The following is a 72,089-nucleotide window of genomic DNA, read 5'->3' as shown; positions in this document are numbered from 1 at the left end:
AAAACATACATTTAACGCATCCAATTAAAACAACAAAGAAGGAAGGGACAGACAGACTGTTGGCGAGGCAGCCATTGCTGGCGCTACCCGGTCAAGCACTGGTCTCCTGCTTTTCCCCTCTTCCATCAGGCAGGAGCTACAGAAGTTTGAAAAAAGAGTACCGCCAGATTCATGGACATTTTCTTCCCAGCTGTTATCAGGCAACTGAACGGTCCTCTCATCAACCCCAGTGCTGTCTTGACCTCCCATTGGAGACCTTTGAACTATCTTTAATTGGAATTTATCGGACTTCATAGTTATATCTTTCCACTAAATACTATACTCTTTATCCTTTATGCACTCTGTAATCATGTATACTCCTTTCTTTGACTGGATCGCACACAAACAAATGATTTTCACTGTACCTCAGCACACGTTCTAATAATAAATAAACTAAACTAGACTTCTGTGTTGAGTTTGCATGTTCTCCCTATGAGTGCCTAGGTTTCTTCCAGATCATCTGGTTTCTTCCCATATCTCATAGATGTGTGGGGTTGATAGGTTAATTGGCTATTGTAAATTGTCTCTGGCTATGGCTGAGAATATGTTACAAGAAAAATTTAATGGAGGAATGGGATTGCTCGGTATATCAGCATAAAGTTGATAATAATATTGAATAGGCATTTTCTATGTCTAGAAGGGAAATTGGAAATACTGGAAAGTGTATCTCTGGAATTGTGATTGAGGACAAGTTGGAGGTCTTCTTTTATGCGGTGGGTGGGGGGAGGGGAAGGGGGAAACTTTATTTCCTAGTCCCTACCTGGTCGGAGAGGCGGCTTTCCTCCGAGCTGCTTCTTCGCCCCTTCCGATCAGCCATGATCATATTGAATGGCGGTGCAGGCTCTAAGGGCCGAATGGCCTACTCCTGCACCTAATTTCCATGTTTCCTCATGGCCTACCATCGTACTGGAGAGGTGTCTCAATAGACAATAGACAATAGGTGCAGGAGTAGGCCATTCGGCCCTTCGAGCCAGCACCGCCATTCAATGTGATCATGGCTGATCCTCCCCAATCAGTACCCCTTTCCTGCCTTCTCCCCATATCCCCCGACTCCGCTATTTTTAAGAGCCCTATCTAGCTCACTCTTGAAAGCATCCAGAGAACCTGCCTCACCACTCTCTGTGAGAAAAAGTGTTTCCTTGTCTCCTTTCTAAATGGCTTATTCTTAAACTGTGGCCCCTGGTTCTGGACTCCCTCAACATCGGGAACATGTTTCCTGCCTCTAGCATGTCCAAATCCTTAACAATCTTATATGTTTCAATGAGATACCCTCTCATCCTTCTAAACTCCAGAGTGTCTCCTGTCGGGACCAGCCAGAACCCCAGCTTCAGCGACGGCGCAGCACTGAAACACCGTCACGGAGCGGGCGATGCCTTACCGGGTCGCCGTGCGGCAAGCTCCGAAGTGCTGTGACCGCCGACTTCAACATCGAGGAGCTGTGGTCTGCGGAGCGTCCAGCCACGGGCAGCGCTGGATTTAAAACACCATGGAGCCTGGGATCTCTTGCTGAGATCGCCAGAGTCGGAGCTCCGACCAGCGCGGCCTGTGGCCATCGGGAGCCACGGTCTCCAGGGAGGGAGCGGCCGTTCCAGGCACTCCAAGCCACTGAGGAGTGTTTCTCCCGACGCCGGAGCTCCATCATCCGGCAAGAGGGCCTGAAAACATCGGACTGGCTGCGGAGGCCACAAATAGGCCCCAACCTTGGGTGATCACAGAGGAAGAGGACTGAACTTTCTAGTGCCTTTCCCCACAGTGGAAAATGTTGATTCTGTTGTGGGGGGACATTCATGTTAAATTCTATAATGTGTTGTGCCATTTTTTTAATTTTAATTTTTCTATGGATGTACAGAAACCTAATATTTCTTCTATGTAAAACACTTTGGTTTCAATGCGAGTCAAACGTGCTATATAAATAAAATGTACTTACTTACTTACTAGGTTGCAGACCAGTTCAGAATCTGATTCAGCGACAGTGTATAAAAATAGTTGTCCTTTGATTAGGTGATGGAAAGCTATCAACAATCTTGGAACTTTGGAAAACAATCTTCAAACTTTGGAAGTGGTAGATTACTAAAGCTCACCACCAGGAGCGCCGCAAGATTGGCAGCCCTCGTCTGTTCTTACATCTTTTATAAATTTTTTGAGTGTGTGTTAAAAGTTTGTGTAAATGTTCTCCTGTTTGTTTTATGTGGGGGGAGGGGTTCAGGGGAATCTTTTTTCTCAGTTTCTTACCTTGCCAGAGATGCGATTTTCTTTCAGATCGCATCTCCGGCTGATCTGCGGCCTACCATCGATGGAGCTGGAGGCTTCCTCGGATTGACTTGAGCCCCACCATGGACTGAACAGCGGAGTTGATTCCTCGCCTGGGATCGCTCCAACCGCGGCCTGCGGAGTTACCATTAAGAGCTAGCAGTCGCGGGAGAGGCTAGTTGGGAGCTCCAATGATGCAGAGGCTCGACCAGCCCCGACCCGGGGTCCGATCGCTGGCGCGGGGGAGCTAACATCCCCCCGATGCAGGAGCTGATTGCACTGATGTGGAGGGCCTAAACACCGCTGGCTACGGGAGTCAAAATCGTCCGGTCAACGGAGGGCTTGAGGCCCCCGACCGCGGGAGAGCTTAGAGAAGAGATTTGAACTTTTTTCGCCATCTATCACAGTGAGGAATGTGGAGGAGTCACTGTGGTGGATGTTTATGTTAAAATGTATTTTGTATATTCCGTTGCTTTTTATTTGTATGACTGACTTGGCAAATGAAATTCCTCGTATGTTGCAAAACATACTTGGCTAATAAAGTATGATTGTGATTGATTGTGAGAAAGGCAATACAAGAAGGAGCTGGAATAGCAGTTACATCTCTCTCATATTACTCCCTCATCTCTTTGGAGTCATTTCAATTGTTATCATGCAGATGAAACACAAATACTCCAGTAAAAGTCCATAAGCAGTTTGTAGTCGAGATGCTTTTGGTGTGACTTCAAACGCAAGATGGCCATGTCTCAAGAAAAACAAAAGAATCAGCAAAAAAGTAAAACATACACCAACATTGGATCAAGTCTGAGGAAGGGTCTTACCCCAAAACATAGTCTGTCCATTTTCCCTCCACAGATGCTGCCTGACCCATTGAGTTTCTCCAGCCGTTTGTTTTTCGTTCAAGATTCCGGAATTTGCAATCTCTTGTGACTCTCCCTTGGATCAAGTATATTCAAGATTACTAGGCATTACATTAAATGGATTAAGCAGGAATATGGAGTTAAGGCAACTATGAGAAGAAACTTTGACTTCCAATAGCATCATTCTGTTCTGATTGTTGCCTCCACCTATTTTCTTGCTTCATCCACTCAACTTATTTCCCAATAATCTAAAAATCCAACTATTCCAACCTTGAATGTAGAAACATGGAACAGCAGATGCTGGTTTACAACAAAAGCATCTCTGGAAAACATGGATCGGGGACATGCAGGGCCGGCACTGGTCTGAAGAAGGGTCCCACGTGAAATGTCAGCTATCCATGTCGTCCAGAGATGCTGCCTAACCTGCTGAGTTACTCCACAATTTTCCGTCCAACCTTGAATTATGCTTTTACATATTAAATATTGTGGGCGGAAGGAAAAAGGTTCAGTAAAGTAGTCCCTGGTGAGATTGGAGTTTACAGTCCGAATCGCCTCTGGGAAGAAACTCCTTCTCAACCTCTCCGTTCTCACAGCATGGCACCGGAGACGTTTGCCTGAACGTAGCAGCTGGAACAGTCCGTTGCAGGGGTGGAAGGGGTCTCCTATGATTTTATTGGCTCTGGAGTTGCACCTCCTGATGTATAGTTCCTGCAGGGGGGGGGCGAGTGAAGTTCCCATAGTGCGTTCGGCCGAACGCACTACTCTCTGCAGAGCCTTACTGTCCTGGGCAGAGCAATTCCCAAACCAGATGGTAATATTTCCGGACAAGATGCTTTCCACCGCCGCTGAGTAGAAGCACTGGAGGATCCTCGGAGACAATCTGAATTTCCTCAATTGCCTGAGGTGGTAAAGGCGCTGCCTTGCCTTACTCACGATTGCTGCGGCGTGTGATGTCCATGTCATATCCTCAGAGATGTGGACTCCCAGATATTTAAAACAGTTCACCCTATCCACAGGATCCCCATTTATCCTCAATGGAGTGTACGTCCTCGGATGATGTGCCCTCCTAAAGTCCACGATCAGCTCCTTAGTTTTTTTGATGTTCAAGAGGAGGCTGTTGTCCTGGCACCAGAGTGCTAGATCAGCCACCTCCTCCCGGTAGGCCTTCTCATCGTTGTCTGAGATCAGGCCCACCACCACAGTGTCATCCGCAAACTTAATTATTGAGTTGGAGCTGAACCTAGCCACACAGTCATGTGTGTACAGGGAGTACAATAGGGGGCTGAGGACGCAACCCTGGGGTGATCCTGTGCTCAGGGCGAGGGACTTTGATGTATTCTCTCCCATCTTGACTACCTGGGGCCTGGCGGTGAGAAAGTCCAGGGCCCAGGCACACAGGGGGGTGTTGAGCCCTAATTCCAGTAGCTTCTCGGCCAGTCTAGTGGGGACTATCGTGTTGAAGGCTGAACTGAAGTCTATGAACAGCATCCTCACGTAGCCCCCCTTCTGGTTGTCAAGATGAGAGAGAGCGGTGTGCAAGACCTGGGAGACCGCATCATCTGTGGATCTGTTTGGACGATATGTGAACTGCAACGGGTTCATGTTGCGAGGGAGGAAGGCGCAGATGTGATTCTTCACCAGCCTCTCAAAGCATTTCATGACTACCGAGGTAAGGGCCACCGGACGGTAATCATTCAGACAGGCTGGGGAGGCATATTTTGGTACCGGTACAATGATGGATTTTTCGAAGCAGGCTTTTATCCTGAGATTGCGACCTCAGAGGTAACATCCTCGCATCAGCTACCACTTACAATAAGATGCCATTATGGTAACTACGCAAGAATAATTTGGATGGCAGTATGGCTAATTCTGAAGCCCAAGCCTTCCTTCCAAAGGCCAGGATTTTGTGTGGCCCTTTAGTCTTTGCTGTATCCATTGCCTCAAGTAGTTCTTGATATCATATAGCATGAATCAAATTGGTTGAAGGCTATGTTGGTAGTTATTGCAGGCATGTTCATGACAGCGATGATAATGAATCCTTGTTATTAGCACTCACTTCTCTTCAAAATATGTTGCCTGACCTGAAATGCAAAATTCCAACATGTTCCGACTCATTTTAACCTTTGTATTATGTTGATTTAAATGGCACCAGAAACCAGAGTAGGAGACAAAATGCTGGTGGAACTCAGCCATCAGGTAGAATCTGCGGAGGGAAAGGACAATTGGCATTTTGGCTTGGGACCCTTCCTCTGTTGGATAAGGGGGGGGGGGGGGGGGGGGGGGGGGGGGGGGAGAGGAGCTTGAAAAGAAAGGCAGGGGTGGGGCAAAGCCTGGCAATTATAAGTGGGTGGAGATAGGGGTGATTTGCCGATGGATAAAGTAAGTGACATAAGTGAGTGGTGGAAAATAAGACAAAATGGTGCCAGATAAACATTCCACAGATGCTACTTGACCCACTGAGTTCTTCTAGAAGTTTGTTTCCGATCAGATTCCAGCATCTGTAGTTTCTTGTATCGGTGTGAAGAAGGGTATGGACTCAAAACATTGTCTATCCCCAGATACTGCTTAACCTGCTGAGTTCCTCTAGCAGCTTGATTCCAGCATTTGCAGTTTCTCATGTCTCCAGAAACCAGAGTAGCTGACCTAGTCTCTAAATGTTCCCTGCCTTGCATGAATTATTGCGAGTTGTCCCAAGATATACTGTTACAAAAGGAGACGATTGGTCTGAAGCTGGTTAAAGAGTAGGTTTTAAGGACCATGTAAAAGGAGGAAATTTAGTTGAGACGCTAGAGGACAGAGAAACATTGTGTATAGGCTGCAGATTGAACTCTGACAAAGGAAGTTAAGTAATGTCCACAGCAGCAGACTATATTGTGGAAGAGTGAATTGACGACCCATTGCAGGCTCCACACAACATTCATTATGAGAAATATCCAAACTCCATTTAATATTTTAGATGGTATTTACCCTCGATTTCAGACGGTTTTTCAGCCTGAAGGATCCCAACCCAAAATGTCATCCATGTTGTCCAAAGATACTGTCTGACCTGCTGAGTTACTCCAGCATTTTGTGTTTTTTTTCCTATTTGGAAAGGCATGGACATATACCAATGAAATGTTGAAGGAAAGGAAGTGTCGACTTCTGCTGACAGTGCCACCTGATGTGAAGACAATGAATTGCATCCCAGATAGGTTCTTGTGAAGTCTGTGATGTATGTGCCGACCATGATGCCAAATTAAGCTACCTGCCCAGACATGATCCACATCCTTCTATCCCTACTCACGAACCTGTCTAACTGCCTCTGAAATGTCATCCGCCCAGGCAGCACATTCCAGGCACCTACAACTCTCTGCGTAAAAAATGTGTTCTGCACATTTCTTTGAAACATTCTCATAGAAACATAGAAATTAGGTGCAGGAGTAGGCCATTCGGCCCTTCGAGCCTGCACCGCCATTCAATATGATCATGGCTGATCATCCAACTCAGTATCCCGTACCTGCCTTCTCTCCATACCCCCTGATCCCCTTAGCCACAAGGGCCACATCTAACTCCCTCTTAAATATAGCCAATGAACTGGCCTCAACTACCCTCTGTGGCAGAGAGTTCCAGAGATTCACCACTCTCTGTGTGAAAAAAGTTCTTCTCATCTCGGTTTTAAAGGATTTCCCCCTTATCCTTAAGCTGTGACCCCTTGTCCGGGACTTCCCTAACATCGGGAACAATCTTCCTGCATCTAGCCTGTCCAACCCCTTAAGAATTTTGTAAGTTTCTATAAGATCCCCTCTCAATCTCCTAAATTCTAGAGAGTATAAACCAAGTCTATCCAGTCTTTCTTCATAAGACAGTCCTGACATCCCAGGAATCAGTCTGGTGAACCGTCTCTGCACTCCCTCTATGGCAATAATGTCCTTCCTCAGATTTGGAGACCAAAACTGTACGCAATACTCCAGGTGTGGTTTCACCAAGACCCTGTACAACTGCAGTAGAACCTCCCTGCTCCTATACTCAAATCCTTTTGCAATGAAAGCCAACATACCATTCGCTTTCTTTACTGCCTGCTGCACCTGCATGCCTACCTTCAATGACTGGTGTACCATGACACCCAGGTCTCGCTGCATCTCCCCCTTTCCCAATCGGCCACCATTTAGATAATAGTCTGCTTTCCCGTTTCTCCCTCTCACCTTAAAGCTATGCCTTTATTATTTGACAGTTCTACACTGGAAAAAAGTCTCTGCCCCGCTACCCTTCCTATGCCTCATTTTTTTAATATACTTCTAGCAGATCGCACCTCAGGCTCTGATGCCCCGGAGAAAATAATCCAAGTTTGTCCAAACTCTCCCTAATGCTTATACTGTCTAAGCTTTGAACAGTTACATTCCTCTAGGGTCTCATGTGAGGTTGGAGAGGATACAAAGATCTATTTTAGGGCCCCTCCTCTCTTGTCTCACTCTCTCAATAACCAGGGATGGATACCTTCAGGCTCTGGGGATTTATCCATATTAATATTCTTCAATAGACCCAACAATACCTTAATCTCAATCTCAACATGATATAGAATATTAGCCTACCCCACAATGATCTCACTATCCTCCATGAAGACAAATGTAGATCCCTTACAATCAGAGACAGATGAATTTATAATGGGAAACAAGGAAATGGCAGAACAGTTAAATGAGTACTTTGGTTCTATTTTCACTAAGGAAGACACAAACAATCTTCCAGAAATACAAGAGGACCAAGGATCCAGTGGGAAGGAGGAACTGAAGGAAAACCACATTAATCAGGAAATGGTGTTTGGTAAACTGTTGGGACTGAAGGCAGATAAATTCCCAGAGCCTGATGGTCTGCATCCCAGAGTACTCAAGGAGGTGGCACTAGTAATCGTGGATGCATTGGTGATCATTTTCCAATGTTCTCTCGATTCTGGATCAGTTCCAATGGACTGGAGAGTAGCCAATGCAACCGAACTTTTTAAGAATGGAGGGAAATAGAAAACATGGAATTATAGACCAGTTAGCCTTACATTAGTAGTGGGGAAGATACTCAAGTCAACTATTAAAGATGTTATCGCAGCGCATTTGGAAAGCAGTGACAGGATCGGTCAAAGTCAGCATGGATTTATGAAGAGGAAATCATGCTTGACTAACCTTCTGGAATTTTTTGAGGATGTAACAAGCAGAATGGATAAGGGAGAACCAGTGGATGTAATGTATCTGGACTTTCAAAAAGCTTTTGACAAGTTCCCACACAAGAGATTAGTGTGCAAAATTAGAACACATGGTATTTGGGGTAGGGTATTGAGACGGATAGAGAACTGGTTAGCAGACAAGAAGCAAAGAGTAGGAATTAATGGGTCCTTTTCAGAATGGCAGGCAGTGACTAGTGGGATCCCTTAAGGCTCGGTGCTGGGACCCCAGTTATTTACATTATATATTAACGATTTAGATGAGGGAATTAAATGTGACATCTCCAAATATGCAGATGACACAAAGCTGGGTGGCAGTGAGAGCTGCGATGAAGATGTTTGCTATGAGGCTGCAGGGTGACTTGGATAGGTTGGGTGAGTGGGCAGAAGCATGGTAGATGCAGTATAATGTGGGTAAATGTGAGGTTGTCCACTTTGGTGGCAAGAACAGGAAGGCAGATTATTATCTGAATGGTGTCAGATTAGGCTAAAAGGGGAAGTGCAACGAGACCCGTGTGTGCTTGTACATCAGTCCCTGAAAGTAAGCATGCAGGTACAGAAGGCAGTGAAGAAAGCTAATGGCATATAGGCCTTCATTGCGAGAGGATTTGAGTTAGGAGCAAGAAGGTCCTACTGCAGTTGTACAGGGCCCTGGTGAGACTGCACCTGGAATATTGTGAGCATTTCTGGTCTCCTAATTTGAGAAAGGACATTATTGCTATTGAGCGAGTGCAGCGTAGATTCACCAGGTTAATTCAATAGACAATAGGTGCAGGAGTAGGCCATTCGGGCCTTCGTGCCAGCACGGCCATTCAATGTGATCATGGCTGATCATCTCCAATCAGTACCCCGTTCCTGCCTTCTCCTCATATCCCCTGACTCCACTATCTTTAAGAGCCCTATCTAGCTCTCTCTTGAAAGTATCCAGAGAACCGGCCTCCACAGCCCTCTGAGGCAGAGAATTCCACAGACTCACAACTCTGTGAGAAAAAGTGTTTCCTCATCTCCGTTCTAACTGGCTTACCCCTTACTTTTAAACGGTGGCCCCTGGTTCTGGACTCCCCCAACATCGGGAACATGTTTCCTGCCTCTAGCGTGTCCAAATCCTGAACAATCTTGTGTTTCAATAAGATTCCCTCTCATCCTTCTAAACTCCAGAGTATACAAGACCAGCTGCTCCATTCTCTCAGCATATGACAGTCCTGCCATTTCCCATTATGGCGGAACTGACATCACTGAAAGAATGGGTCGACTGGGCTTGTATTCACTGGAAATTTGAAGGATGAGAGGATCTTATAGAAACATACACCATTCTTAAAGGATTGAACAGGGTAGATGCTGGATTTTTTCCCCCGTTGTTGGGGGAGTCCAGAACCATGGGTCACAGTTTAAGAATAAGGAGTAGGCCATTTAGGACTGAGATGAGGAAAAAGTTTTTCACCCAGAGAGTTGTGAATCTGTGGAATTCTCTGCCCTAGAAGGCAGTGGAAGGCCAATTCACTGGATGTTTTCTAGAGAGAGTTAGATTTAGCTCTTAGGAATTAAGGGATATGGGGAAAAAGCAGGAACGGGGTACTAATTTTAGATGATCAGCCATGATCATATTGAATGGCGGTGCTGGCTCGAAGGGCTGAATGACCTACTCTGTGCCTAATTTTCTATGTTTCTATATTTTTAATGTTCTAATTTTAGGGGTCCTAGTCAAACTAGGACCGCGGCTTCCAGACTATCCACTTGTGTGGTGCCGTTACCCTTTCCGAAGCCCAGCAACCTGAGAGAAGTGAAGATCATTCCGTCCTGCAGGATCTCAGCAATGCCACTCAACAATGCAGAAAGTCAGGCAAACCCTTAGGATTCATAAGCTTACCTTTCGACAGTGCACTTTTAACTTTGATAAAGTTAGGAAAGCTGGAATAAAATTTCATAGGCACGTGAATATTTTGTGAAAGGCCTGACATGGATGATCCCAACTTCAGTCTTCCATAAACCCAATGGGCACCCTAAAACTGGTCTGCATGAACTATAAGAGATGTAAGTAATGAATATACAGATGGAAGATGAGAAGCTCTCCAGTGTGTGACCATGTTCACTCAGAATAAACAGTAGATCATACAATGAGGCTCAATACTCAATCAAGAAATACTAAGGAGTGATAATCCTGCCACCTCTGATATAATTACCTGTCTTAATTACCTGAATGTAAAACTATAGTTGTTGCTCCATGTCTAATTAGCTATTTGAAGTATAGAGTCTCAGTCCGTAGGGCTATATCAGCTGCTTGTGGGGATTTAATATGGACTTATCACATTATGACAATTGGAATTATTCAATCATTTGAATCATGCAAGTTTGAATTAAGGGCAAATTGCATCAGCAATATTATACTGTCAACTGGTGGATAACCCTCATGAGATTATTTATTTGAAGTCCAAGCGTTCCCCCCCCCCCCTCTCATCAGTATTATTTATAGTTTATATAATTTACAGTTAAGCTCTATTCACCAGAATATAGCACATGTCAATCTTTTGCACCTTAACAATTATCTGTATATATGTATATGCCTATGTACATAGATCAATAATATCCTCATTTGTATATATTGTTTTAATCAGCATTTTACTACTTTGCACTCTGGTTAGATGCTAAACTGCATTTTGTTGTACCTGTACTTGTACTTGTGCAATGACAATAAAGTTGAATCTAATCTAATCTAATCTAAATTTCCAAGTTGCTTTATTATCTATGATGCACATCCTTACCTGCAATAGCTATGGCTCAGTTTTTTAATTTCTTATTTCTAGTTCCATAGAATTACAGAACCAAAGGAGACCATATGCCCATTGCACCAATGTTATGTCTCTAGAAGAAGGTTAGTATCTCATTATCCCTCTATTTCCTCTTCAGATATAAAATACATTTTCTGTTCGAAGCTATTGTGGATGATCAGCCATGATCACATTGAATGGTGGTGCTGGTTCGAAGGGCCAAATGGCCCACTCCTGCACCTATTGTCTATTTCTGAATTCCACCACTATCTTCGGGCAATGTACCTCATAGAGTCATACAGCATGGAAACAGCATCTTCACCTCAACTTGCCTATGCCGACCAAGATGCCTCATCTACACTAGTCCCACCTGCCCGCATTTGACCCATATTCCTCCGAACCATTCCTATCTATGTACCTGTCAAAATGTCTTAACTGTTCTAGTACTTGCCCCAACTATCTCCTCTGGCAACCCACCTCTGTGGGAAAAAGTTGCCCCTCGATTCCCTATTGAATCTTTCCTGTCTCACATTTGGAAAGTGGTGAAATCATTGGACAAAATCAGCATGGATTTACGAAAGGTAAATCATGTCTGACGAATCTTATAGAATTTTTCGAGGATGTAACTAGTAGCGTGGATAGGGGAGAACCAGTGGATGTGGTGTATCTGGACTTCCAGAAGGCTTTCGACAAGGTCCCACATAAGAGATTAGTATACAAACTTAAAGTACACGGCAATGGGGGTTCAGTATTGATGTGGATAGAAAACTGTCTGGCAAACAGGAAGCAAAGAGTAGGAGTAAACGGGTCCTTTTCACAATGGCAGGCAGTGACTAGTGGGGTACCGCAAGGCTCAGTGCTGGGACCCCAGCTATTTACAATATATATTAATGATCTGGATGAGGGAATTGAAGGCAATATCTCCAAGTTTGCGGATGACAACAAGCTGGGGGGCAGTGTTAGCTGTGAGGAGGATGCTAGGAGACTGCAAGGTGACTTGGATAGGCTGGGTGAGTGGGCAAATGTTTGGCAGATGCAGTATAATGTGGATAAATGTGAGGTTATCCATTTTGGTGGCAAAAACAGGAAAGTAGACTATTATCTAAATGGTGGCCGACTAGGAAAAGGGGAGATGCAGCGAGACCTGGGTGTCATGGTACACCAGTCATTGAAAGTAGGCATGCAGGTGCAGCAGGCAGTGAAGAAAGAGAATGGTATGTTAGCTTTCATTGCAAAAGGATTTGAGTATAGGAGCATGGAGGTTCTACTGCAGTTGTACAGGGTCTTGGTGAGACCACACCTGGAGTATTGCGTACAGTTTTGGTCTCCAAATCTGAGGAAGGACATTATTGCCATAGAGGGAGTGCAGAGAATGTTCACCAGACTGATTCCTGGGATGTCAGGACTGTCTTATGAAGAAAGACTGGATAGACTTGGTTTATACTCTCTAGAATTTAGGAGATTGAGAGGGGATCTTATCGAAACTTACAAAATTCTTAAGGGGTTGGACAGGCTAGATGCAGGAAGATTGCTCCCGATGTTGGGGAAGTCCAGGACAAGGGGTCACAGCTTAAGGATAAGGGGGAAATCCTTTAAAACCGCGATGAGAAGAACCTTTTTCACACAGAGAGTGGTGAATCTCTGGAACTCTCTGCCACAGAGGGTAGTCGAGGCCAGTTCATTGGCTATATTTAAGAGGGAGTTAGATGTGGCCCTTGTGGCTAAGGGATCAGAGGGTATGGAGAGAAGGCAGGTACGGGATACTGAGTTGGATGATCAGCCATGATCATATTGAATGGCGGTGCAGGCTCGAAGGGCCGAATGGCCTACTCCTGCACCTAATTTCTATGTTTCTATGTCTCACCTTAAACCTATGTTGTTTGGGTAGAAGATTGTGCATCTACCTGGGTCACAACAATTTTATAAATGTATTCTTGCTCCTGTACTGTCTGTCATGAGTTGCTACACAAAATGGTTTCATTAAGTGCTGTAATGCACATTTTCTCTTACAGATGGCAGTGTAGGCTGATAGTTTCAGACCACAGAGAAAGATTTGCAAGGATAATTTTCCTGAAACAGATTATTTTAATGGAAAATATCCTATTTCAGGATTACTGTTTTTTCTCAAGGTCCCCGAGGAAGAAAATTGAGTTAAAATTTAGAAGCACTTAGTTCCAAATCAGATAGGCAGGATTCTAGGAGGAAGCTATCTAGAAATACTGCCCAAGGATATAAGCAAAAATGCACTTTAATATGTGAAAAGATCTACAAATAAATTTATTGTTTCATGGAAATGGGTGTTTGCAGTCTTGGAATGTAGGAATGTTGTTGTCTAAAAGGAGTTGTGGTTTCTGTGGGAAGATACTGTTGGAAGTGGAGTGGGCATTGGTGGAGATGGACGAAGAAAAGAACTAGCAGATACAGTAGATTAGGCAAATGGATCATCAAACCTGCTCCACCATTCCATAAAACAATGATTGATCTGATCTCACCCTCAACTCTACTTATCCGCCCATTCCCCATAACCTTTTGTCAGTAAAAGTAAAAAATCTCAGCCTTGGATTCATTCAATGACTCTGTCTGCAGATTTCTCATAAAGGATTTCAAAGACACGTGACCCTTAAGTGAAACTCTTCCTTCCCAACCCCAACTTAAATGGACCACCCTTCATTCTGAAATAATACCTGTTAATTGTGGAAACGCGAGGAAAGGTCCTCTCATCATCTACTCTGGTAGCAATCTGAAAACTGTGATCTCAGGTTCAGGAGGAGAGACAGCCTCTCTTGAGAGAAGGAATGGGTGACGTTTCAGGTCGAGACCCTTCTTCAGACTGAGTCGGGGGAAAGGGAAACAAGAGATATGGATGGTGATGTGGAAAGACACAGAACAAATGAATGAAAGATATGCAAAAATGTAACTATGATAAAGAAAACATTGCCATTGTTAGCCATTTGCTAGGTGAGAACGTGAAGCTGGTGCAACTTGGGTGGGGGAATGATGGAGAGAGAGAGGGAATGCAGGGGTTACTTGAAGTTAGATAAATCAATATATATTCCACTGGGTTGTAAGCTGCCTAAGCAAAATATGAGATCTGTTCCTCCAATTTGCATTTAACCTCACTCTGACATTGGAGGAAGTCTAGGACAGATTGTGGGAATGGGAAGGGGAATTAAAGTGTTTCGCAACCGGAAGATCAGGTAGGCCCAAGATGACCGAGCAAAGGTGTTCAGAAAAACAATCGGCCAGTCCCTATACCTCCCTCAACTCTGTCCAGGGACACAGACAGTCGGTTTATGCCTGTATGGTCATGAGTGGTCGCCCAAAGAGTCATACCTTTTTCTGGTGACCTGCTGCAACTATGACAGGTGCTGACAGTCGCCAAAAAAATTGCATGTGGGACAGGCTGTTTTTTCACAAATGCTGCCCGACTTGTTGGGTCAACATCTGTGTGAGCCAGCTGAGTGGCCAACATTTTCTCTTTTCATACAGTGCATTCAGAAAGTATTCAGACCCTTCACTTTTTCCACATTTTGTTATGTTACAGCCTTATTTTAAAATGGATTAAAGTCTTATTTCAATCTTTTATCATCAATCTACAATCTATAATAAAAAAGTGAAAACCGTTGTTTAGAAATTTTTGCAAAGTAATTAAAATGAAATAACTGAAATATCACATTCACATAAGTATTCAGACCCTTTACTCAGTATTTTGTTGAGGCACCTTTGGCAGCGATTGCAGCCTCAAGTCTTTTTGGGTATGACGCTACTAGCTTAGCACACCTGCATTTGGGTAATTCCTCCGATTCTTCTCTGCAGATCCTCCAGATCTGTCAGGTTGGATGGGGATGTCAATGCACAGCTATTTCAGGTCCCTCCAGAGATGTTCGATCAGGTTCAATTTCGGGCTCTGGCTGGGCCACTCAAGGACATTCACAGACTTCTCATGAAGCCACTTCTGCGTGGTCTTGGCTGTGTGCTTTGTTCCTGTTGGAAGGTGAACCTCTGCCCCAGTCTGAGGTCCTGAATGCTCTGGAGCAGGTTTTCATCAAGGATCTCTCTGTACTTTGCTCTGTTCATCTTTCCCTCAATCCTGACTAGTCTCCCAGTTCCTGCCGCTGACAAACATCCCCACAGCATGATGCTGCTACCACCATGCTTCACAGTAGGTATGGTATTGGCCAGGTGATGAGCGGTGCCTGGTTTCCTCCAGACGTGACGCTTGGCATTCAGGTCAAAGAGTTCAATCTTGGTTTCATCAGACTAGAGAATCTTATTTCTCATGCCTTTTGGCAAACTCCAAGCAGGCGGTCATGTGCCTTCTACTGAGGATTAGCTTCCATCTGGCCACCCTACCATACACTGTGGGACCTTATATAGACAGATAGCCTTTCCAAATCATGTCCAATCAATTTAATTTACCACTGGTGGACTCCAATCAAGTTGTGGAAACATCTCAAGGATAATCAATGAAAACAGGATGCACCTAAGCTCAATTTTGAGTGTCATAGCAAAGGGTCTGAATGCTTATGTAAATGTGATATTTCAGTTATTTATTTTTAATTACTTTGCAAAAATGTCTAAACACCTGTTTTTGCTTTTAGATTTTGGGATATTGTGTGTAGATTGATGATTTAAAAAAAAGAATTTAATCCATTTTAGAATAAGGCTGCAACGTAACAAAATGTGGAAAAAGTGAAGGGGTCCGAATACTTTCTGAATGCACTGTATAACTAACTATAAATTGGTCAAATTCAGGTTGGGAATATGTATTTAGCAGCGTACTGGGTTTCCAGCTATCCACAATATATATTATTATTTGGATGAGTGAATCATGTATGATTTAATTTAGTTTACCAAGCTAAGTAAGAAGGATGCAGGATCTTTTATGGGATATAGACAGACTAAGTGAATGGATATGGATTTGACAATCGATGTAAATTATCAGATATATTTCACAGACATTTAGAAAAAGCAGAGTGCTTACTGTTGGTGGTTCAGAAGGGAACTATTGACATTTAGCATCCCACACGAAGTATGCCCGACATTGTAGCCATCTCTATAAACCATTTATAAGACCATTTTGGGGACATACAAACTGCTATATCAATGCAAATGTTTCCTTCATTACCTCTCCGGATGATTTTATTCAAAGCTTTGTTTCCACTTCCTGAGAATGTTCTATTTGTTAACTCTTTCTTTTAAAGTGGCAGTGCAGGCTTTTAACTACAGAGAATGAACAATGTTATTGGAGAAGAGGCGATGGGGATATATGAAGATTTTGATCATTTAATGTAATTTATTGAGATCAGAGGGTGAGTTTTAAACCAACCTTCTCTGTGACAGACTGTAGTGTATTAGGGTGCTTGCAGAAGACATCTGACAATGAGGTTTTGCCATTACATTCAGCAGTGTCCATGTCCCCATGCTTTCCTGATTTTCCCTCCGGAACCTGATCTAAAATTCTATCCCCACCTCGGCACATAGAAAAGTCTATCTCTCTGATGTGCATGTTCAAATGCACATATAAGCATTACCACCTGAATTACAGTTGCTGGAGTGAATACTGAACCTTGAGTTTCCAAGCTTGTTAGTCTTGTAACCACTTGAGATATTTGAATGCATCGCAGGTTGGGAAAGTCAACTCCTGGACCTTCCACATTAAGTGGCTCAGCTTTTATATCGTGTGCTTAATCAATCATGACTGATTGCTGGAGTTCAAGCATGTTAATAAGGAGCTATGAACTGGTAAAAGGTGTTGGTTTTCAAGTTAAGGCAGGAAAGAACCAATTAAATGTAATAATATAATACCTTGTAAGAGAAAAATAACATCTAAGTTATTGATTAGACTTATAGAGATGTACAACACAGAAACCGGCTTTTCAACCCACTCAGTCTGTGTTAACCTTCAAGCACCAGCTAACATTAGTCCTACATTAATCTCATTTCATCCTTTCCACATTCCAAACAACTCACCCTAGATTCCATCGGGCACCCTGAATGTTAGGGATAATTTCAAGTGGCCAATTAATCTTCACACCTGCATATCTTTGGAAGATGGGAGGAAACCAGGAGCACCCAGGTGAAACCCACTGCACAGTGGCAATGTACAAACTCCATACAATGTACAAACTCCATACAGAACACATCAGAGGTCAGGATTGAACCTCGCTCTCTAGAGCTGTGATGCTGCACCAGCCAGCTGCCTAGCTTGTCTGGACTATAGAAATTTAATTGATAGAAATCTGAGGCAATCTCATTATTTTCCAAACGTTGATTCCACTCCATCTGTTTGTTGGCATATTTCTCTCTTGGAATGACAGAAAAAATCCCCCAATTAGTGCTTGCAAAATTTAAATGAGAAAAGCAGGCCTGTTTGTTGATATTGGAAAATGATTCTCCTTGCTGTGGAGGTTATTAATGGTGTGCAGTTCTGTTCAAGTAGATGCCTGTCCAGACTCTCTCTCTTTCAAAGATTGTTGGTTGGTGGCCAAACTTTCTAGTCTATCTTCCTCTAGTCCAGATTTGTTCTCAACCTTTCCTTCTCCCCTGACTCTCAGTCTGAAGAAAGGTCTCAACCAGAAACGTCACCTATTCCTTTCAGTTTAGTTTTTTTTAGTTTAGAAGTACACCTCAGAAACAGGCCCTTCGGCCCACTGAGTCTGCACTGACCAGCGATCCCTGCACACTAACACTATCCTACCCACACTAGGGACAATTTACTATTTTTACCAAAGCAAATTAATCTACAAACCTGTGCATCTTTGGAGTATGGGAGTAAACCGGAGCACCCGGTAAAACCCACACAGTTTACGGGATGATGTACAAACTCCATACAGACAGCACCCATAGTCAGGACTATGTGGTCATAAGTGATAGGAGTAGAATTAGGCCATTTGGCCCATCAAGTCTACCCTGCCATTCATTCATGGCTGATCTATCTCTCCCTCCTAACCACATTTTCCTGCCTTCTCCCCATAACCTCTGATACCTGCATTTATTTACCTCTGCCTTAATCCATTGAACCCGGGTCTCTGGCGCTGTAAGGCAGTAAAGGGCCTGTCCCACTTACGCGACTTTTCAGCAAACTGTGACCTTCAAGCTCAGGGGCACTCGCCTGAAAAACCGCGAGCTGGATCGATCGTCAGCGGGGAACACACACACACACATTGCAAAGGCGGGGGCCAGGGAAAGCAGGGGAGCACTGTCTGAAATTCACACGGTGCAAAGCCAAGGTGATCCCCGCGATGAACAGGAAGGTTAAAGACGGCTAGCACAGTGTATAGTAAAGGGCCTGTCCCACCAGCAGCAAGGGGGAGAAGGGGGGAGAGAGAAGGGGAGAGAAGGAGTGGAGACACTTTTAAGAAGCCAGACAACTTTTAATAAGCCAGAGATACACAGCTGTGAAATTTGGTGGGCATTTAACATTACCGGTTGGATTTCCTTAGTTCTGAAACCTTGTGCTTACATTTTTTTTCCCCCAATGAGCCAATTAAAATACCTGGTCAGCAAAGGAGATTACCTACGGCTACATCGGCTACCTATAACGACATGGCGACCCCACTATCACTGCACTACGAGTTCAAAAATATCGATTTTCTCCATGCCGACCAATTTTTGGTCACAGAAAATTTTTCAACACGTTGAAACATTTTCCGCAACCAAACTGAGGCCGCGAGCAGTAGCCACTATGCGGGAACTCCTCTCGACCATGAAGGAGACTGATTAGAGACCACGTATGACCATGTGTCGACCATGCTGCGAACTTGTGGACGAGCGCAGAGTCTCCAAAACTCGCAAATAAGGTCGCCTTAGTGGGACAGGCCCTAAATTCTACCACTGCACCACCGTGCCGCCACCATTTCTCCAGAGATGCTGACTTAGCCGCTGTTACCCCAGCAAGTTGCAACTATCTAGTCTATCTGACTGTCAGACTGGCTCAGCAGCCATGCGTGATCTCTGTCCTGCTGCATTCGCTCACCATCTCATGTTGTTCCGGTTTTTCCCACCCAACATGCTACCGCATTCCCTCCTGACATTCCCATATACCCATATCAGATTTAAATTAATACTCTTGAAAGAAATAATAACATTATATAAAATATAACTTTATTAAATCAATTGTAAATTAGCATGTGTACACATTGCAATTGTAATAGCATAGCATCTCCTCAAAATATACAAATTTTACATCAATGGCTGTTTCCTTACGGAGTATGCACTGAAGTTCTAGTGAAGCTTATATGGACTTCAGCCTTCAAGTAATACATCGGAATGATTATATGAGCAATTAAGACAACTGCTTAAATAAAATGTTTATATAATCCCCTTACCGAATAGAATTTGGTGCATCTGCCTTAGAGGTGTCCATTGACAGATTGTGCTGGAATGCACATCACAATAAGAAAGCATGTTTCTTTTAATAAGTGTAAGTAATAAGTTTGAGCTCATGCTTTTGCTTTACACTTATGGTTTTAATAAGTATAAGTGACATCCTTTATATTGCACATGGCTGTACATGCACAATGGGGGGGCAATGTTCCTTGATGTGTACTGAAAGTTGCACAAGTATGTTGCTGAGCACCTATGGTAGCTTAAAATGTTTACACTGAAGCCTTACTTGCAACAGCATATTTAAAATATTACAAACTTAGATGTTACAAATGAATACAATTCTTTGAAAGTTTAGACATTTGTTGCCAAATTAAAAAATGAGTCATTACCTTCATGTATTTGCTTGCGGTGATTTTAAATGATCATGCACATATTTCACAATGTACAAAAGTCAACTAATGCAATTCTTATAAACTAAAATTTATTAAACAAATGATATATTTTTTAAACAAATAATTATTTTCACCATGTAGACTATGTCCAACATGCTCTTTCCGCATTATGGGATACTTTGATTTGCATTTTCTTCGCTATATGACTTTATAGAGTGCGCTGTTTCAGAGTTTGTGTTTGTCATCTTTCCAGCAACCTACACTGCAGTACTTGAATTGTGATATTCACAACAGATGAGTGTCAGGATGCTAAAAGCAGAATGGCATTTACTTCTCTCAACGTCAAATGCCTCAAGGGCCTGTCCCACTTACGCAACTTTTTCGGCGATTGCTAGCTTCGGTCATAGGTTGTTGCAGGTCAGCGAAGATTTTCAACATGTTGAAAATTCAGCGGCGACCAGAAAGACGCTACGGCTCTTTGGGCTACTCACGACAATACAGGCGACACCCTGGTGACATGTCGCAGTGTGAAGCCTATATGGTCGTGAGTAGTCGCCCAAAGAGTCGTACCTTGTTCTGGTCGCCGCTGGATTTTCAACATGTTGAAACTTTTTGGCGACCTGCAACGACCTATGACGGGTGCCGGCAGTCGGCGAAAAAGTCGCGTAAGTGGGACAGACCCTTCAAGCTTCTTAGCACAAATAAGCCTGACTTAATCATGTTGTAAAATTGCCGATTGTAAACCTTCTTATCATTCCAAGAGGTCGAGCTGATGGTTTGAAGAAATGAAACTGGTAACAATGTTGGTGCATTTATTCTTAGCCAGCTGAAAATTTAAGATAACTCTTATCTTGCAGTCAAATGTAAATGCCACGTCCTGAGGATGGTGAAGACTGTATTGTAAATGGCCATGAGAGAGCGAGGTTAATGTACCTTGAGGCTCAAAAACACCAAAGCCTGTGAAGTCATCTCTGCTTAATGTTATTTTATTGCAAGATGGATTTACACAGATTTCTAAATGGACTTCGACCTGTAGCACGCTGTGGCAGATTGTCAAAAGTGAACCGACCTGAAATGTTATTATATTTACAAGCTGTCCATTTGGATACATAAACATAAAGCATAGTTTATTACACTTTTGTCAGTTTTCATAAAGTTGATTAACAAGTCTCTCAATAACTGTTCCTACATTTGGCCATCATTCTTTTAACAAGGTGCACAAAGTAGAGTCTTAAATATATTTCAGTTTGCGATGTCTCCTTGGTTAGTACAACAGCATTAAAAAAACAATTGTTGTGATGTGGCTCTCAAGGTTAACATTTATTATCCATTCCTATTGCCCTTGGGAATATGGTTGTAGTCCATCTTCTTGAACTGCTACAGTCCTTCTAGTGAGAGTTTCGCCAGTGTGCTGCTGGAAAAGGAGTCCCAGGATTAAAACTCAGGGACAATGCATGAGGAGCAATATGTTTCACAGCCAGTAAGTGAAGTCTTCAGTGAAGTGAAGTCACAGTGCCTCAATGAAGTTTACTATGTTTACACAACAATTGTTGCATTTTAGTACTTACTACTGAATTGTATACAAAATAAAGAATTTCACTGGATCCAAGTGTATGTGGCAATAAAGTACTACTGATCCATAGTGTGCCTTGGAGAGAACCTTTAGATGGTGGCATTCCCTACGTACCTACTGCCCTTGATATTTTAATGGTTAGAGCTTGTTTGTTTGGAAGGTGATATAGGAGCTGCCTTGATGAGTGGTTGCAGCTTGTTATAATCATGAGAATGCTAATGGAGAGGAACATCAATGTTCATGGTGGTGGCACGGTACCAATAAGTGAACGGGTTTGTCCTGGATGGTACCAATCTTCCTAAGTAGGGTGTATTCTGTCATTCTCCCAGATGTTGGTGGAAGAAGATGGAAAGGCTTTAGGAGGCAAAGGATTGAATCATTTCATGCCGGTACTCTCTTTGTTACCCACTCTTGTAGCCTAAACGTTTATGTGGCTGAGCAAAACCCAAAGTGCTAGAGGAGCTCAGCGGGCCAGGCAGCATCTGGGGAAGGAATGGACAGGCAACATTTTTCGTCGAGACTCTTCTTCAGACCTTATATGTGGTTGGTTCAGTTATGTCTTTGTTGAATGATAAACCAAACATGCTAATTGTTTGCAAATTGGAAAAGCTTTGTTATTGAACGTCAATTGGTCTTGGAAGAAGTACAAAACAGTTACACCATAATGATAAAGGAGCAGCGATTTGAACCAGGAGAATGAATTACATGAATTTGGTATCATTCTCTTAGATACAGGAGATTAATGAGTGATCTGATCAAGGTGTTTAAAATGTTTAAAGAATGTTTCAGTTGATATCTCCTCTAATAGTCAACTCAAGTACATAATAATCTTTGAGTTAGGAACAGAAGGGGAAACATTATGTGACAGCACATAAGGAATCTGAAAATAACTAAAAATAGGCTATATATATATATATCAGGATATTTGTAGCTTTAAGGACTGAGATACATTTTTATTAGGTAAGGGTATAAAAGATTATTCAGAAAGGCTGCTAAGTAGAGTTGAGGTGGACATCAGCAATGATCTATCTTAGTGGTGGAGTATGTCATGATCATCTGTGAGAATTGCCAATCGTTTAATCCATTGCTTTGTTAAGTTAGCTTTATTACAACACAAGTCAATTTCTATTGATCTTAGACTGGAGGAAAATAATGCTAAATACTGAAATTTCACCACTAGTACTTAACTAGTAGCATATTCAGAATTTAACTTGGGAAAATACCTGCTTCAATCTGTGACAGTGAACAGATAGGAGAGGTAGAATTGTGGGCAGTGATAAAAGGTTTGGAAGCAGGAGAAAATAATGTTCTGAAGGTTTAATTGCAGAAAGTCAGGCCTATTCACATTTAAGATCCAGGATATTCTTGCCATCGACACAGATATTGTAGAGTGGCTGAGACATAGATAGTGCTGAGCTAGGTATTTGAAGTTGACAATGCAACTTAATGTGCCAACCTGCCCTGATGTCCTTCTTTAATTTTATCCCATTCAGTCTTTCACAGACTTAGTGTGTAGATGAGGAATAGGGGACAGGACATAGATTTGAGAGCTCTATTGCAATAGTGCTGGATAGAAGTGGAAAGAAGTAAACAAGATTTTCTGACTTTGACTGGATTTAAAATAGTAGAAACAGGAGAGGAAGGTTGGGAGGTGCTTGATGTAATCTATCGACATGTAGTGATCAACATCTATACAATCTGTGCATCTCTTGTTCTGATCTTCTTGCATCTAGAACAAAGTACAATCAAGATGCGAATGATTAATGGCTTTCTTGGCAAGATGGGCAGCAAGGATGGAGGTGAGGTGTGATTAATCAGATCAACAGCTACAGAAGAGCTTTTTCACTAAACCATATTCTGAATTCTTAATGTCTTGTAAACTCAGCCAAACTTCCTTTACCACCCAGGTGATTGGTAAGGAAAGGTTTTATTGCAATACCAGGGTATAATTTGGGTACTGGAACCAGTGCAGTCGCAAACAGAAACTATGATTTTGCACAAGCTTATGACATTGTGTGGAAATATTTAGAGATTCCCCCCATATCACACCCCACTAAATCATCCTTGAACATTCAAAATCAGTCCAGGAGACCATGACAACTGTTAATCTTTTCTAAGAGATGATTGCTTGCCTAGTTTGGTTCTCGTTTCTCTTTGGAGGAATGTGGAGGTGCTGCTTACATATTCTGGCCCCACCATTCAATAGAAGAAGAACTGCTTTACATTTGACCTGCATCTACTTTCAAGTGGTTTAAATGCAATTCATCTTCTTCCCATTTGGCATTACAACCCTTTAATTGTTATACACATCCAAAACATTAGTCTGGATGAAGGAGATACCAAGAAAATGGAGGTATGAATGTATCAATCTTCATCCCTTCTGCCCAATGCCAATGCCAATAGCTTTTTTATATCTACACAATGTTATAAAATGAGATATGAGACTTGTCTTAGCAGGAAAATCAGAGCAATTTTTAAAGACATTGTCTCCTTTCATTGATTCACTACAGGTATAGTATGGTGCAACACAACTCTGGAATTAAACTGATTCACGAACAGGGTGATGGGTGTGGTGAGAAATGAAGCAGGTATATCAACACGTAAGGGTCCCTTTTTTCTTTTTCTTTATTATTTTTGTTTTTGTCTTCTTACTCTTCTATAGGCTTTTACTCGTTCACTCCTGGACTGCACTATCTGGTAGTCTAGGGGTTTACACATCACTATTTCTTTCACTTTCTTTCTTTCTCGCTCTTTCTCTCTTGTTCTACTTTCTTGTTAAATTTAAAATAGATGATGTACATTAAATATATTTTGTCATATGCCGCGGTCTATACTACTGTACATTGCTTCTAATAAAAATACAAAAAACAAAAAAAAAACAATGTTATAAAATGGTTGGTATGCTTGTGGTTAATAAATTAGAGAATTTCACAAAATATATTCAACATTTCTCAGGCATCACCCTAAGTGAAGTAGCAATAATGGAAAGTTAGAACAGACAGGTAGATACACACTGCTGTTTTCTCTCGAAAAAAACGTTTTTACAAGGAGAATGAAGAGTTTTCCATTGTATTTGGTGGAGGGCCAAGGATATCTGTCCCATATTATTAAACAATGAAGCAAACATTGTGACTTTTATTTCTCTTTTCTTTGTCAGCCAACACCATACAGTCTTACAACTAATGGAACATAACCTAAACTGAAGAAACAGGTCTGCCATTCTTCACTTGTAAAGGAGACCTTGAGTAACTTTCATCTCAACCGAACAAAATGATGTGTTATGAACATCAAGGCACAAAATGAAACAAAAGGGGAAAGTAAGAAAAATCATGACGTATTAAAGTCTGCATCTTCATATTTGAACGGCATAGTTTTGTGTTCTGCTCATTGTTCGCTGTCCAATGCTGGGCCATTCGTCATTGTACGTTCATACGATGCCTTTACCATTGATGCTTTAGAGCTCTTTGGCATGCTGATGACATCCCCACTGGCCTGTTCAGGCACAGTCTTGACGAAGATGTTCCTCATAGTGGACTGGAAATTGTTAGTGACAAAGCAGTAGACAATTGGGTCCAGACAACTGTTGAGGCTACTCAGGGTCACTGTGACATGGTACACAATTAGGATGATGTGCTGCGGGATATCAGGCTTGATGTAGATCACAACCTGCCAGACATGAAAGGGTGTGAAACAGATCATGAAAATAACCAGGACTGTGACTAGAAGTTGGACAGCTCTCATGCGCCTTTCTCTGCTCTGCTGCATTAGGTTTGACTTGGCAAGGGCACACATGATCCTTATGGTGAAGCCCGTGATGATCAAGAGAGGCAGAAAGTACTCAAACACAGTCAGAGCGAAGAACTTGGACAGGCAGCACGCAGCATACTTGATTGCTGTGCTGAGTATAGAATAGGTGACAATGATGGCAAAGAGCCAGATAAAGACACAAATCCCTTTGGCATAGTGGGGGTTCCTCCACTTGCGTGATGCTTCAACCTGAACGATGGCAAGGTATCTGTCAACACAGATACAGGTCAGGAACAGAATGCTGCAGTACATGTTCACAAAGTAGTTGAATATGAGCACAAATGAGCATGTCAGGCATTTGCCACCACTGCAATACATTATTATCCTGGTCAATAAGGAGAAACCAACCATCAAATCCGTGATTACCAGGTTTACAGTGTAGATGACAGATGTGGTTTTAGTCTTGATGCGAAAGCAGAAAACATACAATGCAACGCTGTTGAGGACAATGCCAACCACAAATATGAGGACATTAATTATCATCAAGGCTAGCCACAGACTGTAGTAATCATTGTAAAGAGCTTCATCGAGATGCGCTAGTTTATTTAGGTATGACTCCTTGTGGGTGTCATTTCCATCGCCATGGATACTCGTGGATATGTTAGCAAGACTTTGTTCAGCTGTTACACTCGGCATAGTTGACCTGCAACAGGATAAAAAACATTTCAGTGAATTTAACTGATGTTCACCAAGTAATTTACATCAAAGGGAGTAATTTGACTTTTATAAACAGCAGATCCAGCATCATCAAGAGCCCACACCACGCTGGCCACACTCTCATTTCACTCTTGCTATTGGGAGGAAGGTGTAGAAGTCTGAAACTCCTGAGTCTGAAAGTTGTATTTGAACCTTCAGGTTCAAATACAACTTTTTCCCAACTTTCATCAGGCTCTTGAACATTACAAACACCAACCAAATTTCGAACTACGAACTGTCATGGTTGCACTAGGGACATTGAGCTTTTGTTTTGCACTAATGTTGGGTTTTAAGAAAAAAAAATGTTTATTGTGTTATATATGAGTACTGTTTACAGACCTGTTATGCTGTTGCAAGTAAGAATTTCATTGTTCCATTTTTGGTACATATGATAATCAAACACTCTTACCTCTTAAGATTGCTTGTTCATATTAGCAATTTCTTCATTCTAATTCTATTGAGTAATTTAGTGCGTTCTCAGCTCTATAGTTTTTTATCTGACTGGACAGAGTTCAAAATTACCTGCAGTGGCTTCTTAACATATTTCACGTTTTTAGTTGTTTTGTGGTAATCTCTGCCTAGGTCGGCTTTTGTGGCATTCCTGATTCCATTTGAACTGAATAGCTTTCTCGAAGATTTCTGAGGGCGTTTAAGAATTTGTCACATTGGAGTTATGCATTGTAACTATTGAACTTGTTGTTAATCGTCAGTTATTATCTTTGTACCTAAAAGGTATAGAAAACCAATGCATTTAGAGTTTAGGGAGGTTCTTCCATCAGGTCACTCTGGCTTAGTTGCTTGTGCTGTTAAATCGACAGCCAAGACTCAGAGAGGCTCTTTGAACCACAACAAGCCAGACCAGGCAACAATTCCAAATATCCTTGCCTAAAGGACATCAGCAACAGTGCATTCATGAAAAGCAGAATAAACTTTTTTTTAATGATTCTATGAATATGACTTACTCATAGTCCTGCTCAACCACCATTTGATAGCTTATCATCTCTTCAGACTTCTACCCTCACTCTACTAACACTTTAAGAACCTAATCCTACACCACCACTGACTCCTCTACCAGTGGAATTCGATGCCCATTCTTCACTCCATTCTAACACAAGGGGACAGAGTTTAGGGTATAGGGAACGTTTTCCTTGGTAGGTATGGCCTGCTGCATATGCTAGGTCTCTGTTTCAGGATCACTGTTCTCCTTTTCAATGCTAAGGAACAGATAACGGTATATTTCAGTTTGCTGCCGCACTAAGCTGGAATGTCGATGAACTAGAATGGATGAGAGCATAAAATTGCAAAGAATATTTGTTTAGTTAAGTTTATTGTGACGTTTACCGAGGTACAGTGAAAAGCCTTTGTTGCATGCTAACCAGTCAATGGAGAGACTACACATGATTACATTTCAGCCATCCACAGTGTACAAGTATATGACTTGATTGTAATCATGTATAGTCTTTTTGCTGACTGGTTAACATGCAACAGAAGCTTTTCACTGTACACGTCACAATAAACTCAACTAAATTAAACACATTTTCTGTTCAATTTTCTGCTCACATCCATTCTACTTCATCTGCATTCCAGCTTACTGCAGGCAGGACACTGAGGTATACCTTTATCTGTTCTGACTGTAATTTATTTCTTATTGTCATTTAATTTCAGCAATAACATTAATAGATTGAATGGACAGACGATACTTTGTGGTCACTTGTACCTAGGTACAGTGACATTCTTTGTTTTTGCATACACAGTACACAAAAGAGTCACCATGAAAGCGCAGGTAAAGTTACAAAAAGTGCTCATCCCTACTTTGTCACCCACCCTCCACCCCGCGCCGTGTCCACCTTTGTTCTCGGCAGTTCCCCACGCCACGCTGGGTCCCTCTTAGTTCTCTGCGGTCCCCCACACTGAGTCTCTCTTTGTTCTTAGCAGCTCTCCACCTATCTCATCCCAACCTCAAACTCGCAGCTTCGACCTTGGCCCTGCACACAGTGGGAGTTAAACACATTGGAAGTGAATTTAGACCAAAGCAAACCCGAGGTCTCCCAACGAAACAAACACTGAAAATCACTAAAAGTTAATGGAAGGATACAAAAATAATTCAAACAGCAATGAAAAATGGCTATTGTTAAGAATGCTGGTTTATGGTGAGACAAAACATTGTTTACTGTTGTATAAAATCCAGTGAGTCTCCATCTGGAATTTTGGATTCAATTTTGGGCACTAAGCCTCAGGGAGGTTATTTTGATCTTAGAGTTCATGCAAGATAAATGTGACAAAATATGAGAACTGGCTACACAGTCAAGTCTTGCATTATTTTGGATAAAGACAATTGAATAGTGATTTAATTAAGAGGGTGAATAAATAATTTAATTATTTAATTGACTGTAGGGTGGCAAATGTTGTACCATTATTAAGAGGCTGAATCAGTGGTGGGTACGTTACTGCAGTGGATTCGGAGGGATGGGATCAACTAGCATTTGGATAGACAAGGACTAACTAGGAATATTCAGCATAGAATTGTCATGGGAAATGAGCTACACAAATCTGTTAAAGCTAACCAAGGAGATTGATTGGGACAGGGCAGTAGATGTCTATATGGACTCGAGCACGACATTTGATGAGGTTTCTATGTTTCTATGACAGGGTAATTAAGAAAGCAGACAGATAAAGCTGGAATAACCCAGCGGGTCAGGCAGCATCTCTGGAGAAAAGGAATTTGGCTTGCTGGCTTTCATCAGACAAGGCATTGAGTACAGAAGTTCAATATTATAATTAAAATCAATCAGTTCAACTGTGGCTTTGGCAAGTTCACAACTTAGTTTTAACTATCAAATGTAGGTTGGCTTTATACATTTTGTTATAATGATGCAAGTTGGGAGATGTGTTTAGAGAAATAAAGCGTGGAAACAGGCCCTTCGGCCCACCGAGGCCATGCCGACTATCGATCACCTGTTCATACTAGTTCTATGTTATCCCACTGTAGCATCCACTCCCAACACACTAGGGGTAATTTACAGAGACCAATTAACCAACAAATTCACACAACTTGGGATGTGAAAGGAAACCGGAGCACCCGGAGAAAATCACGCGGTCACAGGGAGAACGTACAAACTCCACGAACAGCAACCAAGGTCAGGATTGAACCCGGGTCTCTGGTGTTGTGAGGCAGCAGTTATAGCAGCTGCAGCACTGTGCTGCCCCACTGTATGTTGCTCCAGCAAGATTTGGTTCACAGTATTCTCATTGCTTGAGTATGTGTATGCATTAGAGGATGGTTATCAAACATTCTCTACATGGATTGCTGGATGGAAATTCATAGGCCTTATGTCTGTCCATGAACTTCAAACCAAGGGGCATCAGATACTGGCGTAGCAATGATTTCTGGCCAGGATTACTGATCTTTAGAATTGGCCCTTGCCTTGCAATGAATGCGACACTGTTTGCAGCTATAGTCAACATGTGCTGCAGAGCGAAAAGACTGCCCCGACATTAGTAACTTTCCCAGCAGCGATCAACTTAAAACATGCTCAGGATCACTTTGAAGTGTGGCTGCTTTTCATCGCCATTCAGATTTTATTTGTCATGGCCAAAGTTTAATTTGTGTTTTTATTGGATTGAAAAGTTTGTATATGTCAAAATCCAGACTTTCCTAAAAAGGAAATTTGATTATCCATATTGAATTTGCAGCACCAGAGCAACTTAAATGATGCAGTCTGTCAGAATCCATTGCTTCTGTTTACAGAATGTCTGCAATAAAGTCTCCAAGAGTGGATAGAGATGCATCGTGAATATATTTATCTTTTTGCTGCCAAGATTTGCAGAGTACAGAGGCGCAGTGTTATGCCCCTGTCCCACTTAGGAAACCTGAACGGAATCCTCTGGAGACTTTGTGCCCCACCCAAGGTTTCCGTGCGGTTCCCGGAGGTTCCCGGAGGTTTTTGTCAGTCTCCCTACCTGCTTCCACTACCTGCAACCTCCGGCAACCACCTGCAACCTCCGGGAACCGCACGGAAAACTTGGGTGGGGCGCAAAGTCTCCAGAGGTTTCCGTTCAGGTTTCCTATGTGGGACAGGGGCATCAGAGTTGCCGCCTTACAGAGTCAGAGACCAGGGTATGACCTAACTATGGGTGCTGTCTGTGCGGAATTTGTACGTACATCCTGAGACTGTGTGGGTTTTCTTCGGATGCTCCGAATTCCAAAGAGATACAGGTTTGTAGGTTGATTGGCTTCTGCAAATTGGAAATTATCCCTAGTGTAGAATAATGCTAGCACACAGGGTGATCACTGGTTGGCGCGGACTCAGTGAGCAGAAGGGCCTGATTCCACGCAATATCTCTAAAGTCTAAAGTGTAAAAGGTTTGTGCTAAATTTAATATCAGCCAATACAGCAATTGCAGGGTTTGAATGAAGCTCAGGAACACCCTATAAAATTCCTCCTTGCTGCTGAGATTCATTCATGATGAATAAATGCAAATGATTTACTGGAGGAGATTGGTACGTGTTCACATTACTCCAGAACTAGGACAAAGGTACAAAGGACAAAGGACATTTATTGTCACGTACACCAATTGGTGTAGTGAAATTGAGTTGCCATTTGCAGCACACCAATAAGAATAAAACACAACATTAAAGAATTTAACATAAAACATAAAAACATCCCCCCACAATGGTTCCCAATGTGAGGGAAGGCAACAAAGTCCAGTCCTCTTCCTCTTGTTCACCCATGGTCCGGGCCTATTGAGGACTCCGCAGTGTTTCAGGCCCTCTCGCCGGATGATGGAGCTCCGGCATCGAGAAAACACTCTCAGCCGCTTGGAGTGTCTGGAACGGCCACTTCCTATGGCTCCCGAAGTCCACAGGCCTCGCTGGTTGGAGCTCCAACATTGGCGATCTTGGCGAAAGATCCCAGGCTCCGCTGTGTTCAAAGTCAGCGCCATCCGCTGGCTGCTTTTCATCGCCAATCAGATTTTATTTGTCACAGTAATTCCAAGGATAATTGGATACAAAATTACTCCAGAATGTCAGCTATTTCCAGAGATACTTGGTTTCAGAATCATTCCAAAACTGTAACTGTTTCCAGAGATTATTAGTTACAGAGTCATAGTCACAGAGCATGATACAGTCCCTTTGGTCCAACTCGTCCATGCCGACTAAAATGCCCAATCTAAGCTAATCCCATTTGTCCACCTTTGGCCCATATCCTTCTAAACCTTTCCTATCCATGTACCAACCCAATTATCTTTTTAATGCTGTTACAGTATCTGCCTCATATACCCATATACATATGAAATGTTGCTCCTCAAATCCCTGTGAAATCTTGGGCCTCTCACCTTAAACCTACATGTTCTGATTCTTGATTCCCTACACTGGATAAAAGAGTCTATGCATTCACCCTATCTATTCCCCTCACGATTTTATACACCCTTGTTATATTATTCCTCAGCCTCCTGTGCTCCAAGGAATAAAGGAATAAAGTGCTTCAAGGAATCAAATAGAGCTGTAGAGAGAGGCCTGCCCAACCTCTCCCTACAGCTCAGGCCCTTGTATCAGAATATCTTCAGATTGTCAGCATATCCGAGAGATATCCTAGAGATATTGGGGCTATTTCATCGTGGGAGTATTTCGGGATTTTCCTGCAATATTAAAGACGATTATCGATTATTAAAGATGTTATAGCAGCGCATTTGGAAAGCAGTGACAGGATTGGTCAAAGTCAGCATGGATTTATGAAGGGGAAATCACGCTTGACTAGCCTTCTGGAATTTTTTGAGAACGTAACAAGTATAATGGATAAGGGAGAGCCAGTGGATGTGGTGTATATGGACTTTTAAAAAGCCTTTGACAACGTCCCACACAAGAGATTAGTGTGCAAAATTAGAGCACATGATATTGGGGGTAGGGTATTGACATAGATGGAGAACTGGTTGGCAGACAGGAAGCAAAGAGTAAGAATTAGCAGGTGCTTTTCAGAATGGCAGGCAGTGACTAGTGGGGTGCCGCAAGGCTCGGTGCTGGGACCCCAGTTAATTACTATATATATTAACGATTTAGATGAGGAAATTAACGATTTAGACGAGGATATCTCCAAGTTTGCGGATGACACAAAGCTGGGTGGCAGTGTAAGCTGCGATGAAGATACTATGAGGCTGCAAGGTGACTTAGATAGGTTAGGTGTGTGGGCGGATACATGGCAGATGCAGTATAATGTTGATAAATGTAAGGTTATCCACTTTGTTAGAAAGAACAGGAAGGCAGATTATTATCTGAAAGGTGTCAGATTATGAAAAGGGGAGGTGCAACGAGACCTGGGTGTGCTTGTACATCAGTCATTGAAAGTAAGCATGCAAGTACAGCAGGCAGTGAAGAAAGCTAATGGAATTGCGAGAGGATTTGAGTTTAGGAGCAAGGAGGTCCACTGCAGTTGTACAGGGCCCTGGTGAGACTGCACCTGGAATATTGTGAGCAATTTTGGTCTCCTAATTTGAGGAAGGACATTATGGCTATTGAGGGGGTGTAGCATAGGTTCACGAGGTTAATTCCCGGGATGGCGAGACTGACATATGATGAAACAATGGGTTGACTTGGCTTCTATTCACTGGAATTTAGGATGAAAAGAGATCTCATAGAAACATATAAAATTCTTAAAGGATTGGACAGGCTAGATTGAGGAAAAATGTTCCCAATGTTGGGGGAGTCCAGAACCAGGGGTCACAGTTTAAGAATAAGGGGTAGACCATTTAGGACTGAGATGAGGGAAATCTTTTTCACCCAGAGAGTTGTGAATCTGTGGAATTCTCTGCCACAGAAAGCAGTGGAGGCCAATTCACTGGATGCTTTCAAGAGGGAGTTAGATTTAGGTCTTAGGTCTAAAGGAATCAAGGGATATGGGGAAAAAGCAGGAACGGGTTACTGATTTTAGATGATCAGCCATGATCATATTGAATGCCGGTGCTGGATCAATGGACCGAATGGCCTACACCTTCACCTATTTTTCTGTTGTATGTTCTATGTTCTAATAATAAGGAGCCAAATTACTTCTGAACATCAATACGTTCATGGAATAGGACCCGAAATCTGTTCCCACTTAAAGGGTCCCGACCAGAAATGTTACCCATCCTTTTTCTCCAGAGATGCTGCTGATCCATTGAGTTACTCTAGCACTTTGTGTCTATCTATGGATCCACTAAGCAGTTTGGGCAAGGTTCTGGGCAGAGCCCATCCATTTTAATGGATGAATTTTGACCACCTGGCTCTCTGACACCAACCCTGAAGAGAAGCTTAGGAATGGATAGGAGAGATTGGGGGAAGCAGTGGAGATCACTTCCACAACAGGGAGATAGGGGATCTGAATCTGTGGCTGAGTAGTTGGTGCAGGGGGCAGGGATTTAGATTTGTAGGTCATTAGAATCTCTTCTGGGGCAGGGTACACCTGTACAAAAGGGACGGGTTGCACCTTAATTGGAAGGGGACCGACATTCTGGCTGGCATGTTTGCTCGTGATACACAGGTGGGTTTAAACTAAAAAGTGGGGGGGTGGAGTCAACAACGCGGAAGTGTATCCGTGCAGCTAACAGGAAAGAGAGTGTAGGAAAGGTCACGTTTAAATTAACAGGGCAGGGAGATGGGGCCCAATGCAAGGAGACATAAAAGGCGGACATAAGTGAAGGTAGAAGGGAGATAAGAAAAACGAACCTGAAAGCTTTGTGCCTTCATGCGAGGAGCATTCGAATGATGAATTGAATTTTGCAGTTAGTAGTTAAGGGACATGATATAGTTGGAATCACGGAGACATGGCTCCAGGATGACCATGGCTGGGAGCTAAACATGCAGGGGTATTTGATATTCAGGAAGGATAGACAGAAAGGAACAGGAGGTGGGGTGGCATTGCTGGTTAAAGAGGAGATTAATGCAATAGCAAGGAGAGTCATTAGCTTGGATGCTGTAGAATCGTTATGGGTAGAACTGTGAAATAGCCAAGGGCAGAAAACTCTTGTTGGAGTTGTGCATTCAGAGAGTATTCAGACCCCTTCACTTTTTGCACATTTTGTTACGTTACAGCCTTATTTTAAAATGGATTAAATAATTTTTTTTTATCATCAATCTACACACAATACCCCAGAATGAAGAAGCAAAATCAGGTGTTTAGAAATATTTGCAAAGTAATTAAAAAGAAATAACTGAAATATTATAAATATTCAGACCCTTTGCTATGACACTCAAAATTGAGCTTAGGCTCATCCTATTTCCATTGATTATCCTTGAGATGTTTCTATAACTTGATTGGAGTCCACCAGTGGCAAACTAAATTGATTAGACATGATTTGGAAAGGCACACACCTGTCTATATAAGGGCCCTGCAGTTGACGGTGCATGTCAGAGTGAAAATCAAACCATGACGATGAAGGAATTGTCCGTAGATCTCCGAGACAGGATTGTGTTGAGACACAGATCTGGGGAAGGGTATAAAACAATTTCTGCAGCATTGCAGGTCCCGAAGAGCACAGTGGCCTCCGTCATTCTTAAATGGAAGAACTTTGGAACCACGAGGAATCTTCATAAAGCTGGCCGCCCGGCCAAACTGAGCAATCGGGGGGGGGAAGGACATCTATATCTGCAGCACTCCACCAATCAGGCCTTTATGGTAGAGAGGCCAGAAGGAAGCCACTCCTCAGTAAAAGGCACACAACAGCCTGCTTGGAGTTTGCCAAAAGGCATGAGAAACAAGATTCTCTGGTCTCATGAAAGCAAGATTGAACTCTTTGGCCTGAATACCAAACATCACATCTTTAGGAAGCCAGGCACCGCTCATCACCTGGCCAATACCATACCTATGGAGAAGCATGGTGGTGGCAGCATCATGCTGTGGGGATGTTTTTCAGTGGCAGGAACTGGGAGACTAGTCAGGATCGAGGGAAAAATGAACGGAGCAAAGTACAGAAAGAATTTTGATGAAAACCTGCTCCAGAGCGTTCTGGACCTCAGACTGAGGCAGAGGTTCACCTTCCAACAGGACAACGACCCTAAGCACACAGCCAAGACAACGCAGGAGTGGCTCCATGAGAAGTCTGTGAATGTCCTTGAGTGGCCCAGCCAGAGCCCGGACTTGAACCCGATCGAACATCTCTGGAGGGACCTGAAAATAGCTGTGCATCAAAGCTCCCCATCCAACCTGATAGAGCTTGAGAGGATCTGCAGAGAAGAATGGGGGAAATTACCCAAATACAGGTGTGCCAAGCTTGTAGCGTCATACCCAAGAAGACTTGAGGCAGTAATCGCTGCCAAAGGTGCTTCAACAAAGTACATAGTAAAGGGTCTGAATACTTATGTAAATGTGATTTTTCAGTTATTTCTTTTTAATTACTTTGCAAAAATTTCTAAACGCCTGTTTTCACTTTTTTATTGTAAATTGATGATAAAAAAAAAATTTAATCAATTTTTGAATAAGGCTGTATCGTAACAAAATGTGGAAAAAGTGAAGGGGTCTGAATACAATGGACAAATAGGTGCAGGAGTAGGTCATTCGGCCCTTTCAGCCAGCACTGCCATTCAATATGATTAAGGCTGATCATCCAAAATCAGTACCCCATTCTGGCTTGTTCCCCATATCCCTTCCCCTTTAAACTCACCAGGGTATATTTTCCAGAATTACCTTTAGGTTTATTGAGGGCATGAGGTTGCAGTAAATGGTAATATATTTAAACCGATATGTATAAGGCCTGCCTGTGTTTGATCTCGCTCGAACGGACTCTCAGTGGTGGTCTGCCTCGCATCTTTCCTGGATGTAGAATGCCGAATTACCAGGTTCTTTCATCCGAGGAGTATCCCATTAAGTGGCTGTGGCTGCAAATGGCAAGTAGGTCTCGACTTGTCACTATCAAAAGGTTTTGAACAGTTTATGAATGTCTGTGTTGTTGGCATCAAGCAACTATTCAAATAAATGTACATAATTATAACAAAAGAGATTAATTAAAAATACCTGCACTTAGCTTTTCCAACAGGGTCTGTGGCCCAGAATGGGGCCATGATTATTACCTCAGTCAACACTGGTAAAAAGCTGAAGGGCTGCATGTGAATTGGTAGGTTAAATGTGTTGTCATCTAACCTCCTCTCATTTTTAACCTCTAAGTTTGGCTTAGCACACATGGAAATATGAGAAGTTTTTAAGGTGAGAATATTTTGTTAACTTTATTCGAGTATCTTAAAAATTCAAAACTCATTACCACATCCACTCTTCACCTAAGGTGCAAGTGCGGGAGGTGCTGTTTCAAAAACATTTCAATCATAGATTCATAGTCATACAGCATTGAAACAAGCACTTTGGCCCAACTTGCCCACACCACCCAACATGCCCCATCTACACTAGTCACACCTGCCTGTGTTTGGCCCATATCACTCTATACCAATCCTATCATTGTATCTATCTAAATGTTTCTTAAAACGTTGTGATAGTACCTGCCCTAAACTATCTCTTCTGGCATACAACCACCACCCTTTCTGCAAAAAGGTTACCCCTCAGGTTTCTATTAAATCTCCTCCCCCCCCCTTACTTTAAACCAAGTAAACCAAGCTCTGCAGGTACTGTTGAACCATGATCCAGCACTGGGGGATAGAATATGCACAGTACACTGCTTCAACATTTCAGTAAATAGCCCTGATTGCATTAATCAAAATAATGCAGTTTTCGAAAGTCTGAGAATAGTGGAGTCAAATGGCTGATGGTTGGAGATTCCTTATGGAATACAAGGAGCACTCACTTGGTTTACCTCGACCCTATCACTTTATAATCAGGTTGAATGACCGTACAATTGTTATGCTTGGAGTGTCTCCAGTATGTTAACTGAAGCACGTGGGCACTTTAGTTATGTCTGTTTTGAACCCATTTCCCACGTAGAGTGCAGTAGATTATCTTTCGCCACTATAATGGGACACAGCCATTGTGGGAAAATAAGCACAGCCAATAGTGAAACTGAGGCTCCAGATGAGCTGGGAGGGATGGGCTGATCTGTCTGTGTTTACATGCACTGGGAGATTGCCCTGTGAATTAATAGACTCAAGACCGGAAGCTGGTAAAGGAAATGAGAAGAGGAAATAACTGTTGTTTTTAAAGTATTTAGATTTTGTTAATCCTTCTAATCAATTAGATTAAAGTTTCTCAGGAGGATTAAGGCCTAATCTGAAAATAATTTTCCATATTTTTTCTGATTTTTGGCTGAATTGTGCTCAATTTACAACTGAACACTACCAAGTTGATCAACTACCAAGCATCTGATGACAATGTGCTTGAATTGGTTCTGCAGGAATCACCTGTAGCAACTTGCCAACAGAATTTACCCTCTTTTTCTGCAAGAAAATGCATGTTAAAATGTAGGCCACATTGCTGCCTTGCCATGTCAGGGACCCAGGTTCAATGCTGACCATGGGTACTGTCTGAACAGACGTTGTATGTTCTCCCCATTTCTCTGGGAGCTCCGGTTTCCTCCATTACACCAAAGACATAGATTTGTAGGTTAATTGACTTTGTAATTGTAGATTGTCCCTATTTTGTGTAGGAGAGTGTTAATGTGTGGGGATCGCTGGTCAGTGCAGACTGGGTGGGCCGAAAGGCCTGTTTCCACGCTGTGGCTCTAAACTAAACTAAACTAAACTAAATTAAACTAAAATAAACTAAACTAGGAGCCATTAAAAGACAATTCCTATGTATATCAATCAATCTGTTACATAATTTGCCTCTCCATAAATCATTTGTTTTAGTAATACTAGATTCTCACAAAAATGAATTTTTTGGTGTTTTTAAATCTCCCACGTTGTGTGCTATTAATGTCCCTACACAACTGGGACTGCTTCTTCCAGTTTCTTCAGGCACACATGTTTTGCTTCACTGAGCAATAACAAGTAAGCTACCAACTATTACTGGCTATTTATTTTATCTGCCTCCCTCTAACTAGAAACAATTTGCTTCTTTAGAATGAAAGAGAAGAAAATTCCCAGTCAAAGCAGACTTAGATTTGATCATCCCATGATTACATTTTAAAACAATTACATCAAATATATCATCAATTATTTTCTGTCCATTCTGGGCTTTCTCAAAACAAGTGCTCTTAGGTAGTGTTGAGTAGTTTAAGAGATCATCAATGTCAGGGGAATAAAACAACATAAATTATTCTAGGTCATGATTGTGTAGAAGCTGTTAGAGGCCACTCAAAGTCCTTGCCTGGATTGCAAAGAACTGTTAGTATTTCCCAGAGAGAGTGCCAACAGGTTAATGAGTGCTTGATGGTTGGCGTGGACTGCAGGCCCTGGTTCTGTGCTGTATGCAAGAGTTACGTTCTGTGCAAATACACGTCCCAAACCTGTCGGCCAATCTCAGCTGGTGAACTTCTGGATGTTTATTGCTGCCGTGCTCCATGTGGAGTCGACTGATGATGTATGAAATTACTGGAGTTTCTTTACGTTAGAAATCAGGAATCTGTTTGCTAATCTAATCCGGCAGATAATCTGCCAGTTCATTCATTAGGTGGGTTTATAAAATGTAAGAATAGAAAGGTAAGAGTAAGTTAAGTTACCTTTTTTTAAATTGTAGAAACAAGGAACTGCAGATGTAAATTGCTTGTTTCTAAGCTTCCCCCCAGTCTAGTTTCAGTAAAAACACTGAATCAAGCACCTGAACAACTAATCTTTATTTTAATAAAAGCGCAATTACAGTTCAAGTACTGTAACCTATCCCACCCCGGGTTCGATCCTCGTATCTGCCTGATCAAGCCCTCTTGGCCTCGCTCAAGCAGAGACACTCCAGAAGGTCACAGTCACAAGCGTTCTCCCAGAATATCGATGCAGGACCTCGTGGTAGCTGAATTTAATAGGTCCGCGGACCTTGAGGGGCCAAACCACATGGGGGTGGTCTCTTTATAATCCAATTACAGATATTGATTAACCTCACACATAACTGACATTTCCCTAACCCAATAATACGGAGGGTAATACATTGTATTCAAACAGGGCTCCTTGAAGGAAGCAAACCTTGCAACATTTACCCTGATCTGCAAGAAACCCAGACATGGCTCAATACCTCATCCAATCAACATTCAGTAACATAAAGCTTTGCAACATTATTTACAAGGTGTATGTCTGGTTTGCAATCATCCAATCCATTCTATGCATTTTGCACCAGGGTCTGCAGATGTTCTTATTCTTTTCCTGCAGCTTGGATCTAGGCTCTAGACAAACTGGCACCACTCTGCAGCTTGACCCCGTTCCACAGAGAGCATATTCAAATTGACCAAATCTCCCAGCAGCCCTGAAGCTTTAGCCCCATTTTAAAGTCCTAGCCTCCAATCTGGCCAGGATTAACATTCCTTCCTTTTCATCATATATTATAACCCATCATTTATGATAACCAAATAGTCCAATAATCAGATAACCAGATATACATAAATGTGTCCATTACATTTTCCATCTATCAGCAACACAAGATGATGTTTCTTCCCAGAATCTTATCAAGCTTCCCAAGTTTTCATGGGCGTAGCTTCACAATTTCCGTCTGATGAGTCTTCACCTCCCGAGTTTTCGTGGGTGTGAATTCCCTCCATCCATGTTGTTGCCCATTCTTCCATTCCTTTCCATAGTTGAACCTAAAACCTAAAATTTCTGAAAAACTTGGGACAAAGCAAGTTACCATCATGCACCCATGCTTCCCCATACATTCACTATAATTCTATTTCACTCAAATTATTATATCTCTATCACTGTATCCCTATTACTATTCTGTTCCCTAATATACTCTTTACTATCCTAGAATCAACACTAATCAGCCCTCTTCATATTCACATGATGTTATAGTATGTATATCTGATGATGTGTTCTCATATAAATTTCAGCTGGGTTCAGTCCAGATTTCCCTACAGGTGTAACTCTAATTTAAGCAAACCATGAAAAGTGTCCCCTATTTAGCGAAATGCAGTCTCAGCCTTCAATTTACTATTTTAATTTTAGTGTCCATCTCATCTTTCTCATTCCACAGCATTGTGACCGATAACTCAATTCCATTCCAATTCCTGTGGAATTCCCAGCTGTTCAAATTTAAACAATCAATTTCCATATGCTGTCAATGTCAACATAAATCCAATTAAGAATGCCCAATCCAGGGACAATTTATTTCCACCTTGATAATAGAAGCCACTTTACAAATCAAGGGTTAAACAATTTAAATCCATCGGTTAAATATGCATCGGCTCTACTATTCCTACCCCCATTCAATTTTCTCCCTCAATTAACTAGGTCTCTCCTCCCGTACTTCTCCTTACTATGTTGACTCTTTACTATTTTGGCTCCATTCTCAGTCTAGCGGTTCTTGCTTATACTAGTTCTTTTCATCTCTAAGTAACCCTTCTGGATGGTTAGTATTGACTTTCCGAGGGAAACTCATAAATTTTCAGTCTACCTCATCTTTTTATACTACCACCTTACATTTCCAGGGTATGTCTTAATTCACAATATCGTTTTGGTGTCTGTCCCTTCCTTGATAGTAACTAAATAGTCCAGTCCCATCTTTGACTATCCTCCTATGGGTGAGAAATGAGAAGAATGCCAGATTAACAGTCAATTCTCTAACAATTTTTAAGCCTTGGGCCCTCTTTAAATTAATTTACTTGTAACTAAATTTTGGCGCAAAGTAAGAATGTTGCCCCGAACCACAGAGGTTTTTATTATTTTTTATTCAGTTCATCCAAAAGGAGCTTGTCCCAATAGTCGTTACAAGTTGTCAGTGTCATTTCTTTAGGAAAGATTGGATAGTGTTCTTTACTTTCCTTCTTTTTCTTTCTTCAAAAGCTAGATGATATTAAAGTTGGGCACTAGGGTAGGTCCTCTTCTTCTTCTTTTCTGGTGTCAGTTTCAATTTCAAGGGAGTAGGGATACTGAGGAGCTCTGTCTCCATGTGTTGGCCTTCCTAAATTGGTCTTAAAGGGGCAGGACCGTATCATTTCCTCCTGCTGGCTGATTCCTGTTTCTGGGGAGCTACATTACCTTTGCTGTCTTCTGCCCATTCTCAAGGGGTTTGTGTAGTCTTTACCTCACTCCCCAGATAGTATGTCGTCGATATACTGTCCTGCAGGCAGAAACTCAGTAACACGCTAATATAATATTTTCTTTCCCCACTCCCATACCTCCTGCACAATAAGTTTGTTTCTTCTCTCCGTAGTGCCATTTCCATTTCTTAGTTACTATTCCTTCTCACGCCAGCTACGATGTTCCTTTTGTTATTTTCTTTATTGCCCCCTGGTTTTTTTCCATCCTGCTATGTTCTGCCTTCTCGCTGGGCACTCCTTACTCCAATGACCTAATTGGGTGCAGTTGTAACGAGCTCCTTGATTTACAATCTTCTTTGCTCTCAGGGGTTTTCTAGGGTAGTCATAAAATGGTTTACAATTCTCTTCTATGTGATTTTCAATTTTTACTACAATAGTACATCCAATTCATTAATTCTGATAAATTACTTGATGGGGTTCTAGAGTAGGGGGTCATGTCTCCACGCCCACAATTCCAGGGCGGGTTGGTAAGTCAGGACCAAGAAAATGGGTTAGCTTGAGAGAACGGTGTGTGACTTCGTAGTTCCTGACATTCGGGCCATCTTTCTCTCTGGTCTCGTGGGTCTCAGTAGTCTCTTGAATTACAGGACCTCCCATAATTCCTCGAATCTTGGATGTTTCTATATTACCTAGGATCTCTAATTTCTTCGTAATTCTGGAAATCCCTTCTTTGACCCCTCTCTTTCACTCACTCTTTTATTGGGCAGGCCCGACCAATGTCCCACAAGTAGAGCATTGATTAGGCAGCATGGTTGGTCTTATTCTACCCCTTGGTTCCATTGGATTGGGTTCTAAATTTGGAGCGTAGTGGTGATAATAATCTGAGTAATTTGGAACCCTAATTTCTCCCAATCAGTAATTTGTTGGTACTCTGGGAATCCATGGTCCAGAGTTAGACTTTGGCAATTCTTTCTTGGAATGCGTTCACTTTCTCTTCTGGTTACTGTTTCCTACCCTCCTTCCAATAGTGCCTCACAGCTCTGGCCATTTGACTGGCTCGGTTCTCAGACCAGTTCCTGTTATCAGTTTTAATTAAATCCGCTACTTCAGTGGGGAGACAATTCAATAGGATAGCACAATACTGAGGGGAACTTGCTCCATTCTGATAGTCTAAATCACCTGATTGGTCCATATATAAATTTGAAAAGTGATCTAGAAATTCGTCTGCCCCTTCACCCTTTTTTGGTCTTATTTCCAGAACTCGTTCCTCAAAATATATTCTCCATAACCCTATTAATTATTTTGGGCTTTCGTTATTGCTATGCTGCCAAATAATCCGTTCTATGTATTTTATCCCTTTTATTATTCTAATGCCCCCCGGCGGCATTGCTTGTTTCCTAATTTCTTATTTAACGCTCCTGATAAATTTCTTAATTTCTCTGCCTTGTGAGGAAACTCATTACACATTAGTTGCAATGGGCTCTTTTCCACTTTTGTTACATCTCGATCTACATTATTCCCCATGCTTCCGATCACCCGAAACAAAATTCCTAAATCCTTCCCTTTCTTCCCTAAACTTATCAAACTCTCTCCTAAACGAAGGCTAATGACAAAGCGTTTGCAGCTCGCAACTTTTTACTTCTTTGCTCCACCAATCCTACTCTCCCATTCAAATTATTCTCCTATCTCCCACACGTCCACACCCTTTCAACCTTACAACTTTCTCAATCCCCAATCGTTCAAGGATCAGAGTACTCCAGGTAACAATCAAACACCTCCAAGCACAATCAAACACATTCTCGCGCTCATTTAATCCTCAATCGAAACACCCGAAAATTATCTTCAGACACGCAAGTAACGCAGGATAACACGGTGCCTATTACTATCAGGCACAGCCACACTTCTAACTAAACCACAAACATTTGTTTATTATAAATCACACACTCTAAGAGATCCTCCTTGTGGCACAATCGGTCAGCGGAATGACTTCTCCCCCAACACAGCGATCGAAAGAATACAGACCCTGATCGAACCACGACTCAGATGCTCACAATACTACGCTCTAAATAAAGACAAATATCTAACTCAAACACACTTTTACTTCAAGTATCTAAATCTGTAAACACTCGCACAAGCAGCAATACAAACAACCGTCCGCGAACTTAACACAATCTTAAATCATAACTTTTGAAATTTATTTACACACACGGACTATTTACACAGTTCGGATCTGATAACAATACAGAAAGCTAGATTTTTACAACTTACAAAATGATTTAAAGCACTAGCGCACAGTTTACAAACACTCGATCCCGGCGCCGCGTCACGCTGTTATCACTCAATGAACCTCTCCCTCTGATACCAAAGATTTGCACCTTCCTAGGTTACTCTTTGCTGAGGGGTACTACTCCTTAAATGACTACTTTTCCTCCTGAATGTTACTATCCAACCAAGACTAGACATCTATAGGGGGACCTGTATCCCTCCTCTCTAAGTTCGACAGAATTGGGGGTACCCTTCGCATTCGGATTACTTTTCACCAAGTAAACCAGGTTCCCATTTCTCAGATACTCTTCACTATCATGTGCTAATCACCAATTGATCAGAAGGTTACTATTCACTGTTGATCAGCCGCTATTCGGAATCGCACATGGACATGTACCAACTCTGGTTCTATATAGAAACATAGAAACATAGAAATTAGGTGCAGGAGTAGGCCATTCGGCCCTTCGAGCTTGCACCGCCATTCAATATGATCATGGCTGATCATCCAACTCAGTATCCCGTACCTGCCTTCTCTCCATACCCTCTGACCCCTTAGCCACAAGGGCCACATCTAACTCCCTCTTAAATATAGCCAATGAACTGGCCTCAACTACCCTCTGTGGCAGAGAGTTCCAGAGATTCACCACTCTCTGTAAGAAAAAAGTTTTTCTCATCTCTGTTTTAAAGGATTTCCCCCTTATCCGTAAGCTGTGACCCCTTGTCCTGGACTTCCCCAACATAGGGAACAATCTTCCTGCATCTAGCCTGTCCAACCCCTTAAGAATTTTGTAAGTTTCTATAAGATCCCCTCTCAATCTCTTCAATTCTAGAGAGTATAAATCAAGTCTATCCAGTCTTTCTTCATAAGACAGTCCTGACATCCCAGGAATCAGTCTGGTGAACTTTCTCTGCACTCCCTCGATGGCAATAATGTCCTTCCTCAGTTTTGGAGACCAAAACTGTACGCAATACTCCAGGTGTGGTCTCACCAAGACCCTGTAGAACTGCAGTAGAACCTCCCTGCTCCTATACTCAAATCCTTTTGCTATGAAAGCTAACATACCATTCCCTTTCTTCACTGCCTGCTGCACCTGCATGCCTACTTTCAATGACTGGTGTACCATGACACCCAGGTCTCGCTGCATCTCCCCTTTTCCTAATCGGCCACCATTTAGATAATAGTCGGCTTTCCTGTTTTTGCCACCAAAATGGATAACCTCACATTTATCCACATTATACTGCATCTGCCAAACATTTGCCCACTCACCCAGCCTATCCAAGTCACCTTGCAGTCTCCTAGCATCCTCCTCACAGCTAACGCTGCCCCCCAGCTTAGTGTCATCCGCAAACATGGAGATATTGCCTTCAATTCCCTCATCCAGACCATTAATATATATTGTAAAGAGCTGGGGTCCCAGCACTGAGCCTTGCGGTACCCCACTAGTCACTGCCTGCCATTGTGAAAAGGACCCGTTTACTCCTACTCTTTGCTTCCTGTTTGCCAGCCAGTTCTCTATCCACATCAATACTGAACCCCCAATGCCGTGTGCTTTAAGTTTGTATACTAATCTCTTATGTGGGACCTTGTCGAAAGCCTTCTGGAAGTCTAGATACACCACATCCACTGGTTCTCCCCTATCCACGCTACTAGTTATATCCTCGAAAAATTCTATATGATTCGTCAGACATGATTTACCTTTCGTAAATCCATGCTGACTTTGTCCAATGATTTCACCACTTTCCAAATGTGCTGCTATCCCATCTTTAATAACTGACTCTAGCAGTTTCCCCACTACTGATGTTAGACTAACTGGTCTGTAATTCCCCGTTTTCTCTCTCCCTCCCTTCTTAAAAAGTGGGGTTACGTTTGCTACCCGCCAATCCTCAGGAACTACTCCAGAATCTAAAGAGTTTTGAAAGATTACTACTAATGGATCCACTATTTCTGGAGCTACTTCCTTAAGTTCTCTGGGATGCAACCCATCTGGCCCTGGGGATTTATCGGCTTTTAATCCATTCAATTTACCCAACACCCGTTCCCGACTAACCTGGATTTCACTCAATTCCTCCAACTCCTTTGACCCGCGGTCCCCTGCTATTTCCGGCAGATTATTTATGTCTTCCTTAGTGAAGACGGAACCAAAGTGGTTATTCAATTGGTCCACCATATCCTTGTTCCCCATGATCAACTCACCTGTTTCTGACTGCAAGGGACCTACATTTGTTTTAACTAATCTCTTTCTTTTCACATATCTATAAAAACGTTTGCAGTCAGTTTTTATCTTCCCTGCCAGTTTTCTTTCATAATCTATTTTCCCTTTCCTAATTAAGCCCTTTGTCCTCCTCTGCTGGTCTCTGAATTTCTCCCAGTCCTCTGTTATGCAGCTTTTCCTGGCTGTTTTGTATGCATCATCCTTCGGTTTGATACTATCCCTGATTTCCCTTGTTATCCACGGATGCACTACCTTCCCTGATTTATTATTTTGCCAAACTGGGATGAACAATTTTTTAGTTCATCCATGCAGTCTTTAAATGTCTTCCATTGCATATCCACCGTCAACCCTTTTAGAATTAATTGCCAGTCAATCTTGGCCAATTCACGTCTCATATCCTCAAAGTTACCTTTCTTTAAGTTCAGAACCATTGTTTCTGAATTAACAATGTCACTCTCCATCCTAATGAAGAACTCAACCATATTATGGTCACTCTTGCCCAAGGGGCACATACAACAAGACTGCTAACTAACCCTTCCTCATTATTCAATACCCAGGCTAAAATAGCTTGCTCTCTCGTGAAAAGATATGTGAAAAGAAAGAGATTAGTTAAAACAAATGTAGGTCCCTTGCAGTCAGAAACAGGTGAGTTGATCATGGGGAACAAGGATATGGTGGACCAATTGAATAACTACTTTGGTTCCGTCTTCACTAAGGAAGACATAAATAATCTGCCGGAAATAGCAGGGGACCGCGGGTCAAAGGAGTTGGAGGAATTGAGTGAAATCCAGGTTAGTCGGGAACGGGTGTTGGGTAAATTGAATGGATTAAAAGCCGATACATGTTGATTTAGATAACTATCCCGCATACATTACATGAAATCCTCTTCCTCAGCACCCCTGCCAATTTGATTCACCCAATCTATATGTAGATTGAAGTCACCCATTATAACTGTTTTGCCTTTGTCGCACGCTTTTCTAATTTCCTGTTTGATACCATCTCCACTTCACTACTACTGTTAGGTGGCCTGTACACAACACCCACCAGCGTTTTCTGCCCCTTAGTGTTTCGCAGCTCTACCCATACCGATTCCACATCCTCCAAACTAATGTCCTTCCTTTCCATTGCGTTAATCTCCTCTCTAACCAGCAACATAACCCCACCTCCTTTTCCTTTCTGTCTATCCCTCCTGAATATCGAATATCCCTGGATGTTCAGCTCCCAGCCTTGGTCACCCTGGAGCCATGTCTCCGTGATCCCAACTATATCATAATCATTAATGGCTATCTGCACGTTCAACTCATCCACCTTATTATGAATACTCCTTGCATTGAGATACAAAGCCTTCAGGCTTGTTTTTACAACGCTCTTACCACTTATACAATTATGTTGAAAAGTGGCCCTTTTTGATTTTTGCCCTGGTTTTGTGTGCCTGCCATTTTACTTTTCACCTTGCTACCTATTGCTTCTACCCTCATTTTACACCCTCCTGCCTCTCTGCTCTTGTACCCATCCCCCTGCCACATTAGTTTAAATCCTCCCTGACAGCACTAGCAAACACTCCCCCAAGGACATTGGTTCCATTCCAGCCCAGGTGCAGACCGTTCTGTTTGTACTGGTCCCACCTCCCCCAGAACTAGTTCCAATGCCCTAAAAATTTGAATCCCTCCCCCTTGCACCATTTTTCAAGCCACGTATTCATCTGCAATATCCTCCTATTTCTACTCTGACTGGCCCGTGGTACTGGTAGTAATCCAGAGATTATTACCTTTGAGGTCCTACTTTTAAGTTTATCTCCTAGCACCCTAAATTCATCTTGTAGGACCTCATCCCTTTTTTTACCTATATCGTTGGTGCCAATATGCACCACGACAACTGGCTGTTCACCCTCCCCCTCCAGAATGTTCTGCAGCCGTTCAGTGACATCCCTGACCCTTGCACCAGGGAGGCAACATACCATACTGGAGTCTCGTTTGCGGCCGCAGAAATGCCTATCTATTCCCCTGACAATGAAATCCCCTTTTACTATTGCCATTCCACTCTTTTTCCCCCCCTCATGTGCCGTAGAGCCACCCATGGTGCCATGAAATTGGCTGCTGCTGTATTCCCCTGATGAGCCATCTCCCTCAACAGTATCCAAAATATACAGGAAATCGAATTCCACTTTACGGGCAGAACTTCAATGTGAAATTTTGTATTTGCAAATTTGACTCTGCCAATCTAGACTAGTTCTTGAACTCCTAGTTTTAATGCGTATCCCTCCTCATACGTGGGCACTCGAATCAAACTAAAGTTGCCCAATTAAGTTCTTGAATAGACTAAAGTATTCCAGCCAATCTATACTCTGACACCGAGCCCAGTACCTTTACGAGATTCCTCGTTCATCACACGGGACTCAGACACCTTCCCGCAACACTCCTCTCTCTGGGCACTGGGTGTTGAGCGCCTAGCCGCTTCGCGCTGGTAGCTACCGATGCCGAATTTCAGAGCGCACCTTTCCAATTCCCAGCAAAGATCCGATTGCTATGTAGGTCAGACTTATATTTCAATACCCCACCAATTGGATACCAAATTATCCTTGGGCTACCCCTCGCCCAATGAAATGCATCAGGCTCTCGTTAAAGCAGCTGCAGTCTGCCAACTATGACCACGTTTTGGGGCACTCCACACCCAGTTTTATGGGCCCCTAAAGCAAAGGAGTGCTAACAACCACCCCCCGTGCTTGCTAGACTCTATTCTAACTCGATTAGACCCTTTCCCAAGCCCACAAATGATCAATTCGCTCCGACTAACGAAGTGCCGAAATTCAATGTGGAACCTCACATTGGGCCCAATTTCTGCACTCGCGATCGAACAGCTCAACACCTTTGATCGCAAACTTGTGTTCGGAGGTCTTTTGAGATCCCGGATGAGCCCCCGATGTAAATTGCTCATTCTAAGCTTCCCCCCAGTCTAGTTTCAGTCAAAAACCATTGAATCAAGCACTTGATCAATTAATCTTTATTTTAACAAAACACAATTACAGTTCAACTGCTGTACCTATCCCACCGTGGGTTCGATCCTCATATCTGCCTGATCAAGCCCTCTAAGCCTCGCTCAAGCAGAGACACTCCAGAAGCTCACGCAATCCCAAGCGTTCTCCCAGAAGATCGACGCAGGACCTCATGGTAGCTGACTTTTATAGGTCCCTATATCTCGAGGGGCCGAACCACATAGGGGTGGTCTCTTATCGATTAACCCCATACATAACAGACATTTCCCTAACCCAATAATACAGAGGCTAATACATTGTATTCAAACAGGGCTTCGTGAAGGAAGCAAACCTTGCAACATTTACCCTGATTTGCAAGAAATCCAGACAAGGCTCAATACCTCATCCAATCAACATTTAGTAACATAAAGCTTTGCAACATTATTTACGATTATTTACAAGGTGTATGTCTGGTTTGCAGTCATACAATTCATTCTATGCATTTTGCACCTAATTGACAGGGTCTGCAGATGTTCTTATCTAGACAAACTGGCACCATTCTGCAGCTTGTCCCCGTTCCACAGAGAGCACTTTCAAATTGAACAAAAATTTCCCAGCAGCCTGAAGCTTTTACCCCATTTTAGAGCCCTAGCCTCTCCAATCTGGCCAGGATGCTGGTTTACAAAAAACCCACAAAGTGCTCAAGTAAATCAGCGGGTCAGGCAGCATGGATAGGTGATGTTTCAACTCAAGATGGTCTGAAGAAAGGCCCTGATCACCTACGTATATTTTCCAGGGATGTTGCCTGTCCCGCTGATTTACTCCAGCACTTTTGTCCCTTTTAATACAATTTTTATTGCGCAGATGAATTTCTACCCAGCATGCTGTTACGCAAATGTTTACTGCCATAAAGATTTATGATTTTCTTTTAATCAAGACAAGATTAGAACTGTTTTATATATTGAAAATTCAAAGATAATCTGTTCAATTTGTTTTTTGTTCACATCACACAAGAATATAAAATCTTATCCGAATACATCACAACTTATTATGGTAGTTGCTTTTCCCCAAAAAAATAAAAATTTTAGAGAGTAGTGAATATGTCTCAGTCTATCATACTAACAAGCCTCCCCTCCATTGACTCCGTTTACCATTGGCTCTGGAAAACTGCCATTATAATCAACGATCATGTACCCCATATTGGTTCTGTCATCTAACCTTTCCCATTAGGTAGAAGAGATAATAGCTTATAAACATATGCCACCAGATTCAAGAACGGCTTCTTCCCCACTGTTATCAGAGTCTTGAACGGACCTCTCAAATGCTAACAATGAATTCTCGATCTTTCAATCCACCTCATAGCGGTCCTTAAAGGTCTTGGAGTTAATACAGAAAAGCATTGAAGAGAAAAAATGATCAGCCACGATTTTACTGAGTGGCAGAGTAGATATGTGCAATCGAATAGCCATATTCAATAAAATGTTATCAACTGTTGGGAACAAAAAGACATAGATAAATTTATGCCAAGTGCAAGAATTAGGAACATTTACCAAACTTTTTTCAAACTTAAACTTTAGAATATGATAAATATTTTAGCAATGACTTCTAAAATCATAAAATTGTAAGCAGACATTGTTCAAATTAAATATGTGCCTGATTATGGAATGATGAAATACTTTTGGATTTTCTACAGCTTCACAGTTATTTCCTCCCCCAGCCTCTTGCTAAGTCCAGAAAATAAATTCAAAGAGATCTCTATAATGGATAAAGGCGTTCCAAAACCTTTTAGAGCCAAATAAATACTTTTGAGGTGTAGTTATTGTTGTCTTCTGGACAAACATGGCTATGATTTTGCACACAACAAAGCTTTGTACTAAAATGGCCAGAAAAGCAGTCAGTAATGTTGGTTGAAAGATAAATGTTGACCGCTGCCAAAAAATATGCTCTTCGTTAAAGTAATGCCATGGTATCCTTTTATCCAGAGATGATAGAACATTGAGGCATAGAGACCATTTGGCCAATTGGATCAAGGTTGGTTTAACTTGGCATTATGTTTGGCATGCAGATGTGGGCCAAAAGTCCTGTTCCTAACTGTACTGTTCAACATTCTGTTTGATGCATCCATTATGGTTGAAAAATAGCTTCTAAGCCTAAGACATCATTAGATCTGTAGAGGTGTAGCAAGTAACTTTGGCTACAAGGTCAATCATGACTGATCTATCTCTTCCTCCTAATCCCATTCTCTAGCCCGCCCCATAAACTCTGATGCCTGTACTAATCAAAAATCCATCTATCTCTGCTTTAAAAATATCCACTAACTCCTCTACAGCCTTCTGGGCAAATAATTCCTCAGATTCACCACCCTCTGACTAAAGAAATGTCACCTCATCTCCTTCCTAAAGGAACATCCTTTAATTCTAAGGCTATGACCTTTGGTCCTAGCCTCTCCCACTAGTGGAAACATCCTCTCCACATCCACTCTCCCCACTATTCTATGTCTTGTTTAACATTTTATTTGTTTATTATTTGGAATCCAGGACTTGCCAATAAGATTTTTCCATCTACAATTTCCCTTGTTGGACCAATTACGACAACTATATTGGTGGGTCAAGAGTTACACGTAATCCAGAAAGGTGAGGATGGCAGGTTCCATCCACTGAACTTCCACCAATTATTTCAAAAGCTATTAATTGACGTGTTTGACACAGATTGTGGTGTTTGAGGCTACAACTACTTTTAAAAGACATTTGGACAGCAATATGAATAGAAAGGTTTAGAGGGATACGGGTTAAATGGGACTAGGGTCGACAGGCATCTTGATCAGCATGGTCGAGTTGGGCTGAAGGGCCTGTTCATGTGCTGTATGACTTCATGACTCTATTCTGTGCCCCCCGGTTCTGACACTCTGGCAAGGGGGAAGTTCATCCTTATCTGCACTGCCTATTATAACAGGCTAAGATGCTCTTCTGTCCTATTAAGAGAGGCATGAGAACGTCTCAAAGATGGAGGGGTGATCTTATTCAAACATATAAGATCCAAAGGGGATTTATAAGGGTAGATGTTGTTATGTTTTCCCCAGAAGGATAGTCATGACCAAGGGGACCATGAGGCCTGGCCATTTAAACCTGAAGTGTGGAGAAAGCACCTCTCAGAGGGCAGTATAGAGCAGTCAACATAATCAAAGACTTTGGCCATCCTAGTCATCTTGTCCCTCTATTGAAGGAGTGCAGCGTAGGTTCACCAGGTTAATTCCCGGGATGGCGGGACTGAATGGGTCGACTGGGCTTGTATTTGCTGGAATTTAGAAGGATGAGAGGCGATTTTATAGAAACACATAACATTCTAAGAGGATTGGACAGGGTAGATGGAGGGGTGGGAGATTGCAACCTTCACGTGGTCCACCCTGTTTCGACTAATGTAATCAACCCGTCATGCACAAACCAAAAGATCAAATAGAACAAGTTGACCTACAACTTCAGGTTGTGCACGCCATATGGAAGAAGAAGAAGGGTAGATGGAAGAAAAATGTTTCCGGTGTTGGGGGAGTCCAGAAGCAGGGGGCACAGTTTTAGAATAAGGGGTAGGCCATTTAGGACTGAGATGAGGAAAAACCTTTTCACCCAGAGTTGTGAGTCTGTGGCATTTCTTGCCACAGAAGGAAGTGGAGGTCAATTTACTGGATGTTTTCAAGAGAAAGTTAGATTTAGCTCTCAGGGCTAAGGGGAAATAGCCGGAACAGGGTACTGATTTTTAGATGATCAGCCATGGTCATATTGAATGGCGGTGCTGGCTCGAAGAGCAAAATGGCCTACTCCTGCACCTATTTTCTATGTTTCAATTCTGCACCCTATATCTTCCCCTTTGCTCTACCTATTGTACTTGTGTTGGACTTGATTGTGTTGATGTAAGGCATTTTTTGATCTGACTGGATTGCATGCAAAACAAAGCTTTTCACTGTACAGTACCTTGGGACACATGCCAATAATCTAAACCTAAATCTTTTCATTTCTCTGTCTGAAAGAGTGGGGGAGGCCAGGTCGTTAGACATATTTAAGGTGGAGATAAATAAATATTTGAAGGATCGAGGAAATGAGAGTTATGGTGAATGGCATGGAAGAGGACTTGAGGACAGTATGGATCAGCCATGATCACATTTAATGGCAGGGCAGGCTTAACGATGCTGGTGGCCTACTCCTGCTCCTATTTTCTTGTGTTCTGTGTACTTCTTGGTTCTTGTATTACCCTTTGCTTCCTGCAATTCAGTCAGTTTTGGATCAAATGTATTATTCTCATTAGGATTTTACGATCTTTTCCTTTGTTGACCTTGTCAAATGCATAACCTTTATTCATCTTCTTTGTTAAGTCCCCAAAATATTCAATCAGATTCGTGAAAGATTGTTGTTAACCATCTGTGTTGAATGTTCTTCACCGATCTTAAATGAAGATTTATACTATCCTTCACAGCTGGTTTTATTATTCTACATGAAAGATAGCACATGCAGCACTCTCTCAGATGTACGAGCCTAGGTTTTGTGTTCATGTTGTTGGGGCAAATGAAGGAGAGCCAATAAGCCAGAGTGCTACTATGGAGTAAATTCTGACACTGAGCTGTGAGGTCAAATTGGTCATCAATTACAAATACAATCACAAACAAAGTACATTTTATTTCTAAAAAAGACTTAACTTGGATGGATAAAAAATTCTCTTAAAAATAAATACGACTTATTAGATGTGTGTTTGCACAATCAATTAAGTGATTATGACTGTTACAGCATTCCTCTCTCACACACCTGGAGACCTTTATTCTCTCCTACCTTGCAATGCTATATTGCAGATGATTGTAATTTATACTTGTAGTTTTCTGTATTCTACTAAAGGTGTACTGTAATATTTGTCTCTAAACAGTAATGTGATACTGCATGGTCACAATCAAAACCCTTCTCCCTAAAAGGCTTATGATTCTGCATGGAGGAGATTGAAACAAGATCACTAATTCAGAAACATTTAGACAGGTACATGGATAGATCATGTTTAGAGGTATATGGACCAAACGCCCGCAGGTGGGACTAGTATAGATAGGACATATTGATCGGTGTAGGCAAGTTGGGCAGAAGGGCCTGTTTCCACGATGTATGACACTATGACTATCGCACCATTTGAGGATGTTGCCAGGACCCGAGGGCCTGAACTACAGGGAGAGGTTGGACTTTAGGACATTATTCCTTAGAGCACAGGAGGCTGAGGGGTGATCTTGTACAGGTGTATAAAATCATCAAGTGTATAGATAGTGTGAATGCCCAGGGTAAGGGAATGAAGAACAAGAAGGCATAGATTTAAGGTGAGGGGAGAGAAATTTAATAAGAACCTGAGGGGCAATGTTTTCTCACAAAGGGTGATGGATATATGGAACAAGCTGCCAGACGTAGTACCATAACACCAATTCAAAGACATTTGAATAGAAACATGGATAGGAAAGTTTTGGAGGGATATGGACCAAACACGAGCAAATGGAACTAGCTTAAAAAGGGCATCTTGGTTGGCTTGGGCTGAAGGGCCTGTTTCCATGCTCTATGTATCTATGACACCATGAAGTGAATTATTGCTGAGGTAAATGAGCACAAAATGAGATTAAATATTTTAACAAAAATTGATGGGAGTAGACATTTCACATAGCTAGGAAATAAAAACAAAAAATGCTGGAAAGACGCAGGCATCTGGCAGATCTGATCATAGATGCTGCCTCACTTGTTGAGTGCTTCTGGTGTTTTCTGTTTTTATCTGCAGGTCTTTTAAAAAATTTCAGTAACAGAGTTGAAAGAAATAAGTAACTAGACACTCTAATATAAATGTAAAACATAATAGACAATAATTTACAAACTTCGGAATATAAACCAATATTTTAATCTCTCACTGGATAGACCTTTCAACTCTGTGCCAGAGGTCCTTGGTTCATAACAGATTTCACATCAATATCTAATTGGCGCTAACAGGGTGAAGCATTTAAAACTGAATGCCATTGGCAGACATGAAAGATTTCAGGCGCTAGATGAGGTATCTATATACTTAAAAGTCTGATTGTGTGCGTGTGTGTGTGTGCGTGTGTGTGTGTGTGTGTGTTTATTTGTTTGTGTGTTGTCACATTAAAAAACGACGCGGTAACGATAAAATATTTACATATTTCGGTACACATCTTTCCCATGGAGTCCAAAATCGCCTGCTGAAAATGTCATGCTTTATTTCTCGAGTTATTACTGAAAATGTTCAAAAAACTGATAAAGCTTTGAATTTAAAAAACGGCCGTCCTTTACTGATGACGTCACAATGGGTGTGCGCGTCGTTCTTCCTCGCGCTGCGAGTGACGTCACCCCCCACCGTTGATTAAAAAGACGCAGAAAGAACGAGCAAGTCGGGCCTTGTACTCGCCCCGGGTTGGCGCATGATGGGGAGGTTGCTGGAGCCTGGAGCCTTGTGTTCGGGAAACAGCCCTCCCCTGTGACGCCATGTCCCTCCCCCACCCCTCAAAATCTACCCCCGCTCCCACTCTTCCCCCCCTGCTCCCTCTCTGCCCCCCTCCCGCTCCCTCACTGCCCCCCTTGCTCCGACCCCGCTCCCTCTTTGCCTCCCCCTGCCCCCACTGTCCCCTCTGCCCCTGCCCTTTGACCCTTCCCTCTGTCTCCGCCTTCTGCCCCTGCCCTCTCTCCCTCCCTCTCTAGCCATGCCTGCGAGTTGGGGGCGATGAGTGAGTGGATAGGGCGGGTGGATGGGATAAAATGAGCGAATGAATCATATTAATATAAAATCAAGGGGGGTGGGTAGTGTGTGTGTGGGGTGGTTAGTGTGTATGTGTGTGTGTGTGGGGGTGGTTAGTATGTGTGTGATGCCGCTGGCCGCCCCCTGCCCCCCCTGAAACCGTGCGTTGAGGGGACGGGACCCAACGGGTCCCACTTGGTCTAGTAATAAATTAAATTCCCAGTTCAGGAGGGCAGTATTAGAAAGTTACCCAGTCGACATGAAACACAGAACATTTTTTCAATTATTTAATAAAAAACAAAGGAAACCCCACAGGTGCTGGAAATTTGTCAATTAAACACTCTTGTCCCTTCTCCTTATATTTTATCTGTGCACTGTGGACAGCTTGATGGTATTCATGTTTAGTTTTTTATTTGACTGGATAGCATGGAAACAAAAACTTTTCACTCTACCTCAGTACATGTGACAATAATAAACTAAACTGGGTCAGTGTGGACAAGGTGGGGTGAAAAGTCTATATTTGTGCTATAGAACTCGATAGACTCTATGAATTATGTAATTGTAGTCAACCAGGACTCTAGTCCCAAGAATGGAAAGGCTGCTCAAGAAAAGTAGGATAACTCGAGGCAGCCCAAAAGCAGGCACAATGCTACAACAGAGTTGCTGAAAACCAGCCTTCAGTGATAGTTGAGAGACAATAAAGATGACATGGTCCCCACCAAATCGACATCAGATACCCAACAAATAGTGGTGACTCGATGCTCATCTCAGCCAAAGATCATAAGGTCAAAGATTATAAGGTAATTTCAAATTCTTTTGACTTAATCAGTAATGAGTGGAGAATAAGTAGAGACATAAACCATGAAATGTTCCGATAAGGTGATTCCGCCCTCAACGGGAAAAATGTCAACGGGAATATGTAAAAATGTAATCGTTACCACGTAGTTTTTTCGTGAAGATGTAAAGACAACCACATACACACACACACATATACACACTATGTTAGCTTTCATTGCAAAATATGTTAGCTTTCATTGCAAAAGGATTTGAGTATAGGAGCAGAGAGGTTCTACTGCAGTTGTACAGGGTCTTGGTGAGACCACACCTGGAGTATTGCGTACAGTTTTGGTCTCCAAATCTGAGGAAGGACATTATTGCCATAGAGGGAGTGCAGAGACGGTTCACCAGACTGATTCCTGGGATGTCAGGACTGTCTTATGAAGAAAGACTGGATAGACTTGGTTTATACTCTCTAGAATTTAGAAGATTGAGAGGGGATCTTATAGAAACTTACAAAATTCTTAAGGGGTTGGACAGGCTAGATGCAGGAAGATTGTTCCTGATGTTTAGGAAGTCCAGGACAAGGGGTCACAGCTTAAGGATAAAGGGGAAATCCTTGAAAACCGAGATGAGAAGAACTTTTTTCACGCAGAGAGTGGTGAATCTCTGGAACTCTCTGCCACAGAGGGTAGTTGAGGCTAGTTCATTGGCTATATTTAAGAGGGAGTTAGATGTGGCCCTTGTGGCTAAGGGGATCAGGGGGTATGGAGAGAAGGCAGGTACGGGATACTGAGTTGGATGATCAGCCATGATCATATTGAATGGCGGTGCAGGCTCGAAGGGCCGAATGGCCTACTCCTGCACCTAATTTCTATGTTTCTATGTTTCTAACAAGATCAGAGTTTTAATAAGTATAATATTGTCCTTCCATAAAGCGTCACAATATCTTTATCTTGTTCTCTCAAGATACTTATATATATTCAGTAATTTGACTGGACAAACTGCTTAGCAAGTGCACAGTAGAAAGTGCTCTATCACACAGACCATGTACAAACCATTTATAGCCACAATATAGTGAACAATTGGTCACATGGGTAATAAAAGGGCACAAGCCAATTCTTATATGTCTCAAAAATAGATACAAAGCTGGAGTAACTCAGCGGGACAGGCAGCATTTCTGGAGAGAATGAATGGGTGATGTTTTGGGTCGAGACCCTTCTTCAGACCCAAAATGTCACCCATTCTTTCGCTCCAGAGATGCTGCCTGTCCCGCTGAGTAACACCAGCTTTTTGTGTCTATCTTTGGTTTAATCCAGCATCTCCATTTCCATATTACGCACTTATGAATGTCTCGGCCTTTCTTTAATAATTAAAACACAAAAGTGAGAATATAATGGGCCTGTCCCACTTAGACGATTTTCAGGCAAGTTAAGAGTTCAGTTGTAGCAGGTTGCTGAAAAACCGGCGTCTGGAATGGCGACTGTCAGAGTGGCACACACACACACACCCACATACACACATCGTTTCCTTCACCAATCAGTTATGCAGGCGGGGGGCAAGGCAAGCGGGGGGAGCGCTGTCTGAGTGAAATTCACATGGTGCAAAGCCAATGTGATACAGAAACACACCGCAATGAACGGGAGGTTGGCGCTGTAATTAAGATGGCTAAAGCACAGTGTACGGAAAGGGTCACTTAAGTCCTTTAAAAGATGGGGGAGAATGGGTGGGGAGAAGGAGTGGAGACAACTTTTAAGAAGCCAGAGATACACGGCTGTGAAGCTCGGCGGACATTAACATTACCGGTCGGTTATCCTTGGTTCTGAAAACTACTGTTTACGTTTCTTTTCCCAATGAGCCAATGAAATTCACCGGTCAGCAACGGCGACAAACTACGACAACCTACGTCCTCCTGGCGACCCACTACCACTGCACCTACGTCACGAGAATTCATGTTACTCTCCATGGCGTCAAAACTCTGGTTGCCGCTAATTTTTCAACATGTTGAAAAATTAGCGGCGACCAGAATGTCGTTACAACTTGTTGCGAGTCTGAGGGCACTACTCACGACCATGAAGGTGACTCCCCAGCAACTTCCCGCTAACATGTGGCGACCATGTGGCAACCGCATAGTCTTCTGTAGTCACCTAAAAAGTCGTCTAAGTGGGACAGGCCCATACATGTCCAATATAACCATCCAGTCTCTGTGCACATTACTTTGATAGACAGGAAAGCAGGAGAGATTATATGGTAATGGCAATAAATGTATAAGGCAATAGGGTTGTTAATGCTGACACAAGGAGCAGCAGATGTTGCAATCTTGAATAAAATACAAAGTGCTGGAGTGACTCGGTGGGTTGGGAAGCATCTCTGGAGGGAATGGACCGGTGATGTTTCGGATCGGTACCTTTCTTCAGATGCAGGCAAACAAACAAAAGATGGATTTTAGGGAGGTGTAAATGGGAAAAGTAGAGTTGTCAATGAAATTACTAAACAGTTATAAACTGAGTTAATGAAATAAAACAAATTGCTGGAGGAACAGCAATTTTTTTGTTACATATAGCCAACATCTGTGGAGGGTTGGAGAGGTAACCGTTCTTCACTGTGAAGGGTTCCAATCCAAAATGTTGTCTATCCATTTCCCTCCACAGATGCTGCCTGACCCTTTGTTTATTCTGTGCCTTAAACATATTATGTAAGCCATTGGACTAGTTCAGAAAGTAAAGGGGTCTTTCTGCGGTTGTACAGGGCCCTGGTGAGACCACACCTGGATTATTGTGTGCAGTTTTGGTCTCCTAATTTGAGGAAGGACACGCTTGTTATTGAGGGAGTGCAGCGAAGGTTCATCAGGTTAATACCCAGGATGGCAGGACTGTCATATGATGAAGGAATTGAGCGGCTAGGCTTGTATCCACTGGAATTTAAAAGGATGAGAGGGATTCTTATAGAAACATATAAAATTATTAAGGGATTGGACACGCTAGATGCACGAAACATGTTCCCGATGTTGGGGAAGGCCAGAACCAGGGGCCACAGTTTAAGAATAAGGGCTAGGCCATGAAGAACTGAGATGAGGAAAAACGTATTCACACAGAGAGTTGTGAATTTGTGGAATCTCTACCTCAGAAGGCAGTGGAGGCATTCAAAAGAGAGTTAGATTGAGCTCAGGGCTAGCGGAATCAAGGGGTATGGGGAGAAGGCAGGAGCGGGATACTGATTGTGGATGATCAGCCATGATCACATTAAATGATGCGGCTGGCTCAAAGGGCTGAATGGCCTCCTGCACCTATTGTCTATGTAAAAGAAAGAGGTGGAACATAAACCTAAGATGACATGTAACTAATGCATGGTCTCAAATTGATTGCAGGCTCAAATTAATTCTGCTTTTGTCATGTTTTGGGAATTCTGTCTTTAAACTTTAGAGTTTAGAATATAGCATGGAATCAGGCCCTTCAGCCCACGGAGTCCGTGCCAACCAGGGAGCAAGCTGCACACTAAACCCCTGTCCCACTTTCACGACCTAATTCACGACCTCTGCCGAGTTTGCCCTTGACTCATACTCGCAGCATGGTCACCACGAGGTCGTAGGAGGTTGTGGGTAGGTCGTAGTAGGTTGTGATGCCAGTCGTAGTAAGTTGTGATGCTAGTCGTAGGTACTCGTGGCATCAAGTAGGTCTCAACATTTTTTCTAGCCTGATAAAAAATGTCCACGAGTAAAAATGGTCGGCATGGAAAAAAACAATACTTTTTACTCGTAGGTAGGTCGTAGTAGGTCGTGATGCTAGCCGTAGGTAGTCGTTGGTGGTCGGAGGCAGTCAAAGTTAATAGCTCTGGGGTGAAAAAAAGGTCAGTAGAAAAAAAAAGGTTATTTAATCAGCAGAACGTCACCTCTGTCACTCCAAGGCATGTTCATTCATAGCTGGAGAATATTTTTTGCAGAGGAGACTTGTGTTTTAGGGATGGCACCAAAAAGGCAGCAACACAGGGGGAGGGCACAACCTTCACAATAAACGGCCATGCAGGTGTTGCCCACCCAAGAGGAGGAGTGGCAGGAGGCGATGCCACAGGAGGTGATAGTGCAGGAGGAGGTAGCCCTGCATGAGAGACCCCTGGAGGAGGAGACCAGGATGGTAGTATATGTCCCCACCACCACCCCATCCTTCACTGCCTAAATTGAAGGCAGCAAGGCAGCCTTCTCTCCTGTGTCTGACACAGCATCAGAGACAGATACCCCATTGGTGGTGAGGGAGGGCTGGAGGAAGGTTATGCCCCACACTTTCACCAGGTAGAAGGAGGGGGACCTTGAGGAATGGTTCCAGCAGAATGCCATCCCGTACGATAAGTAAAATGAGGGATACAGGGCCAGGGACAGGGACAAGAATAGCATGCTTGCTATCCACTGCCCCACATGTGTGCTTAAGGCTCCATCCTTTGTCAAAGCCCAGCGCCACTCTCTTCCAGTCATCTAGTGTACTGGGACAGTCCATCACACCATCTCCATTCACCCATTGAGACCTCTTCTTGTGCTTCCTCTTCACCCTTGCTCTTCCCCTGCCTTTCTTAAAAGGCTGCTGAAGCAAAAGGGCTACTGCAAACAGCAGTAAAACGTACATGGTCGAAGCCAGTCTTCAACATAGTCGAAGGAGGTTAAAGGAGATCATCTTCATAGTCATGGGAGGTCTTCAACATACTCGTGGGAGGTCTTCAATGTAGTCGTAGGAGGTCGTACACATAGTAGTGGAAGGTCGTATGTTACCGCAACCTTGTTTTTTTTAGGTTGTTTAAGGTCGTCAGAGGTCGCGAATTAGGTCGTGAAAGTGGGACAGGCCCTTAACATTATCATACACACAATTTTACCAAAGCCAATTAACCTGCGAACCTGCACGTCTTTAGAGTGTCCGAGGAAACTGGAGTACCTTGAGAAAATCCATGCAGTCATAGGGAGAACGTACAAACCATAAAGATAGTACCCATGGTCAGGATCGAACCAGGGTCTCTGGTGCTGTAAGGCAGCGACTCTATCGCTGCACTACTGTGCCACCCATGTCCATGTCACCATGAGGAAATTTAGATGTAAACTCTTGCAGTCACAGGGAAAACGTACAAATCCACACATACAGCGCCCACAGTCAGGATCAAACCTGGGTCTCTGGCGCTATAAGGCAGCAACTGTACTGCTGCAACACTGGGCTACTCCATTCTTACATCAGTGCCCCATACTGAACCATGCCGGCAGTACTTGTCTCTGAGCTTCTCAACCAAGTTCACCATAGAGTCATAGAATCATACAACATGGAAACAGGCTGTTCAGCCCAACTTGTCTGTGTGTTAGAAGGAGGAATAGTAACAAGGGAAACAATTCCAGAAGGCATTGATAGGCTGCCCCAAGGGGCTTTCTACCCCCATGGTCAATGCAACATAAGAAGATTAATTACTTCATGCTTTCCTCTCTACTATGCCACCATATGACAATCTGTTGACTGTTGGTGCAAAAACTGACCTGTTAATATAGTTGTGCCTACATAAGATTTTGGGCAAGGTCTCTGGCCCGACAATTGTTGACAGGATTTATGTCCCACTGGTCTTTTGTTGGAAGAGTACATCAGGAAGTTTGTTATTCCGTTGTCTGAGAATCTGATTGTTCCCTTTGGGACCTTTTCACAACATATCATGAAGATTACTATAAATATAAGAGCAATGTGTTTTACCATGTAAGTTATTTTGTACTTTAATTTGCTGTTGCTGTGTTAGTTTCCTACTCAGTTCTTCCTCGACCCAGCCGTCACGTCATCACTGGATGTTTCTGTCTTTACTTCAACTTATAATCACATCTTCTCAGCCTTTGAAAATGCTGAGTTCCTTTCAAACCTGGCTATGGCCCTGAGTTGGTCGCAATCTCTCAAATGATACTCATTAGGGGAAAAGGGAAATAGAGTTCACATGCAGTAAATTAATTGCAAAACCACATTAAAAATAAATGAAAACATGCTCTCAACTCCCTACATCAGCTCTTTTCAGCTTGGCTGTGCAGATTGTGGTCTAACAGCTGCACGGTATGTTTGCACTAATCACGCAAAGTGATACAAATTTTTTGAAAGGGACTGATGTTTTCATGTTACTGGTGCACGCAATCGTTTTCAGCTACAGACTTGGGATCCTCTTTTCTTGAAGCAACAAGGATGCAGGCCTTTGACGGACTCCATCCAGGAATTGCAAGTTCACGGAGCTTGTGGAATTAGTTTGCAAAATCTACCCCATCACTGTGTGATGATACAAAAAATGATCTTGAGCTCTGACCAGCTGCTGTTCCCACCACAGTATGCCTTGCCAAAACCAAATTAACTGCAAGCTCATTGTAAGCCTCTGCATAGACATAAATCATGTTATTAAATTGTTGGATTGAAGATGTTAACGTGAGTTAATCTCACTACAGCCATTTGGGGCTGGTAACTCATGTCATTAGATCTGGTTAAGGGCAATTTATGGCCTTGATATGCCTCACAGCCTTGCAGGCTGAGAAAGGGAGTAATTCAATTATGGAGTCTCACACATGCAGGTTTTAGGATGTTCCCAGCAATTAAAACACTCTTTTTTATGTCTGACTTCATAGTCACATTTTGTTTTAGTTGTTCCATGGTTGCAGAAAGGTGAAGCCAGATGGAATTTCGCCTTGACTCAACCAACCAATTCTATGTCGTAATGAAATAAGATCCAATGTTCTTCATCTGAATCATCATACTGGTTCAGAATTAAAGAATGCTTCAATCTTTAGCACACCATTTCATCATTCACACACGTCTTTATGAGTACCAACATAACAATTTTCAAATATAATGGATTACCTTGTCCTTTTTTGGATTCTGGACCTCTACCATGTTGATGACTAATAGAAACATAAAAACGTAGAAACATAGATAAATAGGTGCAGGAGTAGGCCATTCGGCCCCTCGAGCCAGCACCGCCATTCAATATGATCATGGTTGATCATTTAAAATCAGTAATCTGTTTCTGCTTTTTCCCCATATCCCTTGATTTCTTTTGCCCTAAGAGCTAAATCTAACTCACTCATGAAAACATCCAGTGAATTGGCCTCCACTGCCTTCTGTGGCAGAGAATTCCAAATGTGTTCTTTGTGCTACCCTTATCTGTTTACGGAAGTAGTGACCTATCTGTAAGGTTGAGGACTTGTTATTCTCTGAGGTTATTACTAGTGCCTGCCATGACCTCTTTAGGCGACTGGTGGAACTTATTCCAATTCCATATGTTCCCTAACTTTTCCTGGATTTACTTCTTGTCGGATGGTTATTGGACCTCCTTGGAAGGTTAGGACCCCAGGTTGTCAGACACTATGGAAGTAGTTGAAAATGTAGGAATGGTAAAGGACTGTCGGAGACCAAGCAAGCAAGACAATAGAAGAGGGATTGAGTGCATGTGTAAAACCTAGAGGGATGAAGAGTACAATGGTGAGAGATGGAAAAACAGAATGGTGGAAATGTTGGCTTTGCTTGTTAGTGCAAGATGAGCAAGACACACACTGAATTGAATGGGGTTCCAGTTTCAGTAGGTTCTAGAACTTCTTGCCTGGGGAAATTACAGCTTTTCTCAGGAAAATCTGGACTAATATCTGATCCAAAGATGAGTCTGCAGAAGGGTCCTGACCTGAAATGTCATCAACCATGTTCTCCAGAGATGGTATCTGACCGGCTGAGTTACTCCAGCACTTTGTGTGCTTTTATGTAAACCCGCATCTGCAGTTCCTTGTTTCAACTTCCAGTCGGTCCGTCCAGCCTCAGTAGTATAGCACCTTGTGCAGTTTTCGGGTCAATTCAAGTCTCTGGATTGTGACTTGAGTGTTACTAAATGAGTAACAGTTGATACATGGACATCGTCGTAGCTATCCCTCATGGTCGAGGATGATGGCCTATGTTCTGTTGTGTTTATGGTCTCTCAGGTGGCTTATGAGTCCAATCCTGGCTTTGAAAGGTCTTTGACATTCAGGACAGGTAATTCCAGATGGCAGATCGGGCTTTGGTTGTTGCTGCCTATCTTTCCGATTTCTTCTCTTTTCTTCTAATTCTGTGCATCTCTTGGCTTCGAAGATCGCTCTTCCATCTTGGATGATGGTTCGCCAGAGTTTCCTGTCCTTGGCATTGGTTTCCCAATTGTCAATGATTTCACATTTCTTCATGCTGGCTTTTAAGGCATCTTTGAATCTCTTCTTTTGTCCGCCTCTTTTCCGTTTGCCTTTTTTAAGCTGGGAGTAGAAGGTTTGCTTTGGTAGACGCTCGTCTTTCATCAGAACAACATGACCGACCCATCTTAGTTGGTTCTTGATGACGAAGGCTTCAATGCTAGATGTTTTTGCTTCATTCAGCACGCTGACGTTGGTTCTTCCCAACTGATATTTAAGCTGCTTCGAAGACATGGTTGATGGAACATTTCAGGTGTTTTCAGATGGTGTTGGTATGGTGCCCAGGTTTCTGATGCATACAGGAACGTTGGAATCATCACTGCCTTGTACACTAACATTTTGGTGTCTGTTCGGATGTCACTATTTTGAAAGACTCTCGTTCAAAGACGTCCAAAAGCTGTTCCAGCACACTTCAGACGATGTTGGATATCGTCATCAAGGTCGACATTGGAGGAGAGGTGACTTCCAAGGTACGGAAAGTGATCTACATTTTCCAGGGTTGTTTCACCAAGTTGAATTGACGGTTCTTTCCGATTTGTCTCAGTTGGTGACGATTGGTAGATAACCTGAGTCTTCTTGGAGTTGATGGTAAGTCCAAGTTTCGTGTATTCACTGTTGAAGGCAGTCAGGATCTTCTGAGAGAGCTGCAACACAGTTGTCGTCTGCGTATTGGAACTCGCTGAGGGAGCTCATAGATGTCTTAGTTTTGGACTTGAGACGAGCAAGATTGAAAAGTCTGCCATCTGTTCTGTAGAAGATTTCAATTCCTGGGGGTAGGTCGGCCTGGATGATGTGGATGGTTGTCGCAATGAAGATGGTGAACAGTGTTGGGGCAATCACGCATCCCTGTTTCACTCCTTCCTACATATCCCATAGGAATAGATAGGCTGAAGGAGCATTTAAATCTTGTTTTTGCCATTCTTGAAACGGCTCACAGTTGCTGTTGCTTGTCATGACTGTGGCAAGCATGTCATCGTGGAGGAGTCTCAGGACTCAAATGCACTTTTCAGGACATCCAAAGGTGGATAGGATGTCCCATAACAGTTCCCTTGATACCGAGTTGATGGCCTTAGTGAGTACAATGAATGCCATGTACAAAGGTTGAAGTTGTTCACAAAATTTATTTGTAGTTGACGCATTGTGAAGATCATGTCGACTATTCCACGTGAAGGTCTAAAATTGGCTTGTGTCTCTGGAAGCATCTTCTCGGCTGAAGGCTTGAGTCGATTGTTCATGATGCAAGTGAGGACTTTGCCTGCTGTTGCTAATAGGGAAATTCCACGATGGTTTCCACAGTCAGATTGATCGCCTTTCCTATTGTAGATGGTAACGATTGCTGAGTCTCTAAAGTCTCTTGGAACGTCTTTTATGGACATAAATGTATGTGGAAGAAAGAAGAATTTTTGACTATACAGGTCATCCCCGGTTTTTGAATGCCCAACTTATGTTGAGCCCAGACATATAAATAAGTAGTTGGGAGATCAGCGGGGTGGATATGCTGGTTGCTGCAAGACTACTGGTGACTGTTCTTGATTCTCTTGGCCATGTCGAAACGAAGAAAAATATATTCTACATAACAAGTTGATGCCTATTTTGCTAAGCTTATGTGGGTATGTGCCATCCAGGCCAGCAGCAGTGTTCTTTTAAAACAGTCAACAGGATATAAAATCAGTAAAATATTTTCAAAGAATATAAAGCAGGGATAAATTAGTTAATAATCAGCTTTTTATTAAGAATGGCAAAAACGAGATTTAAATGCTCCTTCAGCCTATCTATTCCTATGGGATATGTAGGAAGGAATGGCAGATGCTGGTTTAAACCCAAGATGGACGCAAAAAGAGATGCTGCCTGTCCCGCTGAGTTACTCCAGCTTTTTGTGTCTATATTCCTATGGGATAACCTGCCTCTGCAGACATCTTATGCAGTGTGGGAACTCGGGTTGCAGATGCATTTCTGATTTGCTAATTGTTCGGGTTATGAACGGGCTTCATGAACGGCACACTGCAGTTACCTGGGGAGGAGCTGAATTTGAAAGATAGGGTGGTCATTGAGAATAATAGTAAAAGTGAATAAATAAATCAAATGTGCATATGCGTGCGTGCGGCAATACATATGTAAGCTTGAAAGATTGAAAGGCAGATAGATACATAGTAAAATAATTATAAGAGATGAATTAAAATCGGAGCATTCTGTAAATACTCGGCAGATCAAGCATCATCTGCAGTTCAGATGAAAGATGAGGGATGAAAAGAATTCTGTTTCTCTCCACAGATGCTGTCTGAACTAAATATTTCCGCATTCTATCATCCTTTCTGACCAGTCACATGTATTTTCAAAGATTATACATTTTGTTTAAAGATAAAAATGCAGAGAAAGAGTGTACCTCAGATCACCCATGACTTGTACACTAAGTGATGTACATAAGTGTAAAATTACATTTCCAAGAGGGGTAAAAATGCAGCAAACACAAAAAGAGTTTAGGAAAGAGAGATAGACTTGATTATTTACATGAATGGATTTCAATGGGCATCTGACGCTTGGAATCACCTTTTTATTACAGTTCCTGCCGGCAGTCTGTTAGTTTTTTTCATCTTTTTGTTATTTTTAGTGTTTGTTAAAAGTTTAATTGAATGTACTTCGGTTTTGTTTCATGTGGGGGTGGGGGGGGGATCGGGGGAAACTTTTTTTTGATTCTTACCTTCCCGGAGATGTGATCATTTTTCGGATCACATTCTCCGGGCTCTGCAGCCTACCATCGATGGAGCTGGAAGCCACCTTGGACTGTTATGAGCCCCACCGCGAGGCGCAGACTTAACATCGGATTGGATCCCTTGCCTGGGATCACTCCCACCGCGGACTGCGGACTTACCATCAAGGGCTCGCAGTCTTGGGAGAGGCAAGTCGGGAGCTCCAACGCCGCAGAAGGTTCGACCAGCCCCGACGCGAGGCTTGATTGCCTGGCGTGGGGGAGCTGACAACCCCCTGATGCGGGAGCTGAATGCCTTGATGCAGAGGGTCCGAACGCCACCGGCTACGGGAGTCAAGATCGTCCCATTAACGGGGGCTCGAGGCCCACGACCAAGGAAGAACATAATGGAAGGACTTGAACTTTATTTTGCCTTCCATCACAGTGAGGAATGTGTAGGAGTCATTGTGGTGGATGTTCATGTTAAAATGTGTTTTTGAGTCTGTTGCTTTTAATTGTATGACTGACCTGGCCAGTGAAATTCCTCATATGTTGTAAAACATACTTGGCGAATAAAATCTGATTCTGATTCTGATTCTGATTCTGATTCTGATATAATGCACAGTCTTGTCTTGAAAATATATTGTGGTTTCTTCATTGCAGCCAGGTCAAAATCCACAATTTTCCTACTTCTGCGGGATTACCTGCTTCACTGTAAAGGCTCCAGCATTCCAAGAGCTGGCACACCACCATCTTTGAACATAGAACATAGAACATAGGATGGTACAGCACAAGAAGTGGCCCTTCGGCCCACAATGTCTGTGCCCAACATGATGCCAATACAATCTCTTATCTACATGTGCATCCTTCACTCCCTTCGCATCCATATGCCTATCTTAAATTATTTTCATTAAGTCATCAGTCCTGGTCTAGCTAGAGATGTGCAACTAAAAGGGAATACTTTGGCAACAATTATGTTCTCCACAATTGCAACTTCTATTTTACATCTGTCATCAGACACCAAATTAAGGAACTCATTTGCCCCTACTCCTGCACCTATTGTCTATTGTCTATAATTTGTCCATAATATGATTATCCAATAATTCCAATTATCACATTGATAATATGGGCAGAAAGAACAGCAAAACCTCCAATTCCACAGAAGACTAAGAAAGTACATTTCAAATGTGTCTTATCAAAATAGAAATGCACCATACAAAGCACCCCATCTGGCCTGAAGAACGTTTCTGACCCGAAACGTCACCAATCCATTTTCTCCAGAGACGCTGCCTGACCCGCTGAGTATTTTGTATTTTGTATCTATCCTTGGATGCTTTAAGGCTCGCTTTGCCAACTGCTCTGCCAAAAATCACAATAACTCGCAGGGAGTTGCAGACACAGCCCCCCTGCCATCAACTTAACCCTGCCCCGGGAAAACAACCAACATAATCAAAGACCACTCACATCCTGGTCATTCCCTCTTCTCCCTTTTTCCATCAGGCAGAAGATACAGTACAAAAGCTTGAATGCAGGTGCTACTAGATTCAGGAACATTATCTTCCCTGCTGTTCTCAGACCATGAATGGTCCGCTCATATACTATGTAGTGTATTTCCATTCTCCCCATCTACCTTTCTGTGGCCTTTGCATTAAAAAAAAAAAACTCCATTGTCTCCAGTACAATATTCTGCAATCTGGTTCTTTTCCCTTTTTGCACTACCTGTTTCTGAACTTATGTGGGGTTTGATAGTAATCAGGTATGGATGATTTTCCTGGATAGCATGCAAAACAATTGTTTTTACTGTAGTTCGTTACACGTGATAACAATAATACCTGCTGAAACAAAGAACTGCAAATGCTGGTTTATACTAAAAATAGACACAAAGTGCTGGAGTAACTCAGCGGGTCAGACAACATCTCTGGAGAAAAAGGATGGGTGATACCTCGGGACAGTCTGAAGAAGAGTCTTGACCCGAAACGTCACCCATAATACCTGTTAATCTCCATGCATGATTATAAACGCGATCTTCACTCCCCGTATCATATTTACTTCCCTTCATGAAACCTACACTATTTCCATCAATTTCTGATTGGCTTTTTACTCACGCAGGTAGCCAGTTCACTTTCTTTAATTACCAGTCATTAAATGCAAAGATCTTTCTGTTCATTGAAACAGATCATTAAGTTAGATGCAACTAAAGTTTATTTCAGGACAATATTCACCTAAAGTGAAGGTATATTTTTCAGCCTGCACACGTCAACAACAAACCTCTCGTTGCGATTATAAAAAAAAGTCCTGCCTCTTTACCCAAAATATTCCATGATAGATTCTGGGAACATTTGGTGCCCATGTGAACCTGAGACCCCTGGAGAAGCTCCAGCTGAAAGCTCATCAAATCTGGAGGAGGAGTGGGGTAGGGGTGGGAGAGGAGGATTTTTGGGTGAAGTTTATGATATTTTAAGTTCTTCTGAAACTGCTGCTCTGAATTTCCAGAAAACCTGGTAATATTTATAAATCCGGAATGTTCCCAGCTACAGCGTCATGACATAACCACACACCAGACAGAACCAACTTGCCTGCAATCTTGTTATTTTTATCTGCCAACTCAACTCTTCAACCTTCAAAAAACCATTGCCTCCACTGCAGTTTCTCTCGATCAACTACTAAAATCGAAATTCATGCAATCATCAACCCCAAATTAACTTTCCCAAATTCTGTCCAGACTAATCGCATTTGTGGCACAAACTCAACGCTCAAGTGCATCACATGAATTTCAGTACTACGGTTTTGTTTGGACTCTCTGAGCACCGTTAATTCCGTACTTCAATCAACACCCAATTTCAAAGCCATCAGTTTTATTTCATTCCACTTCATCTTCCATCTCCAAACTACTTTTGTACCTGTGTACTGCCTAGGTGAGGTTTTCTATATTATTTTACTGGGTTATCTGCAAAACAAAGCATTTCACTGTGCCTAGGTACAGTGCATGTGACCATAAAGTATCTTTGAATTGAATCATTGACCATCAAATTATTGTATTTCTACTTCCTCTGCTCAGCTATCAATGCTTTTACTTGATAGTTTGAAACTGTCTTCTCTGATACACGCTTTCGCCCTTGGCTTTTACAACAGGGTAATAAAAACGGATCCTTTGAAGTTTACATCTACTTTCTCTTTTATTTTTCTGTGTTAACCTTGGCTTCCTCTCATTGTGGTTATAACAAATGTCATGCCTCATTTAACCAAAAGATTCCACAATGGATAACAGCTCATTTGATGGAAAAGGAAAAATTACCAAGTGCGCAGAACATTCTTATATCTCTATAATCATTTTCATGCTGATAATACGTTTAAATGAAAAACTTGAAGCGGCATAACAAACAAAATATGATATTATAAACTGTTTATGATCTCTTACATTGTCAGTGCTTTAAAGTTTAACCAAACTGACATCATTGGAAATTATATCCATTATATAGTTAATTTAAAACATTAGTTATCATAGTACTTTTACCGATAGATTCCTGTTTTATAGCAGTTGACTGTAAAACTGGAATCTAATAGTAAAAATTACATATGTAACTCATGTATCACAATCGGCATGTCTAACATTGGAACTCCAGTGCTGCAACGTAATCACATGAAAAATTAGCATTGGAATCTCAAAACTACTACTTAAGTTTACTTTTAAAAACAAGCTGGTTGCATTTCATTACGGAACAATGATCCTGCCTATTGAGAAAAAAAATCACTTTTGAATTTTACATTAGGTTGAAATAAAAGTTGCATTTCATAAACTCTCTTTTAAAAACTTTTCTTGCAAAGTGCACATTAGGAGAACTTACTTGTAGTCGACTGCAGTGAGAGCAGCTGGTTCCCGATGTAATTCAGATGTTTTAGAGATGTGACACACAGTGCATCGTTTTGGATTTGCCTTTGGCCAGCTTAGAGGAACTCAGGGATGATTTAGAGGCAGTTGACGTCAGAGATTTCTTTCACTTAAAGTCTGTACTGCTTTGGTAAAAGGCTTACAACTCATCGGTTGCAGGATTATTGTAAATAAATGTAAACTACAAGAAAACTAAGTTAATTAAATGTGTAAACAAGGATAAACTGACTTGAATGACTGTGGACACAAATTATAAAGAGATCAGTGGTCTTGGAATTTTAGATTTTGAACATTTGCAGATTTATGTTCTTGTATTAATAAACTGGTCTGCAAAAGATTTTGTTCATGTATGTTACAGAAGTAAACAACAAATGAACTCAGGATATATCCATAACAGTAAATATCCACCATTAAAAATGGATGAAAATTTAAAATTTGTATTGATATAGATTCATGCCTGTATCACCATGTCAGTTTTCAAAATAATCACTTTCAGTGACCCAGTGAACTATTGTTCTCCAAGTTTGTTTTTCTAATTTCTTATAAAAAATAAAAATCTTTATTTTTTTCTGTGATCTTTGAAAACGTGATATTAAGGGGATAATTTTAGTTGTTGAAGTAGATTGAAATATATGGGGGGGGGGGGGGAGGAGGAACATGGGTGGTGTGAGATTGACATTCAATTTTTAGACAGGTATATTAAATGATAATTACTTATACAACACGTGCTTTGTTCTCTCTCCTACTTTTCATCTTTGATGACCATTGAACCATATAATAATTGACTCATACAAGGAGGCCATTTGACCCATTGATTCCATACTAGCTGAAAAAGAGCCCTTCAGATCCATCCCATTTCCCAGTTCTCAGGGCAATGCATTGCTGAGCTCTGGTGCATCACAGGCTGTGAATGTGAATAGGTTGCTGCTTCCACCAACCTTTGGGACAGTGAGTTGTATTTTCCATTCACTCTGTTCTTCATGTAGGTTCCGTGTTAACAAATTAGTAATTTGCTTAAATAATATCACGTAAAAGTAATATTTTATTCTTTTGGGCAGCATGTTCTTTCTGTTTCTCAAGTGAAATTGAATATTGTGTGATCAGCGAACGTCCTTTTTTTAAAATCGATTTGTGTCCTTTTTGTGTAAATCTTCAGTTTAAACCAGCATTTGCAGTTCCTTCTCACTTATTTTTGATCATATGGTCTAGATACGTTTGGGTTTACTATCATCACATGTACCAAGGTAGAGGGTAAAGCTTAGTTTTGCATGCTATCCAATAAATCAGAAAATACGTGTAGGAAAGAACTGCAGATGCTGGTTTAAATCGGAGGTAGAAACAAAATGCTGGAGTAACTCAGCGGGACAGGCAGCATCTCTGTAAAGAAGGAATGGGTGATGTTTCGGGTTGAGATCCTTC

At 42.2% G+C, this 72,089-nt stretch overlaps 1 protein-coding gene across 1 annotated transcript; it reads right to left on the bottom strand.

The window, feature by feature from the left end:
- Positions 1-21,610: 21,610 nt before the first annotated feature.
- On the bottom strand, positions 21,611-70,710 carry LOC129696219 (G-protein coupled receptor 20-like). The gene is made up of 2 exons (XM_055633889.1): positions 70,627-70,710; positions 21,611-25,845 (listed from the first exon to the last, which is right to left on the bottom strand). The coding sequence occupies exon 2, from the start codon at positions 25,836-25,838 to the stop codon at positions 24,780-24,782; it is 1,059 nt and encodes a 352-aa protein (XP_055489864.1). The 5' UTR covers positions 25,839-25,845; positions 70,627-70,710; the 3' UTR covers positions 21,611-24,779.
- Between the last annotated feature and the right edge of the window lie 1,379 nt (positions 70,711-72,089).

The sequence above is a fragment of the Leucoraja erinacea genome, chromosome 4, assembly GCF_028641065.1.
Source record: "Leucoraja erinacea ecotype New England chromosome 4, Leri_hhj_1, whole genome shotgun sequence".
NCBI lineage: Eukaryota > Metazoa > Chordata > Chondrichthyes > Rajiformes > Rajidae > Leucoraja > Leucoraja erinaceus.
This window is presented reverse-complemented; position numbering and strand designations above follow the sequence as displayed.

Coding starts and splice junctions, on each gene's coding strand:
- LOC129696219 (XM_055633889.1), bottom strand. CDS start 25,838: ATGCCGAGTGTAACAGCTGAACAAAGTCTTGCTAACATATCCACGAGT.